Source organism: Camellia sinensis, chromosome 7, assembly GCF_055761805.1.
Source record: "Camellia sinensis isolate YWXY chromosome 7, ASM5576180v1, whole genome shotgun sequence".
NCBI lineage: Eukaryota > Viridiplantae > Streptophyta > Magnoliopsida > Ericales > Theaceae > Camellia > Camellia sinensis.
This window is the reverse complement of record NC_138967.1, coordinates 87,085,363-87,146,310: the sequence shown is the minus strand read 5'-3', so window position 1 is coordinate 87,146,310 and position 60,948 is coordinate 87,085,363. Positions and strand designations below refer to the sequence as shown.

Here is a 60,948-nt window from a genome sequence, read left to right as displayed (position 1 = left end):
TTTGTGTAAAAAAATTAATTTTTTACTATGTTTTCAAAATACGTTGGAGCATGACTAATTTTTAAAATTTTGTAAGCCACGTCATTTGAAAAAATTTAGGAGAAGAAATTGTATAAATAAATTATTTTTCTTTAAATTTAGAAGAAATTCCCAGCCTGTCACCCTGTCGAAGGGTCCAAGATAGAGAGAAATTGGGGTTTCCATGACTCCACATTCCATGAAATGCAACTACTCAAAACCGTGGTGGTCCGTTTGGTGGAGCTGTGGAAAAGTGATTATAAATTATAACTTAACAGATTATGATTTATAACTGTGAACATAAGCTGTTAATCTGTTTGGTGCAACTGTGAGATTATGGATTTAAGCAGCAAAGTAGTGTTTGGTTAATAAGCTGTAAAATAACTTTTTACTGTATAATTGTCCTTTCTGCCCTTATATGACATAAAAATAATTATTTTGTCATTTTTTTCAGTTTTAATTTAAAAAAAATTATTTCATTAATAAAAGTTAATATAATTAGTATTAATCAGTATCAATTAATATAAAAATTGATACATTTGATAAAAATGTAATGGAAGTATTATTGTTACAATTTTTTTCATTATAAATTAATTAGTATCAATTAATTATTTAATTAGTATCAATTAATACTAAAATTATTAATTAGTATTAATTAATGGCTTAATTGGTCTCAATTAATACTAAAATTATTAATTAGTATAAATTAATATTAATAATTAATTTTTATTAGTATCAATTAATATTAATAATCAACAATTGTTATTAATTAGTATCAATTAATAATTAATTCATTACAAAAGCATACAATATTAATTTGTTAATAATTAATACCAATTAATATTGATTTTTTAATTAATATTGATTTTTTTCTTTTTCTTCAGAAATATACAATTTTTATTTTTTAATTAATATAAAAATATTAAATATGAATTTATTAATAATTAATACCAATTAATATTATTTTTTTATTAATATTATTTTTTTCTTTTTCTTCATAAATATACAATTTTTTTATTTTTTAATTAATATAAAAATATACAATATGAATTTATTAATAATTAATACCAATTAGGGGTTGTTTGGAATGACCTAAATAATTGCACTTTTTGTCTTTTTATGAAAAGATATGCAGAAAAGTAGAGAGGTGATGTGATGAAAAAAAGATAAAAAGATGGATTATTTGGAACTCCCCAAACTTGGCTTTAATATTGATTTTTTTCATTTTCTTCAAAAATATACAAATTTTTTTAATTAATATTAATATTAAAATTTAGTTATTGAGGAGAATATTTAAATAATTTTAGCCCTCCACATCAATTGCCCTCTTAAATCGAAAATTTAAACACTCTTAACTAACTTTTGAGATAAACTAAGAAATAACTTAATTGAAGCTGTAAACTGAGTAAATCAAAGTGCACCAAACACAACAGTTGTCCACCACGCCAAGGTGTGCCTACTGTTCCCCTGCGTCGCCTCTTAGGCTAAAAAAGAAGCTCTTCTCTTCTTCTTCTTCTTCTTGTTTGAAGCATCCACAATGGTCTGGTCTACAAAACTGGAGACAGAACCCAGTCAACAACAACCGTTTCTGGGGACCCTCCGGTCCCCAATCGCTGGCACTTTCAGGGTTTGATGAAGTAGATGATGGCCCAATGCAATTGAGTTCTTCTCTAGCAGAGATGGGTGCTTTGGTTCTCAACACTGCTGACCCTCTAACCAAATCGAAGCTCTCTCACATGGCTTACTCTCTCTGGCGCCAACAAAATTTGCCAATCGGGGTTTCTCAACCGCCCCATCGTCCTGTTGGCTCTCCTAAACCTCATCTGGTTCGATTTTCTATTTCTCAAAGCGATTGACAATTTTCTTTACTTGTCCAAGTTGCACATGTTTTCAAAGCTATATGGTTCCTATCACATCTAATTGCATTTTGGGTATTCAAACATTTTACTAGGGTATTTTGGGTCTAATCCCATGTAATTGTCACATTGCTTTGACGGGTTTTTGTTGTGTTGTGATCACAGTTACAGTTTTGCTTTCTGGGTTTTGTACTTCCTGAGTAAGCTTTATAGCAAGGCTTTGTCTACTTAATTCCTTTAGGCTGTAGGTTGAAAATTTTGATGATAGAGAATTGTGGGTATTGCTTATCCATTGATTGTTGATAGTTATTTACAGTGGGTTTTGGCTTTTTTTTATTTTTATTTTTATTTTTTGTTTCTCTCATTTCTGGCCTGTTCTTCATGAAATTCAGGTTTCGCCAAAGGAAATTCCAGCTCCCAAAGACTCGGGTTTGCCTCTAACGCTTATATGCTCCATAATCTTGCTCATGTGGAGCTGAATGCTATTGATTTGGCATGGGATACTGTTGTCCGATTTTCGCCACACTCTGAGCTTCTTGGAGAGGGCTTTTTTGCTGATTTTGCTCATGTCGCTGATGATGAGGGTCGCCGATGATGAGGGTCGCCGGTGTTCACAGAGATTGGCTGAGCTTGGTTTCAGGTGAGAGGAGCTTTTAGTTTGTGTATGTTGTTTTTTTTGCTAAATTGGCTAACAACCATTGCAACACGCTTATGTGTAGTTATGGAGACATGCCAGCTCATAATCTTCTTTGGAGGGAATGTGAGAAATCATCACACAATGTTGCTGCACGTTTGGCTGCAATTCCACTTGTTCAGGTATACTATAATCCAGAGCAGTCTTTTCAACTTCTGGCTTGATTTCTTATACTTTTAGAAAGCTCAAGTTTATTCCTTTCTTTTTTCATCCTTTTCAAGGTTTACTATCCAAAAGGAACTCTGTAATATAAAAAATGGTTAAGACTTATTTAGTCATGGAAGAATCCTTCATTAGTGCATATCTAGATGAAAGATAAATTTCAAAGTTATTATAGTTTTTAATCTCTTTATATTTTATCTAATTGGTTATTACTTATATAGCAATATATCATGCGTTTGTGAAATCTTAGGAAGCAAAAATGATAAAAGAAAAACTTTGGGTGAAATCTTAGAAATCTTTGTTCTTTTTATTTTTTATTCTTTTCAGAAAAAATGATAAAAGAAAAACTTTTTTTTTTTATTTATAGAAACATGTACAAAATCTGTCATTCATTAAGTGAGTTTCAATATGTTTGGGTGGAAACACTAGAATCTCAGTTTTCCACTCCTTGTTCGGTGTTAGTTTGCTGCAAATGAAATGTCGTGGCCATTTCTATAGAAATTAAATAAGATTTTGTCTCTTGCTATTTAATTTTAATATCTGTGTCTCTCTCTGTATTTGTTTTTTTTTTTTTTTTTTTTTTTCGTTTTGTGTCCTACAGAATTGTATCTACATTCTGTTTTATTGGATTTCCAGCAACCATGTTATTCTGCGATACTTACCTGAAATATATATGGATTCAAAGTTTATTTGGCTCTAAGATCCCTTCTTTTAGAGAACACTTGATGTAGCACAATAGGGGAAGTAGAAGAAAAGTAAAAAGAGATATAGAGAAGCCAATCCCAAATAATATATCAATTCTTCAATATTCAAGGCAAGTCTGAAAAAACATTACATAAAAGGCATATTTATAGGCAACTGTCAGATTTATATATGAAGAAGAGGAATGAAAGAAAAGAGAGAAAGAGAGAGAACGGTTGATTTTGTATTATCACTCTAATGATTAGAGTTCTCCCCTTACACATGTTTATAACAAAAAACTGAAAAAAACAAATTACATAACTACCCTTAGACACAAATAACTAACACTTAACACTACCCCTTAAGTTGGTGCAAATATAACTCTCATGTCCAACTTGCAACAAATTGGATGAAAAACCTTACTACCAAGACCTTTAGTAAACACATCAGCCAATTGATCTTTAGACTTCACGAAGGGCATACATGTCAAACTCTTATTCAATTTCTTCTTAATAAAATGTTTGTCAATCTCAATATTCTTGATCCTATCATGTTGAACAGGATTGTGAGCAATATTGATGGCAGTTGTGTTGTCACAGTATAGAGTCATAGGATCACCACAAACAATTCCCATGTCACCTAATAAGGATTGAAGCCACATGAGTTCACATGTACCATGCGCCATAGCTCGGTATTCTGCTTTTGCACTAGACTTGGATACCATAGTCAGCTTCTTACTACGCAGTAACCGGATGTATGGTAAATGCCTCCAACCTCAAGTGACTATAATTAGAAAATAAAATTCTTTTTTCCAGGGCTGATTTTAGACTAGACTTTTTGAAAATTTGTATTATAGGTTTTTAGACTTTTTGACTTCTAGCTCTAGACTTTTAGAAAATTAGGACAAGCCTAAGTTTAGACTGTTGGACTTGACTATGCTATTAAATTTTTGTTGTTGCATGTGTAAAGTTGTATTCTATGAATTGGCATTGAAGGCAACATAATGGATCATTGTAAATTCTCAAAACTCTCTTATCTCATTGTAGACACAAATTTTAAAACATGAGGTGTTTCAACACATTTCAAAATTTATGTTACAAATGTCCACTGTTTAGTTTTTGGACTAAACAGTGTTGATTATTTGAATAGCAGGTTCTTATTTCCGATCTGTATTTCAGATCGTTAATTACACATTTTATACAAATGAAACCTCCGATTAATGAAGAACAAAATAAACAACAAAAGACAATTTAAAAAAAAGAAATATTTTATTAAGATTGTTATGGGTTTTGAACCCTCGAATACAAAATACAGTTTGGGTTTGGAACCCTTTACTTATGCATCGCCATTAGCGTAGGCTCTTGAGTTCTCTAAGCTTCTCTTCTTCTTTCTTGTAACGATTTGTTTAGCTCTCAATTTCTTTCTCTCTCTCTCCTCTTTTCCACTTATGATTTTTCTGATCCTCTGGTCTTGTGTGATGGTCCTCATATTTATGGAGGGCCATCAGGTGATAGGAACGCTTCATCTTCATTTTGAATTTCAAATTGAATGATAACGCTATTTAAATTTTGAATAATAGCGCTATCTGATTAATCGTATATCTGATTAACCGAATTGATCTTTGGGGTTTCATCCTGTGTGATGTCTTTGCTGTAGGCTCTACAGGTGTCATTTTTTCGTAGGCTCCACGTGTCATTTGAGCATCTTGAATAACGTCGTTAAGATACGACGTTGTTTTATTTATATACCTCAACGGAGCAAATTAATCATTTTTGGAAGTGATTGCTTACAACAATCTTATTGTAGGCTCTATGTGTGTCATTGACTGTATTTGAAATTTAAACATAAATTTGGTTTAAAATTTATGTGCCAACAAATACCCCTCGTGACTTGCACAAGTGAATTTTTTTAACTGTGCGAGTCACGACAATTTGGCACTTTTATGTGGATGATCTTTAGGTCTTGGATGGGATTATTTCTGTGTTTTGGTCCCTGGCCTTTTTTATTTTTTTTTTTTGGGTTGACGGCTCTTTTTCATAGGCCCTTTTACTTTTGTTGCATGGGTTCTTCTTATGGACTTGACCTTTTATATTTTTTTTTATTTTTTGAAGGGTCATGAGTAAGATCCAAGATTTAATTGGGCATTTCCTTTTGTGGGCCTCCAATTTGCCGCCAATTTTTTTGCGGTAGAGATTTTTATTTTTATTTTTATTTTTAGCCTATCATGGATTTTTTAGACCATCATGAATCTTTCCTCTTTTAGGCCACCATTTTTTTATTGGTTTTTTTTTTTGGACCTCCAACTTGCCACCATTTTTATTTTTTATTTATTTATTTTTTTTATTATTATTTTTTTTTAGGCTATCATAGACCTTGGTGATTTCAGAACCACTGGAGTGTAGGTTTGTCTCCTAACAGTTGCTTCAGCATTCCTATAACAAAAGAATACGTCAGTAAGTTTCAAATATATATATATATTATTATTTTTTTTTTGTTCTTCAAAAGATGGGAGGAGAAATAAGTCCCACTGGGCGTGCCAGAATTTGTAGACACAAATTTTAAAACATGAGGTGTTTCAACACATTTCAAAATTTATGTTACAAATGTCCACTGTTTAGTTTTTGGACTAAACAGTGTTGATTATTTGAATAGCAGGTTCTTATTTCCGATCTGTATTTCAGATCGTTAATTACACATTTTATACAAATGAAACCTCCGATTAATGAAGAACAAAATAAACAACAAAAGACAATTTAAAAAAAAGAAATATTTTATTAAGATTGTTATGGGTTTTGAACCCTCGAATACAAAATACAGTTTGGGTTTGGAACCCTTTACCTATTCATCGCCATTAGCGTAGGCTCTTGAGTTCTCTAAGCTTCTCTTCTTCTTTCTTGTAACGATTTGTTTAGCTCTCAATTTCTTTCTCTCTCTCTCTCCTCTTTTCCACTTATGATTTTTCTGATCCTCTGGTCTTGTGTGATGGTCCTCATATTTATGGAGGGCCATCAGGTGATAGGAACGCTTCATCTTCATTTTGAATTTCAAATTGAATGATATTTGAATTTCAAATTGAATGATAACGCTATTTAAATTTTGAATAATAGCGCTATCTGATTAATCGTATATCTGATTAACCGAATTGATCTTTGGGGTTTCATCCTGTGTGATGTCTTTGCTGTAGGCTCTACAGGTGTCATTTTTTCGTAGGCTCCACGTGTCATTTGAGCATCTTGAATAACGTCGTTAAGATACGACGTTGTTTTATTTATATACCTCAACGGAGCAAATTAATCATTTTGGGAAGTGATTGCTTACAACAATCTTATTGTAGGCTCTATGTGTGTCATTGACTGTATTTGAAATTTAAACATAAATTTGGTTTAAAATTTATGTGCCAACAAATACCCCTCGTGACTTGCACAAGTGAATTTTTTTAACTGTGCGAGTCACGACAATTTGGCACTTTTATGTGGATGATCTTTAGGTCTTGGATGGGATTATTTCTGTGTTTTGGTCCCTGGCCTTTTTTATTTTTTTTTTTTGGGTTGACGGCTCTTTTTCATAGGCCCTTTTACTTTTGTTGCATGGGTTCTTCTTATGGACTTGACCTTTTATATTTTTTTTTATTTTTTGAAGGGTCATGAGTAAGATCCAAGATTTAATTGGGCATTTCCTTTTGTGGGCCTCCAATTTGCCGCCAATTTTTTTGCGGTAGAGATTTTTATTTTTATTTTTATTTTTAGCCTATCATGGATTTTTTAGACCATCATGAATCTTTCCTCTTTTAGGCCACCATTTTTTTATTGGTTTTTTTTTTTGGACCTCCAACTTGCCACCATTTTTATTTTTTATTTATTTATTTTTTTTATTATTATTTTTTTTTAGGCTATCATAGACCTTGGTGATTTCAGAACCACTGGAGTGTAGGTTTGTCTCCTAACAGTTGCTTCAGCATTCCTATAACAAAAGAATACGTCAGTAAGTTTCAAATATATATATATATTATTATTTTTTTTTTGTTCTTCAAAAGATGGGAGGAGAAATAAGTCCCACTGGGCGTGCCAGAATTTGTAGACACAAATTTTAAAACATGAGGTGTTTCAACACATTTCAAAATTTATGTTACAAATGTCCACTGTTTAGTTTTTGGACTAAACAGTGTTGATTATTTGAATAGCAGGTTCTTATTTCCGATCTGTATTTCAGATCGTTAATTACACATTTTATACAAATGAAACCTCCGATTAATGAAGAACAAAATAAACAACAAAAGACAATTTAAAAAAAAGAAATATTTTATTAAGATTGTTATGGGTTTTGAACCCTCGAATACAAAATACAGTTTGGGTTTGGAACCCTTTACCTATTCATCGCCATTAGCGTAGGCTCTTGAGTTCTCTAAGCTTCTCTTCTTCTTTCTTGTAACGATTTGTTTAGCTCTCAATTTCTTTCTCTCTCTCTCTCCTCTTTTCCACTTATGATTTTTCTGATCCTCTGGTCTTGTGTGATGGTCCTCATATTTATGGAGGGCCATCAGGTGATAGGAACGCTTCATCTTCATTTTGAATTTCAAATTGAATGATATTTGAATTTCAAATTGAATGATAACGCTATTTAAATTTTGAATAATAGCGCTATCTGATTAATCGTATATCTGATTAACCGAATTGATCTTTGGGGTTTCATCCTGTGTGATGTCTTTGCTGTAGGCTCTACAGGTGTCATTTTTTCGTAGGCTCCACGTGTCATTTGAGCATCTTGAATAACGTCGTTAAGATACGACGTTGTTTTATTTATATACCTCAACGGAGCAAATTAATCATTTTGGGAAGTGATTGCTTACAACAATCTTATTGTAGGCTCTATGTGTGTCATTGACTGTATTTGAAATTTAAACATAAATTTGGTTTAAAATTTATGTGCCAACACTCATATTATTACTTCCACAATTAGTTAGAAAACTACAGGAGCGTGACCAAATCAGGTAGTTGGTACCATCAAGTTTCACGGGATTGATTTGAAGAGAGGGACTATCATTAACGGTCATAACACGATGCAGCCCACTCTCTTCATGAACCTTCGGATCCTTATTCTCACCTTCAACCATTGAAAAGCAAAACCAAACACCAAAAAAACAACACAGCTGCCCAAGAAGCAGTAAAAACAAGAGAGGCAAATCCAAAAACCAACCTTAGGAACAATAGATTACCACTAGAGACAGAAAACAGTGCCGAAACACAGCCAGATAAGCTGAAACTGACAAAAATAAAGAGAAACCTCAACAAACCTTCAAAACAAGGACACCAGAGCTCTCCAAGGAGCCAGTCGGCCCACAGAGAATAGGGGAACAGAAGAAATCAGCCTGGAGAGTCACCAACCAGGGTTTCCAGAAAAATCACTCGTTTTTTCAAATAATAAAGAAAAAAATGGAAAATCAATCAAAGATTGACCAACAAATTAAAATAAAATTAAGGGCATGATTAGAAGCCTCAGGCGACCATGATGGAATTATTATTTTGAACTGGGACAGAAAAAAAATTGGAAAAAAAAAAAAAAGTAACAAAAAGAGCAAAATATCTTCAAGGAGGAAGATGTGGCTCTGATGCCATGTCAGATTTACATATGAAGAAGAAGAAGAATGAAAGAAAAGAGAGAAAGAGAACAGATGATTTTGTATTAACACTCTAATGATTAAGGTTCTCCCCTTACACATGTATTTATAACAAAAGACTGAAAGGCACAAATTACTTAACTACCCTTAGACACAAATAACTAACACTTAACAGCAACTTAGGAAATCGTAATCAAGTTAGCAAGATAAAAACTACAATTATTAAATCCTAATATAACAATAAAACACAATAAGTAATAAATATTAAATTAAACTAAAGTAAATTTCTATTTCTCAATTTAACTTCACCCAATGCCTTTTCCTTTCCAATCATTCCAAAATTGATGTAGCACCAATAAGACGAGCATATAGAGAAAAGAGGGTGACAGGCAACCAATTCCAAACAATATATCAGTGCTTCAATATTCAAGCCAAGTTTCATAAATCATTACATAAAAGGCCTATTTGTAAGCATCCTAAGAAACCATAATTACCAAAACTAAAAATTACAATAATTAAATCCTAATAAAAAAATCTAAAAAAAATACTAAAATAAATTTGTAATCCTCAATTTAAGTTCATACAATGCCTTTTTATTCCCCATCAACAATCCATTCGTATTCTATGCCTTGGTGAAAGTTGAAAGGTTGGTCACTGATTATCAACGAGATTAAGGGTTGCATATGTTGTACATATTTTTTATATTATTATAGCAGTTAATGGCTTGATGAATGATTGAATGGAGTTTATATGTGAAGTTCACCTACAAAAGACATAAATTGCTAGGTCTTATGGATATGTTTGCGTGAAGGTCAGTTTATGATTACAAGTACAGAATTGGAAAACCTGCTTAGGATGATGTATAATAGATTGAAAGGCCTTGATTATTGAAGTTTTGAAAAGGGCTACTGTAGAAAAGACACATTTGGAAGTGCACAAACTTGGTATTTTTCCATAATGCTAATTTTAACTTGCATGGGGGCTCAATAGGAAGTCTATGCGATACACACACAGATATATATATCATTCTTCATCATGCGTAAGTGCTATTGCGGATGATTATGTGTACACCAATGTATGTATAAAAATTTGATGTTGATATGATTTGAGATAATGGTGCATTGTCTTTGACTTTTTGAATAATGATGAACTACGAAGCACGTACACTTCTATGGAGGAAGTGTGTCGTGTCGGACTGATTCTCTGCGGACACTCCTAAATTGTTCAACACTTCTTCAACATGTCTTTATTATAAATGTATATTTATAATATTAGACACTTCAAAAATAATTCTTCAACTCATTCTTCAATGTATTTCATTGTTAATAGAAGAAGATCATATCCCATTGGCATTCACATATCCTTGATTTAGGTATACACTGTCTTCGCCAAATGGTTGTTTCAGTCTCTATCTTATCTTTGGTCGTGTGATTTAGTCACCTTAGTCCAGTGTATCAGAAAGCACATCTGTCTTTCCAAGAAATTAGAAGTTAGACTCAGCCTTGATATATGACCATGGTCAAAGAAACTAAAACTCTAATGAAATTACTAAAACTCTAATAAACTAAAAATTCAAGTATTCAGTTAGTGTTTAACCAATTCATATTAGTGTGGGCCAGTTTTTGTAATAGTGATGCAAGGGAGCGACAAGAAGTTGCATGACAATGAGTCATGTGCAATGGAATGCAAGGTTGTCACGAAGGAGTCATGTAATTTGATGTAAGAGATTATGACAAAGAGTCACGTGTAATAGGATGCAAGAGGTTGTCTCAAAGAGTCATGTGCAATGTGATGCAAGAATTTGCAACATCTATGTTTATAATTGCATGTTAGGGTGTGATCTATGAAGCACGAACAATTCGAAATAGGAGCTGTATTGGTGTCGGACAAGTGGATACGCTGGGGACACATACGGGACATGCCACTTGCTGTGTCCCGTTAATTTTATTATTATTTTTTTTGAATGGGACACGCCGAGGACACAGCAAGGGGAAACAGTAGGGTTCTTTTTAAAATTTTAATTTTAATTTTTTTTCTTTTGGGGTCAAAGTGTAAATTTAATCAAGTAAAAAACACAAATACAAAATAAACTCTAAATCCTTAAATTAGAACAACCAAAGAAAGAGAAGATCTAAATCCCGAAATCAAAAGAAAAAAAAAGAAAGACGAGAAGAATTTGAAAGGACTTCGAACCAGAATTCGATATCCATCTCCAGTCGAGCTCCATCTTCAGTCATTCACAGGTCCAGTCGACCTCCATCTCTATCTTGACCTGGTAAGTCTCTCTTCTCTTTCGTCTCTGTCTTGCCTCTCGTCTTTCCCTCTCTTCCGAAATTGTAACTCTCTCTCTCTCTCTCGCGCGCGCGCGTGGGTGCATACCTCTCGTTTCTCTCTCTCTCTCTCTTCCAAAATTCTTTTCTTTTTTCTCTCGCCTCTCACTTTTTTTTTTCTTTTTTTTTTTTTGAGAAGATTTTATTTTTACCCCTATATTTTGCCTCGATTATCAATTACACCTCCAAACTAATGAATATTTTCAATTTTACCCCATACTTTTAAATTCGTATCAATTTCACCCATGTCGTCTATTTCCATTAAGGAAGTGGACGGAACGGATGACGTGGCCCCCTATACTTTTAGATGGAGAGAAAATTAAGGCTTTCCTACCAAAACCCTAACCTTCCCTTCTCTTCCCCCTTTTTTTTTTGAACGATTCCCTTCTCTTCCCTTGAACCTACAAAAACCGGGACCAAAGAAGAAAAAAAAATAGTGTGAACGAAATCAGTGGGAGAGAAGAAATGAGGAATAATTGAAGCTCAAGAAATCAAGGGAGATGGAATGCAAGTGGTGTGGAGGAGATGTTTTTCAATGTTTGTGGAAGAAGGCTGATACACACATCACGGACCCATGCAAATCCTTGGAGGAGATTTATGAGTTGCCCTAATAATGGTTGCAATCACTTTACATGTGTAGGCCCACCATGTGCGATCGGGCAGTGCAAATCATTCCTAGTCTGTTGAAGAAGTTGAATATGATGGAAGCACAGTTGAAAAGAAGGACTGGAAGAGAGGAAATTATGGATTTGCTTGGTTCTGTTCTGGTTGGTTGTAGGAATGTGGTTTGTAATGTAAAGTTACTAATTGCAAGTTGTATGATAGTGTAAGAATGAATGGAGTCTATATCTTGTTTATGAATCATATGTAATGGGTGAACTATTGTTAATGAAAAATTTTGATTTCGAGATGAAAATTGTGTTTGGTGACCTATTATTTTTGTGTCTATTATTTTGTGTTTGGTGAATAAAACACAGAAAAAAATTTAGGAGGTGATGATGCAATTGTGACCCACACACAGGAAGCACACAGAAGTTGGGAAAGGATTGTGACTCACACAAAGCAATTGTGACTCGCACAATTTGAAATTCACACAGAGCAAAAAGCTGGAAGGAAAAAAAAAAAAAAAAAAAAACCCACAATTGTCACTCCAAATTCAAATTGGTCAAAACAATACAGTAAGGGCACCAAATTGACATTCTTGCTTTCACTTTGTGTCCATCCCTAAACTAAAAATTGAAAAAAAAAGACAAGCACCAAAACACACACACATAGCAGTCCATCACCAATCAAGACATAAATTGTCACAACAGCAGTAAAGGCACTAAATTATCATTCACATACATCAGTTCACACACTTGTCATTCATTTGGCATCACCAATGATACAATTATCATTCATTCATACTGTGCAAAACATAAACTAACAAAGGAGCAGCCAATACAAAAACCAAGCTTAACATGTACAAAAAGCCCCTACCATTGTAAATGTCATGGAATATGAAATTGTATTTGGTTATATTCCACAAACAAAAATAGTAAAAACCTTCACATCCATCACATTGTATTCCATGTTAAACAAAAACAAAAACTACATTTGTCATTTATTTGCCCCTACTCTATTTCAGCTGCATTCTTGCTTTCACCCAGCGGAGATTTGACAGCACTAGCATTGTACACCACTCTTCCTGTCATGACCCGAACCCGCCCCCGTGGGTTAAGGACATAACCGGCCAGTAATCATGAGATTACCTACGGCCTCAAACCAAAACAAATGTATTTTAACAGAGTTAATGGGGGCCAAACGGAAGCAGTTCAAAACTTTGTCCTTAGAGCTGTGCTTACATGGCACATCCAAACAACCAAACATATATACATTAATAACTCACAACAGAAATACAGTAGCATAAGTTCTGTACAGACAGGATCATCCAAAAACTAAGTCAACCCATGAAAACTATACACAGACGTATACAAAAACTTCGCCAACACGACAACATAAAACAAAATGGCAAAAGGCGAAGGCGAGTCTCATGCGTGAGACACGTGGGTTGACTCTCCAAAAACCCGGTTGCTCCGTGCAGACTTCACTGGGGTTGGGTCTGGACCTCTCTTGGCTCACCTACAAACACATGAATGAGCGTGAGCGAAAGCCAAGTGAATAATATCAAATAAAGTAAATACATTGGAACATTATACATCAGACGGCCTCGGGCCCAATTCATTCATGTCAAACTGGCCTTTGGCCTTTTCGAACGTTCATATCAGACTGGCCTTTTGGCCTTATCAAACTTTCGTATCAGACTGGCCTTTTGGTCCTTCCAAACTTGACATATCAAATTGGCGTTTAAGCCTTTCAAACTTGTCATATCAAATTGGCATTTAAGCCTTTCAGACTTTCATTTCAAACTGGCATTTAAGCCTTTCAGACTTGTCATATCAAACTGGCATTTAAGCCTTTCAGACTTTCATTTCAAACTGGCATTTAAGCCTTTCAGACTTGTCATATCAAACTGGCATTTAAGCCTTTCAGACTTTCATTTCAAACTTTGTCCACCATTCAGCATTAATGAACTTTACAAAACTTACGTAGAAGTAAGCAATTGGACAATAACATATTTCAGATATTGCTCACAGTGATTGGCTTGTGGATTTGCCCTGGAGCTTGACCCTACACATCACATAACACATATGGGTCACAATTAATTTAATCCGTTCTTTAATCACATTTTCCTCTTTAGGCTTCATTCTTATATCTTTAATTCAATTACAATGCTCAATGCATGCCTAAGAGTACTTAGAAGTGAAAAAGAACAGAAAACAGAACACAGAATGCATAAACAAAATTTCAGAAAACAGGGTCCCCGCTCGAGCGTGGACTTCCCCGCTCGAGCGTACCCTTGAGGCCTGCAAAAGTACTGGGAGCATCAAAATTACGCTCGAGCTTGAAGTCTAGAGCTCGAGCGGAAGGCCTCTCTTCGTTTACTCCCTGCTCGAGCGTGAAATTACCCCGCTCGAGCGGACTCCATGTCTGCAAAAAGTGCTGGATGCATCATTTTTACGCTCGAGCGTATACCCGGAACAAGCGCAAAAACTCTCCCCTGTCTCACGGTATTCCCGGTGGTAGCGGATCTCAAAGTGTTTCTTGGCTTTGGGATCGATGCAGTGGAACTAGTAGCCTTCTTTCCTCCATTTTGATTACAATCTTGGGCCATGTGCTCTTGTTTACCACACTTGAAGCAGGCCCCTGACACACGGTAACAAACTCCACGATGCCTTTTGCTGCAAATGTTGCACATGGGAGATGTGTCTTGGGAAGAATTCGAGGTATTTGAGGAGCCCGTGTTTTGCTTTTTCAGAAACTTCTTTCTTTGAAAAGAAGCCTTGTCTTTTGTTACCTTTCCATTCTGTTGTTGGCTTGGCTTGTCTAGCTATGTTGGCCTCTGATATGATGGCCCTGTCTAGCACTCCAATGTAGGTTTCTAGCTTTAAGACATTCACTCTTTCAAGGATGTCACTTCGAAGCCCACCTTCAAAATGCCTCGCCTTCTTATAGTCTGTATCAATCACGTGCGGTGCAAACCTGGCCAATTCAGTGAATTTGGCCTCATACTCGGCTACAGTCATACTGTCTTGCTTAAGTTTCATGAACTCTTCTACCTTCCTATCCCGAACACATTGCGGAAAGTATTTATCGTAGAAAATTTCCAAAAATTTTGCCCAATCAGCATCTTTATAATTCTCACGCATTAACATCCACCATCTTCTTGCTTCGCCTTCTAGCATAAAGGTGGCTAGAAGCACTTTCTGTGTATCCGAACACGGGAACACTTCAAATAGTTTTTCGATGCCGAGGACCCAAGCTTCAGCTTTCAAAGGATCTAATCCACCATGGAACTGTGGTGGTTTCATTTTCTTGAACTCTTTGGTGAGAGCTATGATTCGGTCATCATTCTAATTATCTGGCACGGGTGGTGCCGGAGGTGGAGGTGGCGGATGTGGTTGCTGCCACTGTTGTTGTCACTCCTGTTGCTGTCTCAAAGTTTCTGCCATTTCCTGTATCAGTCTTTCCATTCTGTCCAGTCTAGCAGTAGAAGATTCCTCTATCTCATCACCTCTTGTTCTCACCATCTGATTGAACTTGCATTATGCTTTATACGAAAGATATACAAGCATGCATATAACAGGGAGCATACATATTCAAATAATTTGTAATGCAAGCAAATCATAAATTTATAACACATAGTTGTTCATATCGAAACATTTAAGCATATACTTAATGCTTTCAAATTCAGACTTATCACATAAATGCATCCTAGATCTTTTCTAGACGCTCATTGCTCTTTTGGACAAGTGTGTGAGTTATTAACTCGTGCTCTGATACCACTCTGTCATGACCCGAACCCGCCCCCGTGGGTTAAGGACATAACCGGCCAGTAATCATGAGATTACCTACGGTCTCAAACCAAAACAAATGTATTTTAACAAAGTTAATGGGGGCTAAACGGAAGCAGTTCAAAACTTTGTCCTTAGAGTTGTGCTTACATGGCACATCCAAACAACCAAACATATATACATTAATAACTCACAACAGAAATACAGTAGCATAAGTTCTGTACAAACAGGATCATCCAAAAACTAAGTCAATCCATGAAAACTATACACAGACGTATACAAAAACTTCGCCAACACGACAACATAAAACAAAATGACAAAAGGCGAAGGTGAGTCTCGTGCGTGAGACACGTGGGCTGACTCTCCAAAAACCCGGTTGCTCCGTGCAGACGTCATTGGGGTTGGGTCTGGACCTCTCTTGGCTCACCTACAAACACATGAATGAGCGTGAGCGAAAGCCAAGTGAATAATATCAAATAAAGTAAATACATTGGAACATTATACATCAGACGGCCTCGGGCCCAATTCATTCATGTCAAACTGGCCTTTGGCCTTTTCGAACGTTCATATCAGACTGGCCTTTTGGCCTTATCAAACTTTCGTATCAGACTGGCCTTTTGGTCCTTCCAAACTTGACATATCAAATTGGCGTTTAAGCCTTTCAGACTTGTCATATCAAACTGGCATTTAAGCCTTTCAGACTTTTATTTCAAACTGGCATTTAAGCCTTTCAGACTTGTCCTATCAAACTGACATTTAAGCCTTTCAGACTTTCATTTCAAACTTTGTCCACCATTCAGCATTAATGAACTTTACAAAACTTATGTAGAAGTAAGCAATTGGACAATAACATATTTCAGATATTGCTCACAGTGATCGGCTTGTGGATTTGCCCTGGAGCTTGACCCTATACATCACATAACACATATGGGTCACAATTAATTTAATCCGTTCTTTAATCACATTTTCCTCTTTAGGCTTCATTCTTTATCTCTTTAATTCAATTACAATGCTCAATGCATGCCTAAGAGTACTTAGAAGTGAAAGAGAACAGAACACAGAATGTATAAACAAAATTTCAGAAAATAGGGTCCCCGCTCGAGCGTGGACTTCCCCGCTCGAGCGTACCCCTGAGGCCTGCAAAAGTACTGGGAGCATCAAAATTACGCTCGAGCTTGAAGTCTAGAGCTCGAGCGGAAGGCCTCTCTTCGTGGCTCCCTGCTCGAGCGTGAAATTACCCCGCTCGAGCGGACTCCATGTCTGCAAAAAGTGCTGGATGCATCATTTTTACGCTTGAGCGTATACTCGGACGCTCGAGCGGAAGTTCATCAAATATAGCTCCCCGCTCGAGTGTGAACTTTCCCGCTCGAGCGGACACCAAGGTCTGCAGAAAATACTGGGACCACGAAATTCACGCTCGAGCGGCGTTTTCCACGCTCGAGCGGACATCAAATTTCTGGGTTTTCCCAAATTGTGTTCTTGAGTTCAAATTCGACATTTCAACCACATTTCTTGCATAGTATGGCTCCAATTTCATATATACTTGGACTAACATGATATAAACACCAAAATACATCATCATGGAGCTCAATTTCTTGTATTATTTACATGCATGTCTCAAATTAATCCAAATTCATCACCAACACATCAAATTCAACATGCAAAGCTTACACTTTCATGATCTATTCTTGCATGTGAGAAATACACATCATTCACAACTCATTTGGTGAAGAAATGGTCGTACACATGGATTTCAATCAAACTTCAACAAAGATTACACAAATTAAGCTCAAACATGGAAATCCATAGCAACTCTCTACATGCATGTGTTCTATGACTTCAAATTCAACAAATTCAACTCAATTTCCTTATAACCAAACTAATTCATGTTCTTGGCCATTAATCAAACTTGAATCTACAATTTACAAACAAAAATCCATGAGTTTACTTACCTAAGAGTTCAATCTTCCAAACTATAACAAACTCTTGAGTAAACCTCCAAAATCTCCAAGTTTCTTGACCAAACCTTCAATCTCCCACACTCTCTCTCTCTAACGACCCTCTCTTCTCTTCTTAGAGTTTATCAACAGCCAAAATGAGGTAAAGGAGGGAAATTGAGTGTATAAAGGCCCACCACTCGTACATTATTTTATCATAAACAATTGGGATTCATTAATTTAATCTAATTAATTCGATCCAAATTAGTTTTCAATTAAATTTCACCGTAGGCTCTAAAAATTATGCCAATCACAATGGCGTAATCAGTTTTGGTTTCGGTGGCCGATAAGGCCTTCAATTTAATTTCCAAAGTAGATAATCAAACAGATATTCTTACGGTGAACAGATAGAAATTCAAAACCACATATTTTCACATAATGGCACACAAAATCATATTAACACATAATCCTACTCATATTAAGGACCAATTAACATATTACGGAATAGGGATATCACACTTCCTCTCAATCTCATTTGACCTTGCAGAGGAGTGTTTGTATTGGAACTTATTGGGGATGGTGTCACATCATGGCTTGCATGCAATAGAGTTGAGTCACTTGTTTGTACCATTCTCCTTTTTACCTGCAATAACCATCACCATTGTTAGGACATATGCAAGGAAGACATTATTTAAATTAACAAATAAATTTTGAAAACTTATAGCCAGCTTCTTCTTCCTAACTTGAGTTGCTTGTGTAACCAGACTCACAGCTTGTCTTCCTTCAGGCTAACTCTGACCTTGTCTTGCTAGAGGCTGACTCTAAGCTTAGCTTCCTAGAGGTTGGGTTTGACCTTGGCTTCCTTGAGGCTGGGTTTGACCTTGGCTTCCTTCACAGGACCTTTCAAGTAGGTGAGTTGGCCTTTGACCTTGCATGTCCTCTTGTTTTGTCCCAACTTGCCACAATTCTTGCATGTAATCTGATTTCCCCTTCTTCCTAGCTTATTTGAATCAGTTGCATCAATTGATACATTAGTGTTCTTCCTCTTATTCAGTCTTGGCATCCCAACTCTTTTCTTCACAACAGGTAATAGCACTTTAGCATATTCAGTTGTTGGCCACATTTGTCTACCATTGATTGGACTCAACATGTTCTCGTAAATCCTCAGGTAGGTTTCAACTTTATAGTAATGATGCACATACTTTTTTGGTTCTTCACCCATATAGTTTGCAGCAGCCACAACATGGGCACAAGGAATGCCTAATAGATCCCATTTCCTACATTTACCAGTCCACTCTTTGAAGTCCCCCTTATATTGCTCGCCATATGGGCCAACAACTTCAAATTGGAAACCCCTATTCCATCTAGGAATCCGGCCAGTTGCACTCACCTTTACCTTCTCCAAAATATTATGAATCTTAGTTAGGACATATACGGCCTTTGTTGTACCTTTTCATTGCTTCATTTCTTTTTTGAACTGTTTCCTTCAATAGAACTCGTCTTCTCCAACATGGTGATCACAGGTTCATCCCTAGCTTGCAATATGCTTGAACTGAAACATTCACATAGATTATTTAATAAAATGTCACACTTGGGCGAAACATGGAAGTGACTCCTACTCCAATGGATTGGTGGTCTTTCAGCCAACCAATTGTATGCTTTTCCATCAACTCCTTTGATTTCTTCCATGACTTTGGTGAATGCAGCAATAGTGCATGCCCTAGTAGCCTTCCATAACAAATCCTTTAATACCCTGTTCACCCTTGAAATTGTTGTACAAATTCCTTACACAAAACCTTTGTGAGGCATTTGGAAAGAGCTCAGCCACTGCATCAATCAGGCCCTTTTGCTTGTCACTCATGAAAGTGTAAAATGGGAATTCACAATGTTCAAATCTTGCCCTAACGAATTCAGAAACCACAACAATGTTTTCTTCTCCTCCCTCTCAACAATGGTATAGGAAAATGGAAGTATACAATTATTTGCATCTATCCTCATTACAGTCAACAACACTCCACCATGTGGCCCCGTCAAATGACAACCATCCACTCCAATGACTGGCCTACAAGCGTTCTAGAAACTCTTCTTCAATGGACCTCAACACAAATACAATCTCTTAAACTTGGACATTTGCTCATCCCCTTCATGAACTTTTGGAACTTCTTTCACCTTCATGCATATTGTTGTTCTAGGATTAGTACTCCTAATCTCTTCTACATAACCCCAAAACATTGCAAATTGTTCAGCTGCAGTGCCCTCAATCATTGTCAAAGCCTTCTTTTTTGCCCTCCTCATTTTCTACATGTCAATTTGTACATTGTGCGCTGTTGCAATGGTGTCTGTCAATGACTTAATTGGTCAGGTAGGGTTTAACCTAATCCTTTCCCAATTCCTCTTCACAATCCATCTATTTCTCACATGTAGCACATCAAATATTCTGTTGCATGTGTGTTCATCTACAAAAGTTTTGATCCTATACACCCTTTCACTCTTCACAAAAGAGGCATAGCAAACCAAAGGACAACCACTTTTGCACTATGCCCTAACCCTCTATTTGTCACTTTGAGTAAATGTAATTTGTTTGCCCACTTAATAGCATATTCCTTTAGAGCATCCTTAAACAGAACATTTGTTTTGAACTCCATACCAAGTTGGAATGTAGGATTGTGTGTGTCAGTCTCACTAAAAATAGGGTATTTAATCCTCTTGCAATGACTGTCTTCATCAGAGGAGTTGTTAAGGCTTCTTAGCTCATCAGATGAGCTGCCCATGCTTTGTAGGTCATCATTGTCATCTACATCACCCACAGCATCCTTACTACTTCCTAAACCACCAAATTCCACATCTTTGTCAACATGTTTATCATATAAAGCATCATCATCACCTTCCTCATAGTCACTGTCATTATATTTTTCAGATTCATCAAAGGATGAGTCTGACTGATTAGGATCATAAGCATCGCTATCTTCCTCTTCTTCCACTTGAACATCAACTACCCGCTTACCCTTCTTTCTACACTTCACCCTACTTGACTCATTTGTGTACTTATATTATCATCCAAATTTTGTTCTATGTAAACATCTATCACTCTGTTTTCATCCACATAAGTGTCCAACATTAATACATCAACATCAGATTTTAGCAACTCCACCCCACCATAACTAGGGCTGCAAACGAGCCGAGCCAAGCCGAGCTTTCAGATGTTTAGGCTCAGCTCGGTCAAAATGGGAGAAGCTCGAGCTCGAGTCGAGCTTCAAAAATTATGTTCAAGCTCGGCTCGTTGGATAGTTTAAAAACTCGATCTCGGCTCGTTTAGGCTCGACAACGCAAACAAGCTCAAACGAGCTCGAGCTCAAACAAGCTCGAAATTCCAATTCCCATCTATAACCAAAAAAATGAAATATGTGCATCCAAAAAAAAATTATGTACAACTAGTAATAAAAAATTGAAATTTGTGCATCCAAAAAAAATTATGTACAACCAGTAGTAAAAAACTAAAATCTGTGCATCCAAAAAAAAAAAAATCTGTACAACAAGAAATAGAAAATTGAAATCTGTGCATCCAAAAAAAAATTATGTACAACTAGTAATAAAAAATTGAAATCTGTGCATCCAAAAAAAAATCTGTGCATCAAACGAAAAAAAAAATAAAAAAAATTATATACAACTAGTAATAAAAAAATCTGTGCATTACACAATGCATTAAACAGTGCATCCTTGAACAATACATAATTGCCAAAAATATAGTGCATCTTTAAATAAAACACATTACACAAGACATTACACAATGCATCCTTAAACAAAACATAATAACCAAAAACTAAACCACTAATTTTTTGACTTCATTCACTTGAAAACACACCAAAAAGTCTTCATTCCTTCGGAAACTTCACAGGAGCCTTCAACCTGTAACAGTAGAATTATTATATATGAATGAATCTTATGATAGTACTTAAGAAATTTAGTTTATTAAAGACAAAACATACCCAAAGATGTCAAACTAAGGAAGCAAAATCTCTTTGAAAGATGACTCCATCGTCTATCAAAAGAAATAATAATATATTATTTCAGTATTATGTTTCACATAAATTGATAATAAAGGAATTTGTCACTGTATTTGTATGGATCAAAATTAATAATTAAAAAAAAATACTTACATCTGATCCCTTTTTGAGTCCATGTAGTGCACGTACCCAATCAGATCCACATAGCAAGATTTGGACTGTTTTCGTTGATAATGATGGCTCGATAGGGATCAATAACTCTACCACCAGCACTAAATGTAGACTCCAACACCATTGTACTGATTGGAATTGACAATATATCAGCTGCCATCTTGGACAATATTCGATACTTGAGGTTGTTCACTTTCCACCACTCCAATGCATCAAAATGGGAATTTGAACCTTCATTGCATATGTAAACACTTTCTTCTAAATAAATGTCCAAGTCAGATTTTGCAGGCTGAATTGTGTCAGCTTTTCTAACAAAAGATTCAAATTTAGATCTTCCCGTCCCGAGAGCTTTTCCAAGACCATAAGTAGCATTACTAGAATCATTAGCTTCTCGAGTGCTTTGCTGCAAACTTTGCTCATTTTTACTTGAAGTATGAATAACAACATATTCATTGTAAAGCTCATATAGGGCCTCACGCACCACGGAAATGTTTCTATTAGCTTCTGCCTCTGGGTAGATCTTAAGAAAACAAAACTGAACAAGCATCAATTTGAATCATGGATCCAACAGTGCAGCTATAGCCATCAACAAATTACATTCACCCCAATACTTGTCAAATTTTTTTTTCATCTTCAAAGCCATTGCCTTAATGTAGTCATTGTCATCCACCGACTTCTCATTCAATATTTCTTTTATCCTCCAAACCTCTGCACGGAACAAATTAGAAGTAGGATATTCACTCCCGGAGATGATATTTGTGACTTCATTGAAAATTGCCAAAAATTGACGTACAGTCTCAACTTTCACCCAATCTTCAAGGCTAGGCACGTAAACAAAACTTGGATCCCTTTCTTGATATCTAGGGAAGACATCTTTAAACTCCAAAGCAGCAGACAACATCATATAAGCTGCATTCCCCCGAGTTGGACAATCTAAAATCAATTTTTTTGAAGGGAATTGCAATTGCTTAGCAATCTCACTAAATTGATTAAGACGTGCTTCTGATGCACTCAAGTACTTGACACCATCTCGAACACCATCAACAATATCTCTTTTTGGCCAAGCCCATCATGCACCATGATATTCACTATGTGGGCACAACAATGTACATGAAAATTTTTTCCACCCAAAAGCAACTTCTTTTTCATTGCAAAGGTTTCTTTCAAAATTCTCAAGCAAACATCATTGTATGAAGCATTATCTACTGTTATAGTACACACCTTACTTTCAATGCCCCATTCAACTAGACACTTGTGAAGAGCATCCGCAATGATAACCCCAGTGTGCAGAGGTGGAACATTGCAAAAGTTAAGAACACGCTTTTGCAACTTCCAGTCATTATCGATAAAATGACTCGTGACAACCACGTATTGAATTTTTTGCCCCGACTTCCGTAGGTCGGTCGTAATGCTAATCCTATTAACACTCTTCAATAATGTTTTCAACTTCTTCTTTTCTATATCATACGTCGACACACAATAATTTTTTGCGGTGGTATGAGTTATCTTTTGCCAATGTGGAGTAACAGTTTTCATGAACTTGTTAAATAAAACATGCTCCATTTGCTTAAAAAGATATTCATGATATAGTATCATATGAGAAGCAGCTTCCCTCACCTTTGCTTGGTCATACTTGAAGGCTGCCACATTGGTCACACTGTCAGACCTGGTTGTCTCAAGTGATAGAACCCTTTGCTTTTTGTCAGCAAGTTGTTGTCTAGCACAATTGTTCAAGTGCCTAAGAAGTTGAGTTGTAGCACCCGTAGGAGGAATGGCAAATCTTGTTTTGCAATGCATGCATTCAACCTTCTTGGTACCATCTGGAAAAACCACTTCTTTAATTTCATTTCAAACTTTTGATGTTCGTTTCCTACTCTTCTTTTGGAATGGATTGTTGTCTTCGGGAACTCCATTTTCTCTTGCATTTTCCTCTAGTTCAATTAAATTATCGACATCATTTGCATCTTCATTAACTGTATCCATCAATGGACTAGTGGATGACTCCTCAAATGATGAAAACGGTGTACAAGAATCTTGCTCTGGAGAAGTGAGATTAATTTGCCTATTTGACATATCTAAGAAAAATAACAATAATGCAACAAATAAATTAATACACTAATAAATTAACAATCAATATAAAATTGAACTATAATAATAATAAAAAATTATGGGACTAGTTAAACAAGACCCATATAACTGTACATAAGTAACCAAGACCCATATAACTGTACATAACTAGTAAAAAATTTTTGTACAACTAGTAATAAAAAACTGAAATATGGGTCTTGGTTACTTATAAGAGGTCATCCACTAGTCCATAATAAAAAACTGATATATGGGACTAGTTTTTTCTTCATCCATAATTTTGGCAGTGCATCATGCTCATTACTTATAAGAGGTTTCCAAAGAAAGATCTTTGCTCATTACATACATGGGCCATTTTAATTTATGAGGACAATGGCAGTGCATCATGCTCATTACACTCTTAAAATAAATTAATTAATTAAGGTAAGTCATAAACAATACCCAACAGAGTCTTAACATCATAACTGCAATAAATGATTTCCTGAAAAAAAAAAAAAGGTGTTGAGATTAATGAACTGAATTTGAAAGGTGTTTCAAATTATTTCCTTTGAAAGAAACACTATCATTGTCCTCATAAATTAAAATGGCCCATGTATGTTGAAGTTTTTCAAAAGCCTTGTATGGGTTTATCATTCTTGTTTTATGTGTAAAATTTCAAGCATTCTGTATCATCAAGGTTTTTAAAATTGTGCCTTCACAATTTCATTCATATGATTTAATACAAGTTTTAACTAATATATTTTGAATTTTGGTTGAATTAAAAATTGAGTGAATCATGGGAGAGATTGTAATTTTTCCCTAATTTATATGTTCAAAACAGGGAACAAAACCAATCAAAAAAAAAAAAAGAAAAAAAAAGGGGACACTCAACAATCCAGATCTAGCCAACACTTGCTACTCTTTGTACACTACTCCTGCTATTCTATATCAAGGTTTTTAAAATTGTGCCTTCACAATTTCATTCATATGATTTTATACAAGTTTTAACTAATATATTTTGAATTTTTGTTGAATTAAAAATTGAGTGAATCATGGGAGAGGTTGTAATTTTTCCCTAATTTATATGTTGAAAACAGGGAGCAAAAACCAATCCAAAAAAAAAAAAAAAAAAAACAGGGGACAAATATATACATGTAACATGAATAAAGTTTCACTCTAGCAGGAAGCGGAAGGGAGAGGATAGAGAACGGGTCAATGGTGAAGTGAAATAAGTGTACTGTGTGCATATGAGCATGTAAGACACCATGGTTGAGATTGAGAGAGAGAGAGAGAGAGAGAAGAAGATTAACTTACCACAATGGATTCAAGAGAGAAGAATAATCTCTCAGTCTCAGATCTTCACCAGAGCAATGAAACTATACCGTTGTCGTCGATGTTTGAGTGTCTGTGTAATACCCCTGTTCCGTAATATGCTAATTGGTCCTTAAATTGAGTGTGATTACGTGTTTACCATGATTTTATGTGCCATTATGTGAATATATGTGATTTTGAAAGTTTTATCTGTTCACCGTAGGAATATCTGTTTGAATAATCCGCTTTGGAAATTAAATTGAGGGCCTTATCGGCCACTGAACCTGAAACTGAATACGCCATTGCGATTGGCATAATTTTTAGAGCCTACGGTGAAATTTAATTGAAAATTGATTCTGGTCAATTTAAACTGATTAAAATGATAAACTAAGTACCCCCCTTTATTTTATATTATTATATTGACTTAGTGGGGCTTGTTGTATATGAGCACTACTCAATTAAACTCCCTCCCTAATTCTCACTTGGCTGATATACACTCTAAGGAGGGGAGAGGGCCGGCCATTAGAGAGAGAGAAGAGAGAGAAATCTGTGTTTGATCTTGAGGGCTTGGAATCTTGAAGTCCAACTCAAATTGGACCATAGATTGCAGAATTGGACTTCTAGGTAAGCCATTGACTCTTGAAATTATGAATTGAACTTGTAATCTTGTGAGTCCAAGAGTTGTTTGTGATCAAGATTAGGTAATAAGTTAATTTTGTTGAGTTTGAAGTCTTAGAACTCATGCATGTAAGAAATTACTTCGAATTTGCATGTTTGAGCTTGAAACACATGATTCATGTAGAGTTTTGGTTGAAACTCATGTTTTGATCACCATTTGTGTTATCTAAGTTGAGAATGTGGCTATTTCATCACATGCATGTGCAAATTGAGAAGATATGAGCTGGAATGCATGAATTTGTTATATTGATGTTGAGTTCGGCATATTTTGGGACATGCATATGGATAAATCAAGAAATGGAGCTTCATAATGTTATAATCTTGCATTGGTGCCATGTTAGTACGATTATATTGAGATTTGAGCCATTGCATGCAAGTAATGTAGCTGGAAAAAACGATTTGGAACTCAAGAACACATTCTGGGAAACCCAGAATTTTGATGTCCGCTCGAGCGGGAAAATCGTGCTCCCAGCACTTTTGCAGAGTTGGATGTCCGCTCGAGCAGGATAACTCACGCTCGAGCGTGGAGTTTTGTAGACGGGCCTTCAGCTCGAGCGTATTTTTCATGCAACCAGTACTTTTGCAGGCCTTGAGGGTCCGCTCGAGCGGGTGAATTGACGCTCGAGCGGGGACCCTAATTTCTGGAATTTTTGCTCATGCGTTCTGTGTTTCGTTTTCCATTCTCTTTCACTTGTAATCACTCTTAGGCGTGTGTTAAACATTATAAATGAGTTAATGAGTTAAGAATAAAGCCTAAAGAGGAATAAGTGAATTAAGGAACGGATTGAATTATTAATGACCCTTCTGTGTTCATGGAATGTCTAGGGTCAAGCTCCAGGGCGAATCCACAAGCCGATCACTGTGAGTAATGTCAATATTCGAAAGCTTGTCAATGTCCAATTGTTTATTCCCTTAAACTAATGAGTTGTTAATTGGGATTGTGGACAAGAGTCTGATAGGAATGAATGGATGGACCGAAGGTCGTTTTGATATATATATATGAATGGACCAAAGGCCGTCCTGATATAAATGAATGGACCAAAGGTCGTCCTGATGTAAATGAATGGACCGAAGGTCGTTTTGACATGAACGAGTAGGCCAAAGGCCGTTTTGATATGAATGAGTAGGCCGAAGGTCGTTTTGACATGAACGAGTAGGCCAAAGGCCGTTTTGACATGAATGAGTAGGCCGAAGGTCGTTTTGACATGAACGAGTAGGCCAAAGGCCGTTTTGACATGAATGAGTAGACCGAAGGTCGTTTTGACATGAACGAGTAGGCCAAAGGCCGTTTTGACATGAATGAGTAGGCCGAAGGTCGTTTTGACATGAACGAGTAGGCCAAAGGCCGTTTTGACATGAATGAGTAGACCGAAGGTCGTTTTGACATGAACGAGTAGGCCGAAGGCCATTCTGACAGAAATGAATGGGCCGAAGGCCGTTTCGACACAAGTGAATGGGCCGAAGGCCGTTTTGCCATGAATAGGTGTATGAATTGGGCCCAAGGCCGTTTGGAACATGTTGTTCTATATTGTTATGTAATTTCTGCATTTGATATTATTCACTGGGCTATCGCTCACGCTCATTCATGTGTTTGTAGGTGAGCCAAGGGAAGTCCAAACCCAGCCCCAGTGAAGTCCGCTAGGAAAAACCCGAGTTTTGAGGAAGTCAGCCTTGCGTCTCACTCTTGAGACCTACCCTTGCCTTTTTGCTATGTAATTACGTTTGGTCTTGCCGGCAAGGACTTTATGTATATCTGTAAATAGTCTGTCATAGGTTGACTCGTTTTGGTTGATCCTGTCTGTAATGAATTTTGTGAAACTGTACTTTTGATGTGGGTTATTAACGTATCTGAGTATGGTTTGTTTGATGTGCATATAAGCACGGCTCAATGGACAAAGTTTTTATTTATTGCTTCCGTTTGGCCCCTGTACTCTGACAGGTTATGTCTGTTTTGGTCTGAGGCCGTAGGTAATCTCAGGATTACTGGCCGGTTATGTCCTTAACCCATAGGGGCGGGTTCGGGTCATGACAGTCTGAGAGTTGATGAGTTTGTGCGATTGATTCAAGTGTTGGCCAGATCTGTATTTTTGAGTGTTTTGTAGCAGTAATAGGATTAGGAATGTGTAGGTTTGAGGTTACAAAGAGTAGCAAACAGGAGTAGAGCGGCGTATGTATTTGATACACAAAGGAACCCTAGTTTTTTTTTTAACTTATATACTATGGCTCACAAGCCTTACTGAGCCGAGCCTTAGTCAGCTCGAGCTTGGCTCGTTTAACAAACGTGCTTAGAAATGTAGCTCGAGCTCGTTTATTAGCTAATCGAATCGAGCTCGAACGAGCTGTTAACGAGCCAAGCCCGAGCTGTTCATGAACAACTCGGTTCGTTTGCAGCCCTAACCATAACCACTAACCTTACTATAATAGTTACAGCCTGGCCTATGTCATAATTCCTTGGCCATGCGACACAACTCTGTAATGGAAATTTGATATGAATGACAAAAGTCAAAATAATTTACCATACCACCACTGAATATACCTAACTACACCCCATGATGCATTTTGATTTTAAAATACCCAGATCCTTCCTTTGCATTTTCCAATGGAAATTACTTTTAAAACTACTATTAAACAACATTGAACCTACCAAGATATTCAACTATTCAATGGAACTCACAGTGCTAAAATACTATTAAATTACACTAGAGATAAAAATAATAATAAACAACCATTCATCCATGTGAAATAGAAACAACCAAAAAACAAAGATTTAATGTGTTCATCAATTTCAAACCGAAACAAAGGAACAAAGATTTTCTTAAAGTAAACATCTGAAACCGAAACAAACACAAACAAATTTCATTAAAAAAATCCATGTCACATAGAAACAAACAAAGATTTCATCCTAACAAAATAATATTAACATCAACACATGTGATTTCCAACAAGAATAAAAAAAAATTAAAATAAAATATAAAATAAAATAAAAAAAATACATACCATATACAGGTGTTCCTCCACCGTTATTCTTCTCTCTTAGCACCCAACCCATCATTCAATCTTTAATTTCAATGTGATCGCAATCGTTGTTGACTCTCAACTTTGATTTCAGAATTTTGAGAGCAAATTGAAAACCCTAATTACGATTTGGGAAGTTTTAAGCAACCCTAATGTATCTAATTGATTGTGGTCAGCCAAATTGTGTGTATTCCCTCCATCCAGATGTATAAGGGGCCACGTCACCCATTCTGTCCACTTCCTTGATGGAAAGGGACAACAGGGGTGAAATTGATAGGAATTTAAATAGTATGGGGGTAAAATTGAAAATACTCAAGGAAGGGGTAAAAATCGAGGCAAAGTATAGGGGTAAAAATGAAATTTTCTCCTTTTTTTTTTAATTTATTATTTTCTGATTATACATCTTTCTTTCTCTATTTATGTATTTATATTTATATATTGTATATTTTTATTTAATTTTTTTTTATAAATTTATATCTTTTTCTATATTTATCATCATTCTATTTTATTTTATTTTATTTTTTATTTTTCTATTTATTTTTTTTGCCTTTATAAATATATGGATGAATTACAGCCATAGTCCCTAAAGTTTGACACTTGTTTCGTCGTAGTCCGCATAGTTCCAATTGTGTCAATTAAGTCCCTCAAGTTTTAATTTCAACCCAATTTAGTCCCTAAAGGTAATATGAAAATAATTATAAGCCCAAGGGTTCTACTAATTACTATAAGACCCTATTTTATCATTATTATAACTAAAAAATCTCTTTTAATTAGTAAATCTTTGTGTTTGAAATTAGTGTCAGAGCCTTTTGTTTTGATAAAAAAAATTAAAATTGGTGTTTTTATAATATAACAAAACTTAAGAGGCAATAATATAATAACTAAAACCTTCGGGTCAAGATTTTAAGGCAGTAAGGACCAAAATAGAACAAAATTGAAAGTTCAAGGACTAAATTGACGAAATTCAAAGTACCAAGTACCAAACTTAAACTTTGAGAAAACTAGGAGGACCATTGATGTAATTTGCCCTAATTATACCTTTTTATATTTATAGGTATGCTCTCTTTATTTCTGGATTTCTCTGAATAAAATAAACTTATAATGGTTATAATTTGTAGGAAACATGTCTAGTTGAACTTCTGCTAATCAAACACAATCAGCGTTTGGTAACATAATATTAATCTACATAGAAAATAGATATATATATAAAAATATAAATATATATATTTGTTTCGTCCCCCGCCGTGTTTGTGTCCCCATTTTCTTTAAATCATCGTGTCCTGTGTTTGTGTCCGTGTCCGTATCCGTGTCCGTGTCCGTGTCCGTATCCATGCATCATAGGGTGTGATAATAGTCAAATGCCAATGAGATGTAAGGTCTGACAGAAATAATATGCGAATGTATTGGCGTACAAGGGAAGCTTGCTTCATTATTATCATGTCACTCTATATATATCTGATAATCTAACCAATTGAAGCCAGGTAGAGTTAAATGAAAATTGCGAGCAATAGAACTTGCATTTGTCACTCATTGTTATTATGCCTATTAGTACTTGTTCGGTGTATATAAGCCAATACAGAACAAAACAACAAGATTTACATGCAAGTAATGAATTATTATCAAACTACTCCAAACCTATTCAGTTACTTCAAACAACATAGGCCCCGTTTGTTTTCAGAGGTAGAATAGAGCGGATTCATAGTAAGGGAATTGATAGTGAGGGGATTAAGTAAAATTGTGTTTGTTTTGATGATAGTTGTTAATGTAGGAATTGTTAAATTATTTTTATATAAAATAATAAAATAAATAAAAAATATAAAAAATTAAACATTAATATTTAAAAAAAAAACTCCCAATATATAAAAAAAGAAAATAAAAAAAAAAATTCTAATTCCCTCACTATTTTTCTAATACCACCTCCACCTCCTCCATCCCAATCCCCCTTCCAATCTCCATCTATATTCCTCCCTCCATCCTAATCACTTCCTCAACTCTACAAACAAACCCAACATTAAATAACCTTACCTGCATCCTAATCTCCTCCCATCCGTTACACCCCAAAACAAACGGGGCCGTAGAGCCATATAGAGTAATATGATGATAATAAGTAATAATTTATGAGAGTATATATTCTCTCTAGCAATTATCGGATCATTCCATAATTATTAGGCTACAAGTGCCATATGGATTTCTTTTAAATTTGTATATTGTTGGGTAAAGTTGGATTTTTTTCTTTCTTGATGCTGTAGGAGGCTAGGGGACTGGATGCTGGGCCTCGGCTTGTGCAAAAGTTGATTGGATTTGGAGATTGTAGGACATCAAACATTGTGGCAAGGATTGCTGATGAAGAAGTTGCTCATGTAGCAGTTGGAGTCTATTGGTTTGTCTCACTATGCGAAAAAATGGGTCATGCCCCTTGCTCCACTTTCAAAGGCTCTGTTTCCTTCTATCTATATTCTAGTGTCTATTCTCGTAAGAATAATCCCATTTTTGTGTGCACAAGCTTCACATATTTTTCTTTTCGTTCGATATATATTTTTGGGTTGGGTTATGCATGTGCATCGTTTATGGTAATTCTTCAGACTTGTTAAAAGAGTATAATGTGGAGTTGAAAGGGCCTTTCAACTGTTCAGCTCGAGATGAAGCTGGAATTCCACGAGAATGGTGAGAAAATTTAAGTTTTCTGATCAACTGTTTTGTTGCCAAGAATTTGGCCGGTTTGGGTTGTATTTGTTGTACCATTTTTTTTTTAATAATCAAAATTACCTTCCCCTGTTTCATTGGTAACAAAGAGATGTGAACTAGCATTTGTTTAAATTCAGCATGCACTGAAGTTGCTGTACCTAATCTTCTGTTTAGGTATGATCCATCATTAACAAATAACCCGCCCAAGAAAGATCAACTCTCTGAGGTATTAGCTTGAGACTAGCAAAATTGTTTATCAACATATTTTTCCTGGAAAATGGAGTAAAATTTATATGTCGTCTTTACCAAAATGAAAATTGGAATGGTCAATTAGCAAAGTTGCTAAACAAGAAAAGCTGTATTTTGGATTTAAGATTTGAAATGTTACAACAGGTTTATGAAAGGCTTGCTTGCATAATCTCTATGGAGAAGGAGAACTCGAGTTTGAATGCAACTGATTGAGTGACTATTGTAATTGTTTGACGGAGTCAATGTGGATTCAAGAGTATTTTTTTCTTCAGCTGTAGGTGATGCACGTGGCTCAAAGCAGACTTTTTATATGGTTATGTATTTGATTCCTTCGTGGTAAGCAATGATATGTCAGATCTGTAGTGTGACTCATGCTGAATTAGCTGGATTAAGACTGGCTCGCAAAACCATCTCACCGGACTTGGCCAAGGTTCGGAATGGAGTTTTTCTGCATTTATGTAGATGATGTTTTATGTTTTCTTGGTATAAATTTTCTGTCATCAGTCCAGCAAACACAATTGGTCAGGATTGTAGTGTATTTTTTTTCCCCGCGCCGGGGGGGTGGGGCGGCCGGGTTTAGCTGAGAGAAGTTCCTTTCAAATAGAGAGATTCTAAATTGTAAATAGAAAGCAAAACCTCTCATCAACTGGACCAACCTGTTACTTATGGCTGATGGTTACCAACACTATCAGAGTGGAGCATTGAAATTTGAAATGCCATATCCCATCAACTTGACCAATCCTGTCAGATTGGTCAAGCCGATGAAAAAATGCCACATATATTGTACAGTTTTTTCAGCATTAGTTAGAGGTGTTTTGGAAAGATAGTTTAAAATTGATTTTTTGCTTTTTTGGTTTTTTTATTTTATTTTAAAAATAGTGAAAAAAAAAAATGAGAGATGATGTCATTGAAAATAAATTAAAAATTGAAAAGTAACTTTTAATTCACTTTCCAAAAGAAGCCTTGGTATGATAAACAAACTTAAATTATTTAGTTTAAATTGATAAAATCAAAATATTGAGATTTAATTTGTTTTTGGAATAAAACCTTGAGTTTTATTTTTTATTTTTTTACTATATACAAATTTTCTTTGTAATTTGTCCAATTTTATTTTATTTTTCTCATTTATTTCACTTTCCACCATTTTTATTCTAATCATATTTAGCGTAAGGTTTTATTTGATTTTAGGATTTGGTGAATGAAAAGAAAATATAAAGGATTTTTGTGCCCCCCTTGTTTAGTTATCATTGAAAGAAATAAGAAATTATTACAAAAAATGGGAGAAATGGTTAGCATGGAATTAAAAATTAATTTTAGATGTTACTATTATTTATAAATTAATTTTAGATGTTACCTTAGACATCACCTCCTTATGTGACTCAGAGAAACATGTGGTAAGCTCCTCAGGGTAGCAACCGAGCTAAACCATTGGTCGAGTTAGCCCAGTCCGCGCGTTGAGTTGTACAGTTTGGTCAGACAAGTTGGTCTGAGTAGAGAAAGGACCAGGTGAATGGGAAGTCTTGCTGTGGAACAAACTAATCCATTCCTGAAATATAGCAAACATAGGACACAATCTCACGTTAATCGGAACAGTATAGCAACACCCTATAAAAGGAAGGCAAATGTATCAAGTCAGGTACACAATAAAAAATATTCGAGCAATTACTTTTTAGGGTTGGTTTGGCAAGGGCTCATTGGACTTTTTTGGCTCAATGAGTCATAAAAGACAGAATAGGCTCATGAGCTACAACAGACAAAACATCCCATCCAACTCCATAATCATTACACTATTCTCTCACAAAAAAATCAAAAAAGTCAAAAAGCCAAAAACTCTTCCCAAACTAAGCTTTTGAGCCCAAGCTCATATAGTCAAAAAAGTCAAAAAGTCAAAAAGCCAACTCACTTCCCAAACGGAGGCTTAGTGTTCTAAAGTATTCTTACTGACTTATCCAACCCAATCAAAGTTCTTGATTTCAGTGTTTTTTAGGCAATTAAAATGAGTGTTGAGTTATACATTGACGTCGACAAAATGTGACAAGCATCTTTTTACAAAATTTGTAATTCTAAAGATTTTGTTAGCTTAGTTTAGTATACCCTAACATTTTTCAAGCACCGCACCTAACCTAGACCTAAGTAACCATTAGAAAAACGGAACTCGTGGTAGGCTCTCACGGACCAAACAATACCGTTCAATCAAATCCCAAAAAGGAGGCAATCTCTTCCCATGTATTCACCCAGCCGACTGCACTGCCAATTCGTACGGCCTACTGCACTATCTTCTCCTACACATTTATTTATACAATTTTTTAATACACATTTTTTTATAAAAAGTCAAAAAGTTAACCCAAACATTCATATTTTTTTCCTTAACTTTTTAGTCTAAAAAGACGAAAAGTGCACTTCTTTAAAACACCTCAAACGACCAACAACCAAATAAGTCACAATCAAACGGATATGTTATGTGAAGGTCTATGCACTGATGACATCTTTTCCTAGACTTTCTGGACTTTTGTAGTATAGTTTTCAATGCACATCTCCATTCAATTTATGGGTCATGTTCAAGGGCTACATACATACGGATAATATTATGCTACACACTCTTAAAAGGTTTGGACTATATACATACAAGGTTATATACCATATATAAGTTATGACATTTGTGGGGTTGATTACCACAAATGCCATAATTCAATCCTATAGCAATCACAATTAAAAAAGTAAATAAAAAAAAGTTATGACTAAAAACCACATAAGGTGTTAACTATAGCTCTTAGGTTATAACTAAAATAATGTCATAATTAATATCACAATAAATCATAATTAAAACTCCAATAGGTTATAATTAAATACCACAAATACCGTAACTAAGGGTGCATATGATACATACCCCATATAATTTCTCACATACATACTGGGTAAAAAGAAAAAGAAGACCAAATGGCTTTGGTAGTTATATAAGCTTAAAATCGTACAAATACATCTCTTTCGGAGATAATTTGGAGGGGATTGGAAAGAGATGATAGTGATATATTTTTATAGTTGAGGAAGTCAAAATATATGAATTCATAGATGAAGAGAATAAAGCGATATTCACTCATAATTAATAGAATCTTAGTGTAATTAACCCATGTTTGGAGAGAATCTAATGCGAGTTCATTTGTAAAGCTATTTTGATTCAAGTTCCCATTGCTTGGTTGTATTCCATGATGTGATATGAATATCATTAATTTATAAAAGGGCGATTCTAAAATAAACACCTTTCAAAGGAGGTGTACTATGTACAAATTATGATATATATAGTGTTAATTATTACAAATATCATAACTAAATCATTTTCAATTATAGTTAAAAATTAATAACGAGTCATTAGCAAATACCACATAAAGTATAACTTATGATTTTTTCGATTATAACCAAAATAATAATTACAATAGATTATAATTAATATTACACTGAGTCAAAAATAAGTTAAAACTAATATCAAAATAAATCATAATTAAAAAATGTCCTAAGTGAGGTGTATAGTATATACTTTAAAATGAGGAGTAAATAATAAAATTTACCTTTATAATCAAAGTTCAATTGGAGTTCTATAATCAAACCGATTTAAAAATAAATTCAAACTTTATACCTTTTGCAATGGTGCCTCCATCAATAATCACAAAGGGTCCTCTAACTTGAAAACAAATCGTGAGTCAAATATGTTAACTTGATTGGTGCTAAACCCTTGGAAGACAAAATTGAAATGCTGTGGCAATGTACAAGACATTTAAAACAAGAAAGGACTAATAAGGTTCTTTCTTTCTTATGGCAAGTTATTAATTAAATTAACAAAATATTATACAAATAAAAATATATAATTTTTTCAGGTATAAGTAATATGATGGTGTTGTTGGAAAAAAAATGGTTTAATATAGGCATATTTTTTAGCTCAATTTGAGTGGGTCCCAAACGTCTTTGGGGTGAGTCCGAAGAGGTGACGTGTTCCTTGCTGCGTGGCAAGTCACACGGTGAAGACGGAACGTCAAAATCATTTTTGAGTGAATGGGAAGTTAACGTCGTTTTCGGATCTAACATTAATTTTTTAGATAAAATTCATTTGAATTTTTTCAATAAAAATTATTGTGGGAATTTAATTTAATTCTAAATTCAAATTTTGGATTCTTGAGTGGTTTCCTAAAGTTTGTAATTGCGAGAATTTAATTTAATTCTAAATTCAAATTTTTGGTTCCTAAGTGGTTTTCTAAAGATTGTACCTCTTTATTTATTTATTTATTTAACTATTTCAATAGTTTAATATTTATATATATATATATATATATATTTAATTAGTTTAATATATATATATATATATTTGAAATAGTGTAAATAATAATTTTCCTACAGATTTGGAACATCTAACGGAACACTTCAAATATTTGAATTTGAGATCAAAACTGTCAACTATTATTTGAATTGAAAATATTGCACCTTTTCACTTCTTTAAGTTGATACCCGTTCGGAACTTTTGCTGCCTATATATACCATCTATTCTAGCAGGTTTGAATCCGAATTTTACATCTGAAAATCTGTCTAAATTTGATCTCTTTGTTGTCTAGATTTTTCCTTCTTTTGCATTATTCTTCATTCTAGTTTTAGAATAAATATTCAGAGGGTTAGATCACAGGTTTGGTTCGCCGAACAATTTGTTTTGGAGTGCTATTACAAATTGATTAAAGATCATTGTATCTTGGGAGATAGACGCCTCTCAACCGTAAGCACCATAGCGGGGTGAATCTGTCTTAAGGACAGAGTGTCACACACTCGACTTGGTCTTTTAATTTTTGTTTGGTTCAACAAAATATTTTCTGTAAGTTTTACTTTATTTTGTTTGAATTTATTTCAGTTTATTTTATTTACACAGAAGATTGTTCCAACAATCTTAAGACAGATTCGAATTATTCTGTTTACAGAATATTTCGTTTGTTTTCCTTTTTCATTCTTCGTAAATAATTTCGGAAGAAAATTATTTTCTGTGGATTTACAAAATAATATTCTGGTTGGAATGACGCCAACCCCCTCTCCTGTTGTAACAGTACCGGTAAATCACGGTGAAAAGCCAGAGAAGTTCTTAGGAACTGACTTTAAAAAATGGCAACAGAAAATGTTGTTTTATCTTACAACTCTGAACCTGGCTCGTTTTCTCCGTGAAGATGCTCCTATCCTGAAAGAGGATGAAACCGACCGGCAAGTGGTTGCTGCGGTTGATGCTTGGAAACATGCCGATTTTCTTTGCTGGAATTACGTCTTGAACGGACTTGACAACACATTATACAATGTCTATAGTCCAATCAAGACAGCAAAGGAACTTTGGGAATCGTTGGAGAAAAAGTACAAAACGGAAGATGCCGGCTCAAAGAAATTTGTGGTTGGCAGATTCTTGGATTTTGTAATGGTTGATTCAAAAACTGTGATCAGCCAAGCTCAAGATTTCCAACTCATTCTGCATGACATTCACGCAGAAGGTATGTCTCTCAGTGAATCCTTCCAAGTTGCAGCCTTAATTGAAAAATTACCAAAAGGTTGGAAGGAATTCAAGAACTACCTCAAACACAAGCGCAAAGAAATTTCTATGGACGAGTTAATTGTGCGTTTGAGGATTGAGGAGGACAACCGCAATTCTGAAAAGCGGGCTGGTAAGCTTCCTATGGAGTCTAACGCAAATGTGGTGGAACATGCTTCAAAAACCAAGAAACGAAAGTCTTTTGGAGAAAGTTCATCACAAGGCTCTAAAGGGGGGGAAAATAAAAAGTACAAGTTTAATGGCAAATGTTACATCTGTGACAAAGAGGGACATCGGGCCAAAGATTGCCGTAGCAAAGGCAAAAACAAAAGAAGAACAAGCAAGAAGCCTGCTCAAGCCCACATGACTGAAGTGGACAATATTTCCAATGGTGTCGATGACATCAATCTTTCTGCAGTTGTTTCCGAGGCAAATCTTGTCGGAAATCCTAAAGAATGGTGGGTGGACACTGGTGCTACTCGCCATATCTGTGCCGACAAAAAGATGTTCACATCTTATTCTACAGTGGATAATGGTGAACAACTCTTTATGGGCAACTCCTCAACTTCCAAAGTTGAAGGACAAGGAAAGATTGTACTCAAGATGACATCAGGAAATGAACTCACTCTCAACAATGTGCTGCATGTACCGGACATTCGCAAGAATTTAGTTTCCCGATCTTTGTTGAGTAAGAATGGGTTTAGGCTAGTTTTTGAAAGTGACAAGTTTGTACTTACCAAAAACAGGATGTATGTAGGAAAATGTTACATGTCTGATGGCCTTTTCAAGTTAAATGTAATGACCATTGTACCCTCAGTTATTAATAATACTACATCTTCTTCTTACTTGCTTGAGTCTTCAAATTTATGGCATGGTAGACTAGGACATGTTAATTATGGATCTTTGCGTAGATTAATTAATATGGAATGTTTACCTAAATTTGACATTGATCCAAATCATAAATGTGAAATTTGTGTTGAAGCAAAATTATCTAAAACTCCTTTTCATTCAATTGAAAGAAGTACGGAACCACTTGAATTAATTCATAGTGACATTTGTGATTTTAAATCAATTCAAACCAGAGGTGGAAAAAAGTATGTAATCACTTTTATAGATGACTATACTAGATATAGTTATGTCTATTTAATTCGAACCAAGGATGAAGCTTTGGAAACTTTCATTCAATACAAGAATGAAGTTGAAAATCAACTTGGTAAGAAAATCAAGAAACTTAGAAGTGATAGAGGTGGTGAATATGAATCATCTTTTGGTGAATTTTGTAAAGAATATGGAATAATTCATCAAACCACCGCTCCTTACTCACCTCAGCAAAATAGAATTGCTGAAAGGAAAAATAGGACTTTAAAAGAAATGATGAATGCCATGTTAATAAGTTCTGGATTACCTCAGAACTTGTGGGGGGAAGCAATACTTTTTGCTAATTATATTTTAAATAAAGTACCCCGAAAGAAAGTGAATCAAACACCTTATGAAATGTGGCATGGTAGAGTACCATCCTACAAATAATTAAAAGTGTGGGGGTGTTTGGCTAAAGTGGCTATTCCTAGTCCTAAAAAGACTAAGATAGGTCCTAAGACCATTGATTGTATTTTCATTGGTTATGCCAAGAATAGTAGTGCATATCGGTTTTTGATTCATAAATCAGAACATTCCGAAATGCATGTAAATACTATTATTGAATCTCGGAATGCATCTTTCTTTGAACATGTATTTCCAAAGAAGACTGGACAAGAGACTAGTACTAATAAAAGATCTTTTGATACTATTACTAGTAATGATCAAGAACATAATCAAGAGCAAGAGTTAGACCAAAATGAGGAAGAAGAACCTAGGCGTAGTAAACGTGCTAGAACCTCAAAATCTTTTGGTCCAGATTTTCTAACATTTTTGTTAGAAAATGAGCCTTTAACTTTTAAAGAAGCTATGTCCAGTCCTGAAGCTCCTTTATGGAAAGAAGCTATCAACAGTGAAGTTGAATCCATCTTGTAAAATCACACTTGGGAATTAGTGGACTTGCCACCAGATTGTAAACCTCTTGGGTACAAGTGGATTTTCAAAAGAAAATTGAAAGCGGATGGATCAATAGATAAATACAAGGCAAGACTTGTAGTCAAAGGTTTTAGACAGAAAGAAGGTCTAGATTACTTTGACACATACTCACCGGTTACTAGAATCACATCCATTAGAATGCTAATTGCCATTGCATCTCTATACAATCTAGAAATTCATCAAATGGATGTTAAAACCGCTTTCTTAAATGGTGAGTTAAATGAAGAAATTTACATAGAACAACCAGAAGGGTTTTCTATTCCAGGAAAAGAAAAGAAAGTGTGTAAATTGGTTAAATCATTATATGGTTTAAAACAAGCGCCTAAGCAATGGCATGAGAAATTTGACAAGGCAATGATGTCAAATGGATTTAAAATTAATGAGTGTGACAAATGTGTTTATATTAAAAATACAGATAAAGGTTATGTCATTGTATGTCTATATGTAGATGATATGCTCATCATTGGTAGTAATAATGACATGATTAAAACTACCAAGAAAATGTTGAATAAACATTTTGACATGAAGGACATGGGCATTGCTGATGTAATTCTTGGTATGAAAATTACTAAAACATCAAAAGGATATGCTTTGTTACAATCTCATTACATTGAGAAAATACTTGATAAATTCAGCAAAGATGATGATCATCTAGCTAGAACACCTGTAGATGTTAATTTGTATCTTTCTAAAAATGTACAGGAAAGTATTTCTCAATTAGAGTATGCCCAAATTATTGAAAGCTTAATGTACTTGATGAACTGCACTCGCCCAGATATAGCTTATGCAGCAAGTAAATTAAGTAGATATACGAGTAATCTGGGAGTAGAACACTGGAAAGCAATTATAAGGGTTCTAAGATATCTCCGATTTACTCGTAACATTGGGCTTAACTATACAAGATATCCAGCAGTACTTGAAGGATACTGTGATGCAAATTGGATATCGGATACTAAAGACTCGAAGTCCACCAGTGGGTATGTCTTTACTCTTGGTGGGGCGGCTGTATCTTGGAAATCTTCCAAACAGACTTGTATTGCTAGGTCTACTATGGAATCTGAATTCATAGCTTTAGACAAAGCTGGGGAAGAGGCAGAATGGCTTCGCCACTTTCTTGAAGATATTCCAATTTGGCCAAAACTGGTGCCTGCTATATGCATACATTGCGATAGTCAATCAGCAATAGGTAGAGCACAAAGTCATATGTATAACGGTAAGTCTCGATACATTCGTCGTCGACATAATACCGTAAGACAACTACTCTCTAATGGAATTATTTCCATAGAATATGTTAAGTCTAAAGACAACATAGCGGATCCACTAACCAAAGGGTTAGCAAGAGAGTTAGTTGAAAATTCCTCGAAGGGAATGAGACTTAAGCCTATTAAATAAGAGTTACCACAACGGCAACCCAACCTAGTTGACTGGAGATCCCAAGATCTAGGTTCAAAGGGATAACCGAGTTGTGATTGACTCAGAAGGATCACTGTGGAGTCCAACTCCTACCCATTTCTATGATGAAATAAGTGAAGTCTGCGGCGATTTAGGTTAAGTAATACTTTTAATGATTCTTATATCTAGGTAAACCTAGTGGAGTATGGCAGGATACTTTTCATAAGAATCACCTATGTGAGTGTGAACTGGGCCGGTTCTATAAGATTTGTGAAGGGCTATAAGTCTTTAGAGCACTCATGAAAGACCAGGTTGTTCAAGGCCAAAATGAACACAATAGTGAGAACTAAACTGTGTCTGGGAATATACTGTGTGAGTTCTATTGTCTAGGTTTACACAAACGGCTGAACAGTTCAAGACATCATGTTCATTGGTTAGCTAGTAAATCCGATAGTGTCTCACAAGGGAAGGTTCAAAGCCAAAAGCTACCTATCCTTTGCAGAATATTTCCAATTTCTGTACTCTCTGATTAGATCATGTTGTTGCATTTTCTCTCCGTCTAATTCCATTCATGTGGGGGATTGTTGGAAAAAAAAATGGTTTAATATAGGCATATTTTTTAGCTCAATTTGAGTGGGTCCCAAACGTCTTTGGGGTGAGTCCGAAGAGGTGACGTGTTCCTTACCGCGTGGCAAGTCACACGGTGAAGACGGAACGTCAAAACCATTTTTGAGTGAATGGGAAGTTAACGTCGTTTTCGGATCTAACATTAATTTTTTAGATAAAATTCATTTGAATTTTTTCAATAAAAATTATTGTGGGAATTTAATTTAATTCTAAATTCAAATTTTGGATTCTTGAGTGGTTTCCTAAAGTTTGTAATTGTGAGAATTTAATTTAATTCTAAATTCAAATTTTTGGTTTCTAAGTGGTTTTCTAAAGATTGTACCTCTTTATTTATTTATTTATTTAACTATTTCAATAGTTTAATATTTATATATATATATATATATTTAATTAGTTTAATATATATATATATATATTTGAAATAGTGTAAATAATAATTTTTCTACAGATTTGGAACATCTAACGGAACACTTCAAATATTTGAATTTGAGATCAAAACTGTCAACTATTATTTGAATTGAAAATATTGCACCTTTTCACTTCTTTAAGTTGATACCCGTTCGGAACTTTTGCTGCCTATATATACCATCTATTCTAGCAGGTTTGAATCCGAATTTTACATCTGAAAATCTGTCTAAATTTGATCTCTTTGTTGTCCAGATTTTTCCTTCTTTTGCATTATTCTTCATTCTAGTTTTAGAATAAATATTCAGAGAGTTAGATCACAGATTTGGTTCGCCGAACAATTTGTTTTGGAGTGCTATTACAAATTGATTAAAGATCATTGTATCCTGGGAGATAGACGCCACTCAACCGTAAGCACCATAGCGGGGCGAATCTGTCTTAAGGACAGAGTGTCACACACTCGACTTGGTCTTTTAATTTTTGTTTGGTTCAACAAAATATTTTCTGTAAGTTTCACTTTATTTTGTTTGAATTTATTTCAGTTTATTTTATTTACACAGAAGATTGTTCCAACAGGTGTTAGTAAGACTTTAGTTCAAAAAAATATTTTCTATTTAAATAAATTTAATTTTTTATGGATCACGAAAAGTATTTTTTTTTTATTTTTATCATACTAAACTCCAAAAAATAAAATTTGTTTTATAAATAATTTTCTGGTGAAGTAAATGAAAGGTTAAAGTAATGTAAATAGTTTCAACATTGAGATAGAATAGGAATGAAATGATCATTTCTTAACATTTTCTATGAAATAACCATTCCTTTAACATTACAAAAAATAATTTCATTTGTAAAGCATTAATCATTGTATTTTTAAACTAATTAAACATAAAAATAAATATTTTAATAAAATAATAAATTCATTTCATTTAAATGAACACACAGAAAAATTCTTCCAAAGAATAATTTGGTGGTTGTAAAAAAGTTACTTTGCGTATTGATTGAATAATGACTTTTTGTTGATAATATCAACATCATTGTTAATTAATGTACTGGGCTTCTCTCCACTCCGGTTGAAGAGATATTGTTAAATTTATTGGACTTGTTTTTGCATTTCGTTTTGATAATTTAAATTATTTACATTTTAAAATTTGATGAGTATATTATTCTTATAAAAAATCAAATTAATTAAACAACATCAACCACGTGTTTGGATTAAATTTATATAAACGATTTGATTTTTTTAATATTGAATTATTTAAAATATTTAAACGATACCAAAAAATAAACTCTTTTAACAATATCTTTCCAGTCTAATTAAGAACCAGAGAGAGAGAAGTCCAGTGCTTAATTAATTGTTATTCTTTGGGCAAAAGCAAAAAAAACGTGTCCCTCCATCCGTGTCCTTTTCACTTTAATTGTGCTTATATTCTGTGGCGTAGCTAAAAATTCAGTAGAGAGGGGGCACAAATTAATGACAATATTAATTTATTTTTTTTCATGATAAATAACAATGAGATATTACTAAACTTAAATATTAAGAGTTCATTTGAATAAATGTGAATTTTAAATTAAATGATTTGAGATTAAATTTTATACAAATATTAGGGAGTAACTATTTTATAGGTGGATTGGAAATTTAAAAAAGAAGATAAGTTGAGATAAAGATGATATATTTTAGTAGAAATTTTTTATAAAACATACTGCAATAAAAGTATCTATCGTATGTTGCAATTATGATTTTCGTGATATTTAGTTATAACACATTATATTGTTAGATATAATTTAGTTATAACTTTTTTGTGGTTTTTATTTTGGTTATAACTATATATTAATAGTTAGTTATGACTTATTCTGATATTAATTATGATCTATTGTAAAAAAAAAAATTATTTTTTATAATTGAAGATGTGTTGCTTGATTATAATTTATATAGTGGTCATTTTAGTTATGAATGGAAAGAAACGCATGGAGGATAAACTCCACATGTCAAATGTAACTAACAATCCAATAAATTTCATATCTTCATTGAAATTAATTATTTTTGCTTGTCAATAGTGATAGGCATTACCATTACATTGAAATTTTCATAAATAATAATATGACTTATCATAATCTCTTTATTTTCAATCAAAATAATCATTATTATTCTCATAATTTTAAAATGTCATTGACATTTCCATTTAAATAATATTTTTATAAATTTTTTTATTTAAAATATTTTCTTTATGTTTAAAAAAAAAAATTCTCAAAATCGGGGGGGACGTGACCCCCTGGGCCTAAGGTGCCTCCGTTATATTCCTCTCCTCCATCAACAATTTGTTAGGGAAATTATGTGATTCCCCACAAGTAAATTAATCAATGGGAATAAAAATTAATACGGAAAAATTAAATCAAAAGCAACACAAGAATTTTTGCGTGGTTCCCTCAATGTGAGATATGTTCACGGGATCGAAATCCGATTCCACTATCAACTAAATAAGTTTCCAAACGATTACAAACGAGACACGAATGGTCTCACAAAACCACCCTTAGGTGAATTTCAAATAATCACAAATAAATAAGAAAAAAGACCTCATCAAATAGATAAACAAAAAGTCTTCGCCACAGCTCTTCGAAACATAACCAAATCAAGCACAATGTTTGACCAAACTCAGCCACCAATGAAAATTCACCCAGCACCAAAGCTTGGGAACACACCAATTAATTGTGGAGTAAAAAAACCATGCAGCATGAACTCACCGAATTAATAATACCTGAGCACTATCCACCGAAAGAATAAATCACTACTACCGCTAATATCTACAAAGAACTAAAACCAATATATATATATATTATTAAATCTTAGGTTTTTATCAAAAACTTTAGTTGTTATCAAATTGAATTGATTCCCTAAAAATTAAATATAATATATTAAAATATATTATACCTAAACCAAACTAAATTAAAAAATTTTAACAAACCAATTGGGTCTCAAACTCCAATAAGCAGATATATCCTAATAATTCTCCCTGTATCGACTTAGGTGGAGACATCAACCATACCCGCCAAAATTCAACACTTTAAATGTTTGTCCCTCGACAAAGTCTTAGTCAACATATCCGAAATATTATCATCCGTGTGAACCTTTTCGAGTTGTAACAATTTCGAATCTAACACATTACGAATCCAATGGTATCTCACATCAATGTGTTTCGATCTTGAATGAAAAGTAGAATTTTTACTCAAATGAATAGCACTTTGACTATCACAATAAAGCACATACTTTTCTTGCTTCAAACCCAACTCTTGCAAAAATTTCTTCAACCATAACTCTTCTTTGCAAGATTCCGTGATGGCAATAAATTCAGCTTCGGTAGTTGAGAGCACATTTTTGTAATTTAGATTGCCATACCACAGCTCCCTCTGCAAATGTCATCAAATACCCCAAAGTAGATTTCCTAAAATCAACATTACCGGGCATGTTAAAATCTGTGAACCCATCAAGTATCGGCTTACCATCGCCAAAACACAAACACACCTTCGAAGTCCCTCGAAGATACCTTAGAATCCATTTTACCGCTACCCAATGTTCTTTACCCGAATTAGAGAGAAACCGACTCACCACACCAACGGCGTGAGCAATATCTGGCCTTGTACAAACTATGGCGTACATCAAAGAACCAACTGCTGAAGCATAAGGAATTTTCAACATCTCTTCTTTGTCTTTTTCACTTGTAGGACATTGATTCGAACTAAGCTTGAAGTGACCCGCAAGTGGACAACCAACCGGCTTTGCTTTATCCATGTTGAACCTCTCAAGAACTTTCTTAATATAGCTTTCTTGAGAAAACCAAATCAGCCCATCTTTACGATCATGAACAATTTTCATACCAAGTATATGCTTTGCTGGTCCCAAATCTTTTATAACAAAAGATTTACTCAACTCTAACTTCAACTTGTTAATCATGGTAGAATCTTGACTCACAATTAACATGTCATTAACATAAAGCAAAAGAATAATAAATTTACCATCCGAGAAATTTTTCACAAACACACAATGGTCCGAAGTGGTTTTAGAAAGACCATTATTCATCATGAAAGAGTCAATTTTTTTGTACTATTGCCGCGGGGCTTATTTGAGGCCATATAAACTTTTCTTCAATTTTCAAACAAATTTTTCTTTCCCTTTCTCTACAAAACCTTCCGGTTGCTCCATGTAAATTTCTTCTTCAAGATCATCATGAAGAAATACGGTCTTCACATCAAGTTGCTCAACTTCAAAGTTCATACTTGCAGCCATGCCAAGTACAACCCGAATAGAAGACATCTTCACAACTGGCAAGAAAATCGCATCAAAGTCAATGCCTTTCTTTTGCCTGAAGCCTTTCACAACAAGACATGCTTTATACCTTAGATTCTTGCCATCATTATCCAATTTGAAAACCCACTTATTTTTCAAAATTTTCCTCCCTTTAGACAACTTCACTAAATCATTAGTTTGGTTTTCAAGCAAGGAATTCATCTCCTCGTCCATGGCCTTTTTCCACACACCTTTCTTTGCACACTCAATTGTTTTTTGGTAGTTCTCGGGCTCCCCTTGATCGGATATCAATACAAATTCATTAGGAGGATACTTTCTTGACGGTTGTCGGTCCCTTGTAGATTTTCTCAACTCAAGTTGTGGTGGCGGTTCTTGAGTTGGATGCTTTTTCTCAATTTCTACCTCAAGTTCATTAGGATTAGCATCATCCCCTACATCTTCAATAGGTGGCTGCACATCTCTTCCATTTTCATCCTCAACTGAAGATGAAGGAGATGGATCCATATTAATGAGATCACTAGTTTTTGGCTCTGGTTGATCACCTTTGCCAAAGTCTTTATTTGTTTGGTCTTCAAGAAACACAACATCACGACTTCGAATGACTTTCTTGTCGACTGGATCCCACAATCTATACTCGAATTCATCACACCCATAGCCAAGAAAAATACATTGTCTTGACTTACTATCAAGCTTGGGCCTCTCATCATTTGGAATGTGAACAAAGGCTCGACAACCAAACACTCTCAAGTGCTCATAAGACACATCTTTGCCGGTTCAAACTTTTTCAGGAACATCACCATTCAAAGGATAGGAAAGGGACAAATTGATCACATCAACCGCTGTCTTCATTCACTACAAAAAAATGCACCTTTGCCGACTAATTTTGGCGACTAAAATATTTTTAGTCGCCAAAAGTATAATATTCGGCGACTAAAAATTATTTTGTCGCCATTGGTTCAAATATGTAGCTACTAAATTATTTTAGTCGATAAAAATTTATAATTGGCGACTAAATTTTGATTTAGTCGGCAAAATTCAACTTTTTCGCGACTAAATAATTTGTTAGTCGTCGTTTTCGTACATTTTACATTGAAAAAAATTAAATTAATTTGTAATACTGCTGTTTCCCGACTAAAATATGATTTAGTCGCCAAAGATGACTTTTAGCGACCAAGATTTTAGTCGCTATTGACTTCTATTTCGCTACCAAAACATTGTAGTCGGCATTGTGGATTCCTTTCCTGACTAAGACATTACATAGTCGCTAAAAGGTTGAAATAAGAAAACCCGCGCCTCTTTTATTGATGCGCGCGCGTTGCTCTGCCTGTATACTGTATACAACTTCACAACAGTGTATCGAACACACCTCACCAAATCTCACACAAATCAGCCCCCCTCACCGTAGCCTATTGTACGGGCAACATTGCGACGGCCACCGCCACCGGCGCAAAGCACCACCGTCGCAGCCGCACATCACAGGTTCGCTCTCTCTCTCTCTCTCTCTCTCTCTCTTTCGCGCTCTGCCTCTCACTCTGTCTGTGCGTCTGTCCCTTGCTCACTCGCTCGAGCTCTCTCCTACAGTCTATTTTTCGTTCCCCCACAATCTGTACTTGTTCTGTATACATACATATATATGTGTATATATATGTATGTGCAGTTTTTGCTTTTGTTTTTTTTTATTATATATATTTCAAAAATTGCAGATTTATTGCAAAGAAATCCTTGCAGATTTATTGCAGATTTATTGATGATTCAAAAATTGCAGTTATTTCAAAAATTGCACCTTACTTGATTTAGGGTTTCAATTTTTGGGTATTTGATACATTGTGCCTTTGACTATCTTATTTTGTAAACTAGCAGATAGATTGGGGAAGATATATATATATATATACATGGGCCAAACAAAATCTGGTTTGGAGCTGTACTTTTATAAGGTTTTGGGTATAATCAATTTGACTAATTCTTGTAAAATAGGTGGTCATGGATAAACAATTGAGAGGCTATTATGGTTCAGTGAACATTATCAAATATGAAAAACAAACCGATTCGAGCCTCTCAAATCGGAGTTTTCATTAAATGTTTTAGTGTTAGATTTTAAGTTTTACGTTGGGAAGAGTTATCATTTTCGCCCTCCATACGCGTCGGCTATATCATGTTATACCAACTTTGATCAACATACATTGTGCTTATATACACTTTTTATCGCCTTACCTCCATATGCAAACAATATGTTCTATGCATAATAAACACCAACAAAGAGAAGTGGCAGGCTCTGAAATTGGGCATGGATTGCATTAATTTGATAAATGAGAGAAGATATAAAACTCTAGAGATTATTACTTAATAAAATGTTTGTATCAAATCGTATATGATTGAGCCTTGCTAAGATGAATCGTCTAATGACTTGTTTTTCATGTTTGATTGGATTAAGACGCTGCTCAACTAATAAGAATTGTTGTGTTCATATCCTCATCTCTAAGGCTATGCCAAATTAAGCTTATCCTTGTTATTGTGACTTTTTAACTATTGACATTGTGATGGTTAGATGTGAATTAAATTTGTTATTTATTAGCTAAATTACAATGGAGGTGGTGATTGTCAAAAAGGTTTTGTTGGTGAAGCGAGTTGATTTGAAGCCAATAGTCCCAATATTTACTAGTTTTTAACATATTAGAAGAATATATATGTCCACATTTGTTGATATGGTGAACCACAACACTAATAGGATGTCATCAACTCACTTGGCTTGACAACACATCATATTCAATAGATACTACACTAGTTTTTTTTTTTTTTTTGGTTTTTTACATATTAGAAGTATAGATGGGTATTGTCTAAAGATAGGTTGAAAAGTAAAGAGTACCAACAAGGTGTTAAATATATATAAAAGTCATCTGTCTTAATTAAGAAGTCAAAATATGACGATTATATCATTCCGTTGTTGAGTATTTTTGTTTATTTGTTGTCCATTCCTACGTTAAAGTTTGCTTCACTTGTAGGGTTCACAAGATGGACAAGAGTTGGATGATGATAAAAGATAGGTTGAAAAGTAAAGAGTACCAACAAGGTGTTAAGTCATTTATTGACTTTGCTACGAAAGATTTAGGCCCACACGATGAAATACGTTGTCCGTGTGTTGATTGCTTGAATGGCACAAACATAGTCCACAAATTGTACACCTGCACTTAATTTGAAGAGGAATCGTGTGTTCTTATAGAACTTGGGTGCACCATGGGGAACATGTTCCACTATGTCATGATCATCCTAGTGCGTTAAACATTGATGGTGAAAGATATGGAGCTACAATTTTTGACATTGATGATAATTTGGGCGAGTTGCCTATTATGTTGGAAGAGATTTACATGAGTGGCCTCATGGATGATCATATTGACGAATCACCTAATAGCTTGGAGAGAGACAATTTGGTGAATTTCATTAGGTTGTTTGATGATGCTCGACACAAAGTGTACTCGGAGTGTGAAAAGTTTTCCGTTTTGTCCTTCGTTATTAAGATGCTTCATATTAAGGTGTATAATAAATGGAGCAACAAATCATTCGATATGGTTATGCAAGTTTTCAAAGACATTCTCCCAAAGTGTGACGAAACAGTTCCGTGGACCCTTTATGAAGCAAAAAAGTTCTTACGTGAATTGGGTTTTGGATATGAGATCATTCATGCATGCAAGAATGATTGTATTTTGTTTTGGAGGGATAATGCGAAACAGGAGAATTGCCCTACATGTAAGGAGTCTAGATACAAGTTCAACAATCAGAGTGGTATGAAGATTCTTCACAAAATCTTGAGGTACTTTCCTTTGACACCGAGGTTGAAGCGTTTGTACATGTCGAAAAAAACCGCCGCAGATATGAGATGGCACAAAGAGAAACGTGTGGATGATGGAGTGTTAAGGCATCCAGCCGATGGTCAGGCATGGAAGGACTTTGATATGCAGCATCCTAAGTTTTCTGTGGAACCCCGACATGTAAGGTTAGGGCTTGTCACAGATGGTTTCAACCCGTTTGGAAATATGAGCACATCGTACGGCATGTAGCCCATACTGTTAATGCCTTACAATCTTCCCCCGTGGAAGTGTATGAAAGAGCCATATCTGATGATGTCAATGCTTATTCCCGGTCCATTCTCTCCTGGAAGAGACATCGATGTTTACTTGCAACCATTAGTGGACGAGTTAAAGAATTTGTGGGAGCATGGTGTGCAAACATATGATGCCACAATCGGTGAAATATTTACAATGCATGCAGCAGTCATGTGGACTATCAATGACTTCCCCGCATATGGTACCCTCTCTGGTTGGACTACAAAAGGTTACTTGGCTTGCCCTAATTGTAACATAGATGCATCATCTCAGCGTCTGCGAAGTAAGATAGGGTATATGGGTGCCCGCCGGCAAACCATATTTGGTGAAGAAGTAAGCTCTTCAATGGTCAGAACGAACATCGGTCCAAACCTGTGGAGTTATCGGGAGATCAAATACTGCAGCAAATTGATTCGGGGACATATAGGCCGTATGGCAAGCATCCAAACAACCGAAAAAGATAACGGAATGAAAGTCCACCTTCCAATTGGACAAAAAGAAGCATTACGTTCGACCTACCCTATTGGAAAACGCTGAAGCTTCGACACAACCTCGATGTCATGCACATAGAGAAAAACATATGTGACAATCTGGTTGGGACACTACTAAGCATTGATGGCAAGAACAAGGGCACGGATAAACCCCGCTTGGATCTAGAAGACATGCGGATACGCAAGGAGTTACACTTGAAGAGGCGTTCCAATGGCTCATTTGAGAAGCCTCCGGCATCGTACACATTGTCCTCAGTAGAGCGACTAGGTTTTTGTGATTTCTTGAAATCGATTAAGTACCCTGATGCCTATGCAACAAATATATCCAATTGTGTCACCGCTCAAGGTGGAAAATTATCTGGCCTCAAAACTCATGACTGTCGTGTCTTTCTACAACGACTACTTCCAATTGGGATGCGTGGATACCTGTCAAAGGAGATTGGGACCACACTCTTTGAGTTGGGAATTTTTTTCAAACAGTTGTGCTCAAAGACATTGAGGGTGACTGATTTGGAGAAAATGGAGGAAGAAATCGTACTTCTACTTTGTAAGCTTGAGAAGATTTTTCCTCACGTGTTTTTTGATGTCATGGTCCACTTGGCAATTCATTTGCCTCACGAGGCTATGCTTGGAGGGCCTGTGCAATATCGATGGATGTATCCCATTGAGAGGTAATGCCACAAGTTCCCAAACATCCCTACTTACAAGTACTACACAATGTGAACATTAACATTCAAATCATATTGGCATGTAGGATGCTCGGACTTCTGAAAGGCTTTGTTCGCAATAAAGCTCGGCCAGAAGGGTTCATTGCGGAGGCTTACATTTCAAAAGAGTGTACGACGTTTTGTTCAATGTACTTAGACGGGGTTGAAACGATGTTTAATCGGGAAGAACGGAACTATGATGGGGGTGACAACGGCGCGGGGTTGGCGATTTTCACTCAAAATGTTCGTCCGTTTGGTCTACTAACAAGGGAAAATGATGTGTCTATAGCTGACCGTGAAAGGGCTCATTGGTTTGTCCTACACAACAGCTTAGAAGTGGAAGAATATCTAGAGTACGCGTTGAACCTGTGACGTACTATATGTGACCCATATGCTTTTTTATTAGGAATTATTCTACAAATTACTTATGAATTATATTGTCCTACGTAGGGAACACAAGACGTTGTTGCAACAACAATATGGAAGTGCATGTGACATTGCCAAGATACAATGCAAAGAATTTCCTAAATGGTTCAAAGATCGCGTATGCTAAAATTCCTTATACTGTAGTTTACACATCAACTTAAGTTATGTCAAAAAATAACAGGACAGTTTTTTCTTATGTAGATGAACCAATTGCGGCACAACAAGTCCCCCGAAGCCACCGATGAGATGTGGTCATTGGCAAATGGTCCTAACAGCTTAGTGAACACATATTCGGGATGCATATGTAATGGCGTCCGATTCCATGCTCGCGACCGTGACAACCGTCGTAAAACTTAAAATAGTGGATTGGTAGTGGAAGGGGACCATGAAGGCCAACTCATAAAGTTTTACGGCTACATTTGCAAAGTTTGGAAAATGACATATTTGTTTAGGCACCGTGTTGTTTTATTCCAATGTGAATGGTATAATACTGGTAGTAACTGAACTTTGCGTGTCGAACCACATTTCATTACTATTGATATACGCAATCGATGGTATAAAGATGACCTGTTTGTGTTACCAAGTCAAGTGCAACAAGTTTTCTACGTGCATGATACGAAGTTAGGTGCCAATTGGAGAGTAGTGGAAAAGTTTCAACAACGATGAATTTGGGATGTGCCCGAGGTGGATGTGCCACAACCTGATGATGTGTTCCAACAAGATTGAAGCACTAATGTTGTACCAACTGAGCCTATGGATGACGATGTGGTGTTGCGTCGAGATGATATTGACGCTGAAATTATTCCAACGGAAGTTTTGCAGTCTGATAACCGTGTACAACCCTTGTTTGGTATGGACGATGACTTCATATGTGATAATGAAGATGAACCGACAATGGAGGGTGACAATGAAGAAGAAGATGAGCTTGACAGTGATTTTGATTCAGATATGGACATAGAGTGTTGATGTTTTGTCTTTTTGTTGTTTTGTTGATGTAATGGGGGAAGGGATGGAGGAGATTCCCCTTCTTTATGTGTTATGTAATTAGATAAGAGTTTAGTCCTTTTGTTTATATTGTTCTTGATGTCATCATATTGGCCTTCACGTTGTCTTGGATGTTGTCTACAACCATTTGCATGGAAGTGGTCCATTTGATGAGAACTATGTTCTTGACAAGGTCATGAGTTGATTCCTATGTTGTATTTTTAGCTTTCTTTCCTTCCTTTATTTACATTTTTGTTAAAAAGATCTCTTCATACTCCTGTCATATTCAAAATACCTAGGCATCAAGGTGATTTATTAATGCACCGATTTTCATGAGTGGTTTAATTAAACTTAGGCATCAAGGTGATTTAAGTATATACTCGTTCACATGAAAGTTAAATTGCGTGGTGTTAATTTGTTTCTGGAAGAAACTTAATACATACTTTACCTAATTCCTATATTTCACATTTATGCTTAACATTGGTTTGTGTATATCACTTTTATTTGACAATCATTATCAATGTTTGCTTAATAATAGCGATGATGCTTATATAACATTGGTTTGTGTATATTAATAACATAATCGATTCTTGACCATGGGTTGTTATTGGCTCTTTTTGAGTCTTATTTTAAGGAGTTTCATAAATTAAGATTGGACCTTCTGAATAGAGAAGCGGCTGACTGCAGTTCCTGAAGCCAGCTTGTAGCGCTCTTAGGGTGAAAATGACTTTATTGAAAAAGTTTATGAATATGGCTTTATCATCTAATCGTATATGAATATGTTTATGTGTATGTATGTATATTTATATATACATATTTTATTACTGGTTTAGACTATCTCTTCAAATTCATGAGTATTGTCACTGACTCACTGCAATAACATGGATTCCATGTATGTGCTCACCGAGAGTGAAAAAATGCTCATCGTGATTGGTCAGGAATGGGGCTGTAAAGTTGCTTGATAAATGTTGACAAAGAAAAGAAGGAATGAATTTGGAATTTCTTATCTGAATTAGTTTGGTAGGCCTGGGAATGAAGTGGAGATTGCTAAATGCTCATCATGATTGGTCAGTATGGGATTTTGAAGTTTCTTGTTAAATGTTGAAAAAGAAAAGAAAGAATGAATTTGGAATTTCTTACCTGAATTAGTATGGTAGGTCTCGACATATTTTCGAAGTGTTGAAAATTTCCATCATATGACATGAGAATAAATTCAATCCATGGTCTCTAAGTGTTGAAAGTTTTCATCGCTATCTTACTTGTAAATATATTGCTATTGGCCCTTTGAATATTAACAATTCTCTAGTTACCTTTTACATTGGATAAAATTTGCCGCTATGAGTTCATCCAGCATCTTAGCTTTTCTTGCTTGTCCATCCTTGTATATATTTGCATGAATATCCTTCCTGGAGTTTTTATATTTGGTGAGAACTTGTACATTTATATTTGTGGCATTGGAATAGAAATAAAGTCAGAGCCACATCAAAACACCTTGGATTTTCTTTCCATATATAAACTATGGTGCATGCCAAAATTGCCCATATTTGTGAAGGGTAAAGGAGGTAGTTTGATGGCAATAGATTGAATAGGAATGGGAGACACTTGAGGAGAAGAAACAAAGGGAAGAGAAGCAGAGGAATTCTGATTCTGTGTCTGAGTATGAGAATGCTGGGACTGAGATGAATTCTGATTCTGGTACGAGGATGCTGTGACTGAGAGTAATGAGAAGCAGACTGAGTCTGCTGATTTTGTGCCTGAATTTTGCTGATTTTGTGCCTGAATTTGATGTGAATTCTGCTGAATCTGTGCCTGAGAAGCAGTCTGTGAATTCTGTATCTGAGAAGCAGACTGTTGAGCATGAATCTGGGGCTGCACTAGAGAAATATGAGAAGAAGAATGTGATGGTGAGGATGAAGGCCAGAAAAAGGAATGTAAGGCAGGATTATCAACCTCTGATCCAGAATCATCTTTGATTGTGACGGATGGACAAGGAGAAGTACCATCAACAATTCCAAGTAAATCAGTAGCTTTCAAAATATTCTGAGTTTGATTTTTCCAAATCAGAAACATTTTAGCATCAAGTTTGATAGTGATAAACGAAGACAGATTGGAAATTAGAAGAGAAAGATTAGAAGGAATTGAAGTCATTGAATTAAATGGAATAGGAAGATGAACACAGATGAGGATTAACTCGCAAGAGATTGAAGCTCTCATACCATGTGGAAAGTTATGAAAAATTAGAACTCAATACAGAGACTCAACTTTAGATATTTTCATTCATTGATAGCTCTCTCACACACCTTACAATTCACTGAAGATAGTATCTATATATAGAAGTCTAATACAGTCTTCTAGAATCTATAACAGATTTTGCATATCACAAGTTAGTCACAACTGCCACACGTGGACTACATAACTACTTTGGCAACTGTGGCTGCTTCTTCCTGGATGCTTCTTCCTAGAATCTGTAATATGTCATGGATGCTTCTTCCTGTTGTTGTCATGTAAAAAGGAACATTATGTTTAATATTTATGTGCTATTGTGGTACAAGGGGATTATTTTTCTCTGGATATATAGCAATTGAGCAAAGTCTACTAGTGTTTATGTCAATTTGTTTTTCTCACTTAACACTAGCAAATATGGTGATAAAATTTGTATATTTGGCTGAATCTATTGACTTAATAGATACTTTACCTAATTCCTGTATTTCACATTTATGCTTAACATTGGTTTGTGTATATCACTTTTATTTGACAATCATTATCAATGTTTGCTTAATAATAGCGATGATGCTTATATAACATTGGTTTGTGTATATCAATTCATGTCCTCATAATATCGATGATGCATGTGATGAGTTTACTTAATATATCATGTTTTCTTGCTTGTACTTTCCGGGTACAAGCATGGTTCCTGGGATGAAAACAGGGCGGCGTAAGAAAATAGCAACTGACCCCATAGCATCACCCTCGGGAACATTTGCACCTGTCGTTGTCACACCACAGACTTTATCCGATGAGACACAACCGTCGGATGACACACAAACATGTGTGGCAGAGACACAGGCGCACGGCGTAGGTAAGACCATTGTAGTTTTGTAGGTGTGTTTCGGCCCCTAAAGATCACTTTACTTGACTGAAGCAACAGATTTTATGTCATCTAGAAGAACAAGTTCTTGCATGTCTTACAAAATTCAATTCCCTTACAAAATTTGCTTGGATGAATGTTAAATTTAGTATTAATTATTGTTCATTATATGTTTGGCGAACTAATTGCATGTGAAGGCCTTACACTTGTTGCCCCTTCTTGACCAGGGAAAAGTAACTCAAATCGTGTACACGGTCCTACAGTCGGAAAAGGAGTGCAAAAAAGGCTTACGAGAAAAAAAGGGGAGAAGTTACATGTATATGTCAATCACATGCTTAATGCACTCACTGGAGGGAATGCCACGCCTGCCACAAATGAGTTGGGCTTGCAAATAAGGCGGTTGTGCCCCCTTAAGGGAGTGAAGTCATGGAAGAAAATTGGTCAGAGTATCAAAGATGCTGTAGTACAGGCTGTGCTAGTAAGTTCGGACCTTAAACTAAATGTCTCCATTATGTACATTATGTTTTGCGGCATTCCATTTCTGTAATACGTCACACACTTATGCTTGCAGGACACGTTTGAAATTGGTGAGGATTTCCATACTGATCAACAAGCTCAAGATATCATTGATACGAAGGCGTATCTCTTGTACAAGGACTAGAGGTACACCCTGAAGCAACACTACGAAAAACTTGTAGAAGAGGGTGTTGATGACCCATATAGTCATCCGCCTAAAGGAGTTTGCTTGGATGATTGGAAACACATGATTGATGTCGCTTGGATGGATGAATCTCATTTGGTAACAAACAAATATAAACGACCCTATTGTTTTATTTGTGTATTATGCGTTGATATGTACTAATTCTTGAATAATTCTTGTTTTAGAAATGCTCTAAAGCTGGTAAGGCAAACTGGAGTTTGCTGCCAGACAATCACACCAGTGGATCTCGCTCCTTTCCTATAGCAATGTCGCTCTTGGTGAGTTACATACATTTGGAGCAGATTTGTCAGCACTTACATATGTAAGATGAAAGTCATGGTTACTATTGTGACGAATTAATTTTGTTATTTGAAACTAATAGGCAGATGAAAATGGGGAGTTGGATTTTCCGGAATTTTATTCGAAATCACGCAAATTGAAGAAAACAAATGAATGGATTGATCCTAAATGTGGTGAGCTACATGTAAGGAGTAAACTTTTCTCGCCTACGGTTGTAATAGTAATGCCTATCTTAGCAGAAAATTGCATGTGATTCGTTGTGCCGTTGTTGAATAGTCTACTTGTTTTGGTAATGACAGGATGCGATGGATCCCATTGACACATGAAGAACTCTCATGGCAAGTGCTTGGACAGAGAAAGAATTACTTGCGTGGATTTGGGATAGGCCCACGACACTATTCGCCATCTGATAGTGCGGCACGATCTCATGACAAACAAATGGAGGCAATGCGATCTGAGATTGACGTTCGTCAAGAAAATTTGATGAAGGAGAAAGAAGAGCGCCAGAGAGATCGTGAAGAGATGACGAGGGAGAGAGAGGAGTTGATGAAAGAAGTAGAAGAAGGAAAAAAAGCAAGGGAGGCGCAACAAGAACAATTGAATCATTTGAACTCTGTGGTTTTACGACTATCAACACTGTTGGAGGGTTCAGACGGGCATCGTTGTATTTGGTAAGAAGAATTTCATTCGTCTCATACTAACACTTATACACACTTAGATTTACATATTCACTAAACAATACTACGCATTGGGTATACCATAACAAGAGACACACAAAATTTGTTAGGTATAATACATCAGTATTTATGGCTAAAATTTAATACAGCCTTCCCAAAAATGTTTTGTGCATTGAGTCCGTCATTTTGGTGCTGGGTAGTTAAAACAAATATGGCAAGGTTGGCATATGGCATTGGAGTTGAAGCAAAAGGAGATGGCTGCTGAGTTTAACTAATGATGAAGTTTGTCTGGTAAGAACATTAAACAGCAAAATTAATTTAGGAAAACATTAATGAGCCATGGAAACAATGATGAAGTTTAGAGTTTAATTTTGTTGTTTAATTTCAAAGAGAGAGAGAGAGAACTTTCAGAGAGGTCACCACATAGAAGGGTAAACATAGTGCTAATCTAATGTTATGAATGTTTCAGAATGTGACGAGCAGAAATAATTTCCTTTTCAGAGTCAAATTGAAGTCCAATGCTTCCTATCTGGGGTAATATTAGCATTTCTCAAATAAAAGATTTATGATTACTATTTTGAGAAATGCAGTTGTGTTATCAATTTTAAGAGTGCATGCCTCCGAACATTACAAGTTGTTCTTATACTACTACATTACAAAACTCATGGTTGAGTTCTTTTGAATGATGTAGAGCAAATGAATTATGAAAAGAGAGAATCATGATCTTGCAAGGTGTACATTTACGCCTCATCTAATGAAGCTTTGGGCCAATCCAAGATTTAATTACATTTCATATAAAGAGTAAGTTATTGGTATAGTTTTACCAATGTTTTCTTATGTTTTAAAAGTTAAAGATATTTTGGTTAACTTGACTTTGCTATGAGATGGACTATGATGACGGCCTATGAGTTAAAAATCAGTCAAATTAAGTTATTGGGTCATTATATAAGGTATATAATGTTCTTAATGAAAACAAAAAAGATATTAATGAAAACAGAGAACACTGATGGCCTATGAGTTAAAAATAAGTCAAACTAAGTTATTGGGTCATTATATTAGGTATATAATGTTCTTAATGAAAACAAAAAAGATATTAATGAAAACAGAGAAGTTTCTTAATGACCACACTTTTATTTCAAAATAATAGGAATCCACCGGTCTAACCACAGAAACCAATTTGATCAAACAGGATCCTATTGGATCCAAATTCAAGGATGATTTGACTCTTATGTTTTCATTGGAAGTTGAGCCTATTACTACGTCTAAGCAGAACAGGGCACACTATAAGATAGAAATTTGCATTAAACAAAAATTAGCATGTCAAATATAACAAATTACTTTATTATAGGGCTTCATCATTTGTTCTTAATTCATAGAGATTGGAGTATGTGATTTAATTTTGCTGTTTAATGTTTTCCTAAATTAAAAATTAATTGGAGTATGTGAGTTTAACTAATGATGAAGTTTTGCTGAGTTTAACTAAATAGGGTGTGTGGTCAAAATTAGTTTGTCTGGTAAGGATTGGGTGTGTGCAATGCAAGTTGGGCAGATAAAATGAGCCATGGAGACAACCAGCAGTGTGGAAAATTATGAAAACAAAAATGAGTGTAAGAATAATATATAAAAGAAAGAAAAGTTTAGAGAAAGAGATAAAGGGACAGAGTGAGATACCAGAAATCTCTTGTAAGCTCTTAAAGCCCTTGAAGCTCTTTCCAATCAATCTTTGGATCTTCTGTATTGTGATTAACTCTCTTCTGATTAAATTCTTCCACTTACCCAAATGAACCAACCACATGGTTTACAATTACATATATCGCCAGACAAAAAAAAAAAATTAAGTACATACCATCCAAACACTGTTGCCACTGAAGTCATATCGATGTAATGTTCATCTTTTATTCCCTTACTATGCACATGCCATGTACCATTCAAAAATGGAAAATGTTAAACAACTAATTATATACACAAAAATCTAGAATATTGTTTATCGATCTTATCTTTGCATTTCTATTTGTGTTTGGTTTATTGTTTATCATCGCAAGACATATCTAGGAAAATTGGAAGTCCTTGTCAAAGAGGCATTGAAAAGAACTTAGAACTCCTTGCACATGCTTGAAGTCAAATAAGCCATTCATGGTGTCGCAAGGGTAATTTATGGTTGACAGTCTGCACCAAGTTAGGCTCCGGCATGCTAATTTTTGTAAAGTCAAGAGTAAATTTGCATGAGATCTTTCTAGTTTTAGAATAACTCTGGCCGGACCTCACATCATTGTGCCGTGATGGGTTGTTGAGGTGTCTGATTTTGATGACGCTGAATGGGATTTACAACCTTTCTTTCTAAAGGAGCTGGGATTCTGGCTAGTGAGCTAGTCTCTGCCTTCCTTTTATAGGGGAAAATTCAGATTTTACTCAAGCTTCATAAATATTTTCTTGAAGGATGTATGGAGGTTTCTCTGTCTTCTAATTCTATTTGGTCATTTTCCTTATTTTTGTCTGCTCTAATAATGGCTTACATATCTATTATAGAGGCTTATAGGGTGTTAAATCTTTGCTTCACCAACCATGCTATTGCATCATCAATTTTTCTGTGTTGTTTATAATCCTTTAAAAGATCATTAGGGTTAGGCTTGAGCTGTTCTGGTGGAAAATTCTCAGGAAAATTTTTAGGAAAAGAAATTTCCCTTACCATCCTTTACAAGGGCATTAGTGGGAATGTTTCTTTGGGCTCTATTAGTTTGATGAAAAATTCTTCAGGAAAAAATTCTTTAGGAAAAAAAGAGGGTAACTTAGTAGTGTCAATAGACATTTTCCTCACATGAAAAGACCAGATCAACTTTCTTGAAGCTTTATCCTCCGCTGTAGCTCCTTTTCCAACAAATTCACTGAGCAACATTAGTTTGTTAATAAACTGACAGTTTATTCAGACCTCCAACTATGATAATCTCCTGTCTACAATTCCCAATGTTGGTACCTGTTAATTTATGTTTTATTTTTATTCTTTTTATTTTGTATGTCCTTTTAAATAAATGTTAAAATTGAATTGGTGCTATGGTATCTTTTTTCATTACATTAGGACACTAGTTATTGATTTTTTTAAGCAGAAACACTATTTTTGTCACACCTATGGATTGCCACTGCATTAGCATTTTGCTAGGATATTGTGTTCTTTTGAGCTAAACAATTTCATCAAACCACAGTATGAAGCTTGGAGTATGGCTTAGGCATCAAACTTGAAAACTTTATCTAGGCGCGTTTCATTTCATTCACATAATTTATTTT

General features: G+C 35.1%; 2 protein-coding genes, 1 non-coding gene and 1 pseudogene across 5 annotated transcripts in view; 3 read left to right on the top strand and 1 right to left on the bottom strand.

Annotated features, from left to right (window-relative positions):
• Positions 1 to 1,427: 1,427 nt before the first annotated feature.
• LOC114303179 (uncharacterized) lies at positions 1,428 to 32,281 on the top strand (annotated as a pseudogene). The gene is made up of 7 exons (XR_014336764.1): positions 1,428 to 1,844; positions 2,267 to 2,514; positions 2,594 to 2,690; positions 31,179 to 31,362; positions 31,512 to 31,593; positions 31,789 to 31,840; positions 32,008 to 32,281. The product of XR_014336764.1 is annotated as an uncharacterized LOC114303179 (transcript).
• LOC114290530 (uncharacterized) lies at positions 21,332 to 25,426 on the bottom strand. Its single transcript, XR_014335589.1, has 3 exons — positions 25,240 to 25,426; positions 21,844 to 23,936; positions 21,332 to 21,725 (listed from the first exon to the last, which is right to left on the bottom strand). It is a non-coding gene; the product is annotated as an uncharacterized LOC114290530 (transcript).
• Positions 32,282 to 49,208: 16,927 nt separating the features above from the next.
• LOC145795929 (uncharacterized) lies at positions 49,209 to 50,251 on the top strand. Its single transcript, XM_082880870.1, has 2 exons — positions 49,209 to 49,372; positions 49,417 to 50,251. The coding sequence occupies exons 1-2, from the start codon at positions 49,209 to 49,211 to the stop codon at positions 50,249 to 50,251; spliced, it is 999 nt and encodes a 332-aa protein (XP_082736996.1).
• A 5,532-nt stretch (positions 50,252 to 55,783) lies between these two features.
• The window catches only part of LOC114303170 (uncharacterized), an 8,474-nt gene continuing 3,309 nt past the window's right edge, over positions 55,784 to 60,948 (top strand). Inside the window, exons 1-6 of one of the 2 annotated variants that reach the window (XM_082878396.1) lie at positions 55,784 to 55,983; positions 56,220 to 56,470; positions 56,564 to 56,791; positions 56,878 to 56,970; positions 57,075 to 57,176; positions 57,292 to 57,663. In XM_082878396.1, coding sequence (XP_082734522.1) covers positions 55,812 to 55,983; positions 56,220 to 56,470; positions 56,564 to 56,653 — 513 coding nt within the window. In that variant the 5' untranslated portion in view covers positions 55,784 to 55,811 and the 3' untranslated portion in view covers positions 56,654 to 56,791; positions 56,878 to 56,970; positions 57,075 to 57,176; positions 57,292 to 57,663. The remainder of the gene's footprint in view (positions 55,984 to 56,219; positions 56,471 to 56,563; positions 56,792 to 56,877; positions 56,971 to 57,074; positions 57,177 to 57,291; positions 57,664 to 60,948) is intronic. The other variant, XM_028248316.2, reaches the window with a different exon arrangement.

Bases quoted from the DNA above. Each gene is read 5' to 3' on its own strand.
- LOC145795929 (XM_082880870.1), top strand. From the start codon at position 49,209: ATGGACAAGAGTTGGATGATGATAAAAGATAGGTTGAAAAGTAAAGAG. The intron at 49,373-49,416 runs GTACACCTGCAC...GTGTTCTTATAG, and splicing joins ACAAACATAGTCCACAAATT to AACTTGGGTGCACCATGGGG.